General features: G+C 40.8%; 1 protein-coding gene across 1 annotated transcript; it reads left to right on the forward strand.

Moving 5' to 3' along the window:
* Positions 1 to 9,172: 9,172 nt before the first annotated feature.
* On the forward strand, positions 9,173 to 50,944 carry LOC142652535 (uncharacterized). Its single transcript, XM_075828180.1, has 5 exons — positions 9,173 to 9,345; positions 9,872 to 10,025; positions 10,393 to 10,847; positions 49,714 to 49,809; positions 50,868 to 50,944. The coding sequence occupies exons 1-5, from the start codon at positions 9,318 to 9,320 to the stop codon at positions 50,942 to 50,944; spliced, it is 810 nt and encodes a 269-aa protein (XP_075684295.1). The 5' UTR covers positions 9,173 to 9,317.
* Positions 50,945 to 72,089: the final 21,145 nt, after the last annotated feature.

Raw genomic sequence — 72,089 nt, forward strand, 5'->3', positions numbered from 1 at the left:
GTGTCGATTAATGACACATACAGAGATGCTATACAACCCCATAGAGAATGCGAACGGGAGCCGTTCCATTCTCAGAAACGTACACCGTCTGTGTGGGAACAGCACATGCGCCGCTCCCACACAGACCAAAACGAAGCTCGTTCGTAGAGCGAAATCCGTCACCATTTTCATGTGGACCGGAAGCCGCTGCCGGACAGTAAGATGACGACTTTCGGCCGCGGCTTCCGGCCATATGTTCAACGAAACGAAGGCGCAAGGAATAGGAGTGTAGACCAGCAGAGGCGGCGGCAGGAGCAGGTAATTTATGTTCGTGTATGTGATGTGTATTATGTTCGTGTATGTTCATGTGATACTGTCTGCTGAGCCCGTTATCTAATCCTCCTACACTGTGCAGTCGCTCAGAAAATGGCGGCACACAGTGAAGGAGGTTTGAAGACGTTCAAACTCCTCCTTCTCCTGGCACTAGCCAGAAGAAGGGAGGGGGGATTGTGTGAGGACACTAGAGGAGAGTGTGTCCACCCCAAATTTGCAGCATAAATCAATGAGATCGCTTTACCACAGTGACCATGCTGCAATTTTGGGAACTGCTTCCTCTAGTGGCCAGCACATGGAAATGTTATAAATTAGAATCTAATTTATAATATTTCCTGACTTGTGAAAAAAATAAAAAAATTAAAACAATGTGTAATCACTCAAATACTAATTGTTTAACTGAAAAAAATAAAAAAATTCTAGCGACACATTCCCTTTAATAATAATAATAATAATCTTTATTTATATAGCGCCAACATATTACGCAGCACTTTACAATTTAGAGGGAACATGAAACAAACAATATCAGACATTACATAGTGACAAAGTTCATTTACAATTCAAACCTGGGGAGTGAGGACCCTGCTCGCAAGAGTTTACAATCTATGAGGACATAAGGGAGACACAAAGTGTAACAGTGTTTGTTCTGTACAATAGTCCGGCCATTTTTATACACATGCGGTGGTAACATAAAGCTGCATGAGCCGGTCACCAGCCACTATCCGTGTATGACGGACATGAAGAGGAGTGTGAGGGAATCTTATTCTGATGACTAATCTAAATGGAGGGAGTCAGATTAGGGAATGTTATAGGCCTGTCTAAATAGATGTGTTTTCAGGGCACGTTTAAAACTGTGGATATTGGGAATTAATCTGATTGTCTGGGGTAGCACATTCCAGAGGATGGGTGCAGCACGAGAGAAATCCTGGAGACGGTAGTGGGAGGTTCGGATTATGGAGGATTTTAATCTAAGGTCGTTGGCAGAACGTAGAGCCCGAGTAGGGTGGTAGACAGAGATGAGGGAGGAGATGTAAGGAGGTGCAGCACTGTGGAGAGCTTTGTGGGTGAGAGTAATAAGTTTGAATTTTATTCGGAAGGGGATGGGCAACCAGTGCAGTGACTGGCACAGATTAGAGGCGTTGGTGTAGCGGTTGGTCATAAAGATGAGCCTGGCTGCTGCATTGAGGATAGATTGGAGAGGGGAGAGTTTAGTGAGGGGAAGACCGACTAGTAATGAGTTACAGTAGTCAAGACGAGAGTGAATCAGAGCAACAATGAGAGTTTTGGCAGTTTCCTCCGTAAGAAAAGAGCGGATTCTGGAGATGTTTTTGAGGTGAAAATGACAGGAGCGTGAAAGTGATTGTATGTGAGGAGTAAAGGAAAGATCTGAGTCAAAAATAACCCCGAGACAGCGGGCGTGCTGCTTAGGAGTTATGATAGTGCCACACACAGAGATGGAGACATCAGGTTTAGGGAGGTTAGTAGATGGTGGGAACACAAGGAGCTCAGTTTTAGAAAGATTCAGTTTCAGATAGAGAGAGGACATGATGTTAGAGACAGCGGACAGACAATCACTGGTGTTCTGTATTAGAGTAGGGGTGATGTCACGGGAAGAGGTATATAATTGGGTGTCATCAGCGTAGAGATGGTACTGGAAGCCAAATCTGCTGATGGTTTGTCCAATAGGAGCTGTGTAGAGAGAAAAGAGGAGCGGACCTAGGACTGATCCCTGAGGAACCCCGATATCAAGGGGAAGAGGAGAAGAGGTGGAACCAGCAAATGACACACTGAATGAGCGGTCAGAGAGATAGGAGGAAAACCAAGAGAGAGCCGCGTCCTTGAGGCCAATATAGTGGAGCATGTTAAGTAGGAGTTTGTGGTCTACAGTGTCAAAGGCTGCAGAGAGATCCAAAAGAATCAGGAGAGATGATTTACCGTCCGATTTAGCCGCCAAGAGATCATTTGAGACTTTAGTAAGGGCAGTATCTGTGGAGTGTAGAGTGCGGAAACCAGATTGTAAGGGGTCAAGAATGGAGTTAGCAGAGAGATAGCGGATAAGGCGAGAGTAGACCAAGCGTTCCAGGAGTTTGGAGATGAAGGGCAGATTAGAGACTGGTCGGTAGTTGGCAGCGCTGGATGGGTCAAGTGTTGGTTTTTTCAATAATGTTTCCCTACGGGAAAGTACTGTAAGTTGCAAGCAACCTTGTAAAAAAAAACAAAAGAACAGACATTGAATATTAGACATCACCCTTCTTAGGCCTTATTTACACAAATGTATTTCTTGTCCATGTGCTGTCTGTTTCAACAACAAGTAGCATACTCACCCATACAAGACAATGAGGCTATTCACACATTTGGTTTCTTTTTCATGGAGCATGTGTCTGTTGCGCAAAACTCACTGCATGTCCTATTCTTGTTCGTTTTTGTGGACTAGACCTGCCATTGAAGTCTATGGGTGCGGGAAAAAAACCGGACAGTGTGCTGTCTAGTTTTCATTGATCAGTTGCTAAGAAATACAGAGGGGAAAAACGTGAAACCGGGAAGTGCTTGCAAAGGAGAAAAACAGACGGGAAAAACGGATGACACATAGAAACCACATGGACCCTACATGGACATTCATATGCATGAAAACAGTATGTTTTTTACAGGCGCAAATTGCACATGCTCGTGTGAATAAGGCCTTACATACTGTAATAGAAGTAATTGAAAAGAGCATTTAAAAGTTTTGGGAAAAGGATGTGTTCTTTATAAAAATAATATTCATACTTTTTCTGTTTCAAATGTACTCATTGTCTTCATCAAAATTTTGTTTAAGTTCTGGACATTGCACTCCCAAGCAAGGCTTGGAGATTATGCTCGGAGATGGATTCAGCCAACACATGGCACATGAGAACCGCTAAAAATAAATGCCCCTTTACATTGACCTTTGTTCAATTATATGTCACTATGAAGCGTTGCCTTTTCTTCATTTGCATTGACCCAGTGTATGAGACATCTGTACAAACCACAAATGAATTTGTCTTAACACTGGTGTCCCAAGATTTTTTCTAAGGGCCAGTCAATCTTATACCAATGTGTTTTTTTTTATCTGTCTTTGTCTTAACAAACTATGATGTGGCAGTTTTCTTTTTTAATGTATTCCTAGATATCTTCTAGTATACTAGTAGAAGCATTGCATGTTTTAGGTATATAGTGCGTTTTATTTTTTCTGGTCTACCTCAATAAAGGCATAACACTGACTCATAATAGTTATTTCTACTATAAAGAAAGACACACTGTTTTATAAGAAAGTGGCTTCACTTTATAATAAATATTATGTTATTTTATTGAAGCCATTTTTGGATAATGAGCAGCGTTTTAAAGAGGACATATCTATTTTACGCCTCATAACTTCCCTCGGATCGGAGACTCAAACCATTTTTCATGGACCCGATTCACCCGCTAAAGTGAATGGGTCCGTGAAGACTATTGGGTGCCACTCAGATGCTGTAAAAAACGGCCCGAGTAGCACAACGGTCGTGTGCATGAGGCATTAGTAAAAATGTGTATTCCCCATGAAATAATAATTTTGGAACATATTTTCTTAGAACTCTGCATTATGGCATTCCTCTATTATTCCTCCTAGAAATTTATGAATAAATTGACAACTGGTTGATACCATTTCCCTTGTCAAACGGGCATGTCCCTACACAGTCTAAAGGCCCTTATACACGGGCCAATTATGGGACAAATGAGCTTTCATGTGACTGCTCGTTCCCGATCATTGCTAATGTAAAAAGGGCAACGATCAGCCGATAAACGAGCAAACACTCATTCATTGGCTGATTTTATCATTTATGTTGCAACAAATATTATTGGTATCGGCAGCACATCTCCCTGTGTAGACAGGGAGATGTGCTGCCGATGTGATGGTAATGCATGGGGATGAGCAATCACAGTATTGAATGCTCGTTCCCATACAAAGTTCCTTATGAAATCAGCAAACAAGTGCCGATCAACGATCTGTCTCATTGATCGGCACTCGTTTACAATGCCTATATCGGGCTGTGTAAGAGGACCCTTACTATCTCAACACTGATTGGTCATCCACAACTATTAATACCCAGCTGTCAATTTATTTATACATTTCTGGGAGGAATAACAGAGGAACAATACAACATAGAGTTCAAAGAAAAGATGCTCCAGAATTGTTATTTTATGTGGAATCAAATTATTTATTAAAACAGACATGTCAGGAGAGGTTACATGTCTTCTTCAAGGTTTTAACACCTTTCAAACATACTTAAAACATATTGCACAGATGCATAATATAGTTGTAAAAAACCCAAATACAGTGCAATAAAAACCTGTTAATCACTTGATATTTTTCTATAATTTCACCCAAATAAATTACAATGCAGAAAAGCTACTGTAACAGTAATACATTAATCAGTAAATTGATTTAACTATCATTAAGAACATGTTGTATTACTGATATTTTTGATACCTGAATAAACTTCAAGGTAAGGTCTACAAAATCTCTATAGGCTAAATCAGCCACATTTAGAACCAAGGGTATTGGATCTTGTCTATGGCTGTTCCATAAAGGAGCATACACTACAACCAATGAAATCATTTTCACATATAAGCATAATCATTAACGATCACCGTTTCCAGTTGGGTCATTATCAGTACATCAAGGTGGATCTGTCATGTCTCCGTATAGGATAAAGGCCAAGACACTGAACATAAGACGTTATTCATATCACTAGGATATTTCTTTACTTCCTAAGCATTATGTGCCTGTTTTTTTCTAGGAGTACCACTGTGCAAGAAAAAAGCCAAAGGGAGCTGGGTGTCTTCATTCTTTTGATATGCGGGTGTCAGACCCCACCAATCAAAAGGCTATGGCATATTCTTTCAAAATACTCCATTAAATGCTGCCAGGACCCATAGAGAAAGCTTTAGAGTCATGATTCCCCCTTCCTACACTGAATGACAGTATACATACTCATATAGAAAAAGCTGTCAATCCCACTGTGTGGGCGGTGTGAAGCAGAACTCTCAGTCCTTGCAACATTTAATTTTTTTTTTACATGACGTTACTGAATCAAATATGAGAAAATTCTATATCCTAAGCACTTTACCTGAGGTAGGGTAGCATAGGAGGCCTGAAAAATCTGCTTTAAATCCTATATCTATTTTAATACCGTACACTCCATTTAATCACAAATTCCATTAGTTCGGCATATAAATTACTGAATGTTTGGCATCGGGAAGGCATAATTCAATAGCGATGTTAATTCATGTTAGGACGGGAAATAGAAGGATCGGAGCGGAGATTCATCATGTGACTAATTCTATATTTAGAATTTTATATGAAAACCGTGACAATGGATATTTTAAGTTAATTTTTTTTAAATAACTTTTTATTATTTAGCAACAATTAACAATATTTAGTTCAATACAAACATTATAAAAAAGTGTAGTTATTATATCCACCTATATGATTTACCAAAATTCCACCTATGTTTAACCCACCCCTCCCTCACTAACCGCAAAGATTTTTTTTAAAAAAGGACAAATACATAGCAAGTTTCTTTCACTTATCTCCTAGAACATAGTTTCTGGCAGTTTGTTCCATAATATCAATACAAAGTTGCCATTTGGATTTAAAATATCTACTCCTTCCTTCCTCATCATAGTGTAGCTTTTCATACAATATGGTCTTACAGATCTGATTCTTCCATATAAAAAAGAGTGGGGGGTTACCAGATATCCATTTCTTAAGAATTTCTAAGCGTGCTAAGAACAGTAATTGGATAGTTAATAGCACCTGTAATTTGTTATATAAAGTGTCAATCCCAGTGGAATCTCCCAACAAAATCAACGTTCATCATAAGCTGTCTCGAAGGGTGTGATCCCTTTAATATATTTTAATACCTGACTCCAATATCTGTGTAACTTTGGACATCTCCAAAGTAAATGGATCAAGTCGGCTTCGGGAGAGACACATTTTGGACAACTATCAACGGATCTATATCCCAATATGAACAATTTTTTAGGCATGTAATGTTTGTAATGCATGTAATGTATATTTATTACCATATAGTGAGAAGATCTTTGTGCCATATTAAGTGAAACGTGTTTCAAATTACTGTGAATCGAATCCCATTGGGGCTCATTAACAGGACCCAAGTCCCTTATCCATTTATTTGTGAGTTCCATAATATTTTTATAGCCTAAACTCAAATGTTTATAGCACAGTGAAATTACCCCTTTGCATTGAAGTTTATTAAATACATATCACCAATGGGAAATGGTTTGATTCTATATTTGTGTTTATCTTTAGTGGAATTCCAAGCGTGACATATTTGACGATAGGATAACCAACTACTTTATGGTAACTCAAAGTCCATCTAAAGATCCTGGAAGGACCTTAGATTACCATTCTCAAATAAATGTGACAGTTGTGTTATCCCGTGTTTAACCCCTTAAGGACACAGCCAATTTTGGCCTTGAGGACAGAGCAATTTTTTTAGATTTCCCTCTTTGCATCCCGACGCTCATAACTCTTTTACTTTTTGTACGACGTAGTTGTATGAGACTTTGTTTTTGCGGGACGAGTTGTACTTTATGTAGGTACCATTTTTTGGTACAAATACATTATCGTTTAATTTCTATAAATTTTTATTATGGCGAAATTGCAGAAAAAAAACCATACACCAATGATCATAAATAATGTTATACATTTGTTGTACAGGTTGTTACGGTCGTGGCGATACCAAATATGTCTATATTATTTCATGTTTTTGGACTTTATTATTATTATTTATTATAAAAAAATGTGTGTTTCTGTCTATTTTTTTACTTTTTATTTATTTACTTATCGTTATTTTTTTTTTACAAAAATCTACTGTATGCCAGTACATTAGCCTGTTACTGATTGTAGACAGGCAGTTATTAGGGCATACCTCAGTATGCCCTAACAACAGGAAATATCTTCAGACAGTCCTGGGGTCCTTCAATGGACCCTGGGCTGTCTGGCCATATGAGTTATGGGCTTTGATCACGTCACAGTTATCTTCTGTGAAGCGATCAATGTGCAGCCCCCTCTCCTTGAACGCCGCGATCTGCTTTCATCGCGGCGTTCAAAGGGTTAACGGCGGAGAAAAGATGTTTCTCTCCTCTCCGCTGTCAGAGCGGGCCCGTGGCTGTGTATTACAGCCATTGTCCCGCTCTCGATCGCGCGCAGAGACATCTGTCACACAGGACGAGAATGCTCGTCCTAATGCGCGAAGTATTCGCCGCTCAGAACGAGCATTCTCGTCCTGTGTCGGCAACCAGTTAACCCAAAACTGTGAATTATTTAAAAAAAAATAAAACAATTTGTATAAATAAGAATTATTTTAGTCTATCATATTTAATACGTGTACGCTTGCCCCTCCAATGAGTTCTTGAATAATTGTGTAATGATGGGGGTAGGGAAACAGACAAGTGAGCCCTAATCTACCCGCCACTCAGTCCCTGCCTACTTGCAACGACCCGCCCTAGGCGACGGGTTACAACTGGACGACGGTCCCTACGCTCAGTAAGTGCACGACAGCAGGAGAGTAGTGAACAAGCCGAGTCAAACCAGGAGTGTACGAGGTACCAAACGCAGAGCAGGAGAGTAGTCAGTAAGCCAGGGTCAGTATGAAGCAGGGTCAAATAGTTCAGAAGCTGCAGCAGGGCCAGGAAACCACACAAGAAGAATCACAAGCAAGGAGGAACAGGAAAGGCAGGTATAAATATACAGAGGGCGGGAGCTAGCTCCGTCTGGCCAGGCTGTGATAGGCTCTCCCACTCCTAAGCCTGCCATCCTGGGTGGTGGAAGATGGAGTCAGTCTCACAAACATAGAAGCAGGTGCAGACTGATTACCTATGGCCGTATACACAGAAGCTGTGCCTGGCAGATCCTTTACAAATTGCTTGAAGAGTTGTAAAAATAGTTCTAGGTAGCCATAACGGTGCATCACCAAAAATATGAAGTACCATTTTAATTAAAGCTATACGTGACACATATTGAGGTAAGATCCTATTCTAAATTCTAACCTTATGTCTTAGCGTAACGAATAATAGGAGAATATTCAATGGCACATACTCCTTTGTTGTCCTAGAAATTTTGATATCCAAATACTGAAAATAATCCACCATCTGAAGTTTTTGTCCTCTTAGTACAGAATTGGAATTAGGGCGGGTTCACACATAGCGGAATTTCACTTAAATTCCGCTGCGGACACTCCGCAGCGTTAATCCGCAGCGGAGCCGTTTCTCCATTGACTTTCACTTTAATTTAGCAGTGTTCGTTTAAACGATGCGTACAATTCCGCTGCGGAGCATAGGCTGCGGAGCGGAATTTGGTGTCCGCAGCATGCTCTGTCTGTTGCGGAGCAGTGGCGGACTGGTTGCGGACTCATTGCGGAAGTTCTCCATTCACTTCAATGAAGAATCGAAATTCCGCAATGAAGTCCGCAGATGTTATGTGTGGTGCGGATTTCGTTTGTGGTGCGGTGCGTATTTCCTGCCGGAGCAGGATATGACATCAGCATTCAGCATATTACAAAAGGAAGACGCCATTTTCGGCTTGCAGCCTGACAGAGAATTTCAAAAAAGTTAAGAGACAACTCTGAACACAGGCTGCCATGTCGAGGTACAGACGTATGGACATGGAGGTTTCGTCCCTCATTAATCTGGTAAGTACATGTATATGTTTGTGTCATGTTGTTTCAAGATGTCTACTATGTATGGATTAACACTAGCAGCACCTGCAGAATGTCCATTTTCTTAAGGCAGATCACCATGTAACAGCTCCACTGTGATTCCAGAGTACCAAGCAAACAGCATTATGCCATTTTTTTGGATTTTTCTAGGTGCATAATAGGCCAGAGATCTGGGACAGCTCTATAGCTGCCTACAGCGACCGCAACGCCCGTGACGAGGGATGGTCGTTTGTGTGCCGCGGTCTGTACCCCGAGTGGGACGGGATGCTGGAGAGGGAGCAGGGAGTGATTGGTAAGTTTGCATTTAGTTTGTAATGCAGAGAGGTCAAAACACTGTTGCCAAAGGTTGTTTTGCATCATTAGCATGCTGGCAAAAATCAGCACTAATTTCCTTTCCTGCCTTGCTAAACCATACCCCAACTTTTGGCATGTCACTATGGCACATGCGCAGTTGCTGATCACTTTTTCCCCGACTGTAAGGGTATGTGCACATGGCCTATTGACGGCACTAAATCCTGCCTTACACACTCCATTTAACGACCTGAAGTACCTTTTGCAAGCGTGGACAACCATATGCACATTTAAATGCATGGGCAGATGTTTGCCAGCATCTTGGTGGCGTCGTGGCCTATTTTTGCCATGGCAAGAGGTCGTGGCAACCCAGGCGTAGCCATAGTTGCTGTCTACTCAAGTTCTGCCCCAATGATGTGGTTGCATTGATGATATATCCTCACGACAGGCCAGAGGACGCAATTGAGCTGTATACACCTGACTTCATCCACTATGCCCTAATTTAAAACACATCCTTCCTTTTCCAGAAAATGATGTGCGCAATCGGTGGAGGACAGTACGAGACCGGTTCCGCAAACAGCTATCAAAGACACCTGCAAGTGGCTCCTCTCCTTCACGGGGCCGTGCCATAGCCTACTATGAGGAACTGGCTTTCCTCATTCCCTGCAGGGAGCTACGAAGGTAAGTCTCTATTCGCACACACACCTGGGTTATAAAAGGGAGCGCATGAAACATGTGATTCAAAACGAACGGAATGCAATGTCTATTGCGTGAAGATTATATTCCACATGTTTGTTTTCCTTTTGCCAGTGTTGTCACGAAAATGCCCCCTGACCGTACACATTATCACATATCACTCTGTGTTGCTTATGTAACTCATTCTCTTCATGACGAGAATACGTCTTTAGTTTCCCCCCCCCCAAGATTGGTGTCAGTTGGGGTGTGTGTAGAATGGCAAAAGGATATGTTAACGAGATTAGCGACTGACAAACTGTCGGAGAAATGTCTTCTGAATCCCCTAAGTCAATGAGCGTTTTTTTCCCTGCAGAACGTCCGGAAATGTACCACCCCGGACGCCACAAGGGAGTGCACGTGGCCAGGTGCAGCAGCAGGCCGTGGCAGGCTCGTCATCAATTGTGGCTGAGGAAGATGCGCCCTACCAGCCAACCCCGGCACCAGCAACTCCGCGTGGCGACACCTCTCCAGCCCCCACGGCAGGAACTTCCCGACCGCGCCAAAGAGTGGGTGGCCGAAAGCGCCAGACGCCAGCAGACCAAAGTGACACGGTAGAGGGCCAAGCCATGCGCATGATTCGGGGGGTGGAGGCCGAAGATCAATACACCAGTTTCGGGAATGCCGTTGGTGGCCGATGTCGCGAGATGGAAAATACTCGGCGGGCGGCATATATGACCTGTGTCTTCGCCCTGGCCGATATCTTTGAGGCCCCCCAGCCCCTACCCGATGTGGGAGATCTCATTTTTCACATGCGCACACTAACTGGCCGTAGGGCTGACACGTCTGCCGCTGTGCCGCACGCCCCACCTCCTGCCTCTGCACCCTCCCTGCAGCCCGATCCCTATTTTTCCCCCTGGACTCATGGACATCCCTCTGGTTCCACTTTCCGCCCATACCCCAATGTCCCAAACCCTTTGCCCACCCCATACTCGTCCACTCTCCCACCTCTTCATATCCATCCTCCCACCTCTGCGGCATACATGCCCCCTACCTCAACCTCCTCCTCTGCCCCCTCGTCGCATCCACAATTAAGCCCCCCGCGCTTCCACATATTGTAGTATGTTTTGGTTTTTTTTTGGTCGCTAGTGTACCACGTATTTAATGTTTGTTACTTACATGATTCGACTCGTATTTAGTTGTGATGTGCATATGTTCCATCAAAGTTCCGTTGAATTTATGACTCTGACTTGTGTTTTTTTTTGATTTGGATGGGAGGAGGCCAAAATGCGGGAGGGCATCAAGGGGACGATAACGATTGTTCACGGTGTGGCCGTTTTCATTTAGTAAATACTGTGTGGTTTGAGATGCTATGGTGTGCTCAACCAAGAAAGGCAACCTAGACATCATACTCCCTATTCAGACATGTGATTCCTCAAATACACACACTTAGGCCAAATCCAAGTAATAGTGCATTATTTTATTGCAAAGGAAGCACATCCAACACACAATTTTCCATTCCATAGGAGTATCATTGACAGAATTGCCTACTGTTTGGACATTAAACCGATTACTGCTGGGTTGGCCGCACCCCGCCAACACAGGAGTATTGCCAAGGTACGGCCCCTTCAGAAGTGAGGAAATAATCCAAGTAAATATCTCGTACGCGTACACCACTACTGCCCTGACCAGCAGAACCCCAGTTAATGGCACTGCCAACATAGGGCAGAAGTGAGTCGCCCTCAACTTCTTGACGGTATTCCTGGAGGTAGTTATGGAGGACACAACATGCCTTGATGACCGCATCAACGGTGGTTTCCTCCAATTGCATGGCCGAGGTAAAGACCCGCCACTGATTTGCCATGATGCCAAACGTGCACTCGACGAAACGTCGTGCCCTGCTCAGCCTATAATTAAAAATCCGACGACGGACAATGCTGACTATGGTGCGCAGCAGCAGAATCAAATATTGTCGGCGTAATTGAAGTGGTAGCTCCTGGATGTCAGGCATTAGCCCACACTTCGGACTAGTATACTTCTCCGGCGAGATTCACTTCTCTTTCTGGCCACACTTATACATGCCATGGGTGTGTCCAGCTCGTCGTCATAGGAACTGAACTCACAAATGATGTCAGTTCCCTTTTTGGAAGACTTGCCTTTGAAATCCGCAACGAAATCCGCAACTAAATCCGCAAGGCAATCCGCAGCACTTTGCCAAAATCCGCAGCGTAATCCGCAATGCGGATTCTGTGCGGCATTGATGCGGACAGTTGCGGAGGAATTCCGCCATGTGTGGTCATGCCCTTAAAACCCATTAGTGCCGACTTTTCCCAATTGATCCTAACTACTGCAAACTCACCAAAATTCTCATATACTTCAATGACATGACCAATATCAGATGTATCTCTAAGAAAAATATCATCTGCATATAAAATAATTTTTTCTTCAACATCGCCCATCATAAAATCTTTAATCCGACTATCTTTTCTTATACTGACGGCTAGGACCTCAATAAGCAAAATAAATAACAATGGGTAAAGGGGGCATCCCTGTCTTGTACCTCGAGACAATGAGAAAAAAGGAGAAAAACCCGCACCCATACCCATCCTAGCCCTAGGATTGGAGGAGACCATTCTTACCCACCTTACAAAGCTATACCCAATACCAAAAGACCGAAGTGCCTTCCATAAAAAGCCCAATTTCACCATATCAAAAGCTTTGCAAGCATCTAAAGGCTCCCTTTTGGGAAATTGACACCACCATATTTGATATTGGTAAAGGTAATATATACATATTGGATATTTTAAGTTAATGATTTCATGTCTATTAAGTTTTAAAAGAACTGTTATTCTTAATACAGTCTTTTATTATACTATAATAATATATTATAAGTTACATTTTATGCAAAATATGTTTTTAACCCCTTAATGACCGGCCTATTTTGGACCTTGATGACCAAGCTATTTTTTACGTTTTTCAATCGTCACATTCCAAGAGCTATAACCTTCTTATTTTTGCGTCGACATCGCTGTATAAGGTCTTGTTTTTTGCGGGATAAGTTGCACTTTTTAATAGCACCATTTTTAGGTACATATTATTTATTGATTAACTTTTATTAACTTTTTTTTGGGGGGGAATAGAAAAATATCTGACATTTCGCCACTCTTTTTTGCGTCCTAAATCTATGCCGTTTACCGTGTGGTATAAATAACCTAATAACTTTATTCAGCGGGTTGTTATGATTGCAACGATACCAAATTTGTATAGTTTTGTATGTTTTACTACTTTTACACAGTAAAAACGCTTTTTTTTCAAAATTATTTGTTTTTGTGTCTCCATATTTGAAGAGCCGTAAAGTTTTTATTTTTTCGCCGATGCGGTCGTATGAGGGCTTGTTTTTTTTCGGGACGACTTGTAGTTTTTATTGGTACCATTTTGGAGTAGATGCGACTTTTTGATCACTTTTTATTAAATTTTTTTAAAGTCAGGATTCACAGAAAACAGCAATTTTTCCATAGTTTTTTATTATTTTTTTTACGGCGTTCACCGTGCGGGTTAAATAATGTAATAGATTTATAGTCGGGGTCGTTACGGACGTGGTGATACCAAATATGTGTAACTTTTTAACTTTATTTTGTTTTTATAATAGTAAAGCAGTTTGTAAGGGGAAAAGCTGGGTTTTGCATTTTTTTTCACAATTTTTTTAAAATTAACTTTATTAAACTTTTTTTTCACTTTTTTACTAGTCCCACTAGGGGACTATAATATGCGATTCTGCGATCGTATTTATAATACACTGCAATACTTTTGTATTGCAGTGTATTACTGCCTGGCCGTTTAACACGGACAGGCATCTGCTAGGTCATGCCTGCGGCATGATTTAGCAGGCATTCACTCCAGGCAGACCTGGGGGCCTTTATTAGACCCCCGGCTGCCATTACAGACACAGACACTCGGCGATCGTATCGCCGGGTGTCGGTGGGAGAGAGAGGGAGCACCGCTATTGAGCACCGCATCTGAGGGGTTAAACGTGTGAGATCGATACTAATATCGATCTCACACGGCAGAGCAGGGACGCTCCCAGCCCTCAGCTGCCTCTAGCAGCTGAGAGCAGGGAGATCTGACAGTTCCCTGCTCTGTAAACTTATTCCGATGCTGCGATGTAAAAAGTCTATGGCATCGGAATAAGGCCCGTTAGTGACCGACGTAGAAACACGATGGGCCGGTCACTAACGGGTTAATCACTGTGTAGTAGTAACATAATAATAAATAATAATGATGATGATAATAATAATAATAATAATAATAATAATAATAATTATAATTAATTTGAAATATATCATGGCTAACAACAAGTTTTCAAATTGTAGGGATGCGAGTTTCATTTGTCTACTCACAGTTCGGAGACACAAGCTTATGATTCTGTTGGTCTATGTATGTGTTTAGTCTGAGATATTTGTAGTCAAATTAAATTAAAAAAACGTGCATGTAAATAAAAATCTATGCTTGGAATAAAATGTTGTAGTCATTGTATTTGCACAGTATTAAATATAAGTTAAAATATAATTTACTCAAATACTATGATAAATATACAGCTATAGATGTGACAAATAGTTAAGAGTCACAATGTAATTCAGTACTGGCTAGAGCATGAAAACTATCCATCTCAAAGCACTGAATTAGTTTGTGATTTACAACAAAAGAATAAAATTTGTAAATTTCACATCAAATAATTTCCTTTACCATAAACAAAATGGCAGCAACTGCACCTAAAGTTGGATCAATACCCAGACCATTATCTTAGTAAAAGAAACAGCAAATCACATTTACGTGGAATGTCAGACTCATTATTATAAGCAGATGGCAGCCTTTGCTCCACAATGCAACCAAGAAAATACGGACATCATTTCAAATTAAAATCTATAATGCTAATACACATTTCAAAGTCTTTGTGCAGGCCTGAGTCCATTAATCTTCTGAATGTTACCAGTGTATGTGCTAGTCTTAATGCTGTTTTCACTTGACTGGATCTAAAAGAAAAGCTTTTAACTGGAAATGGTTAACATTTATTCAGTCAGATTGATAAAAAGCTAATATGCAATTTTCTATAAAAGTCGGCTTGCAAATAGGATTTAATTAGTTAGTTTAATCACTGCAAGGATTATGCAGAACTGATAAGAATATTTTAATAAGGGAGTTATCCATTACAGTATAGACGCGTTCTATGCATGCACTTACAATAGGACAAATAATAATATGACCATATTAATATTGTCTATAAGTGTCATGAAAAAATATTAATAAAGACTTAATAACAATAGTTTGCCATAATAACCATATAGACATTTTCTTAAGGAGTACTGTAATAACATCATCTTACTAGATAATTTACAACAGAGGTCCTCCATCTTTTCTAGCTTGTAAGCCACTTCCAAACATCACAAGTGATATTCAGCCACACTGGTGGTCAAAAGGGAAAAAAAACAATTAAATATATGTCTTAGGGTACTATTACATGGCCCAACATGGGCCGTGTAAATGAGCACCGGTCAACAATGCAGCTCGTTAATCGGTGCTCATTTGCTCCTATCATACGGAACAATGATTGTATAAGTATAGGGACAAGCGCTCGTTACTCCGATCGCTCGTCCCCATACATTTTCATTATGTCGGCAGCGCGTCTCCCTGTTTACACAGGGAGATTTGCTGATGACAACGATGATTTTTAATTCTGCATAAAAGAGCAGATCAGCCGATGGACGAGCGTTTGCTGCTTTATCGGCTGATCGTTGCCCTGATTACACAGGGCAATGACCGGGAATGAGTGTTCACATGAATGCCCATTTGCCCGATCATTGGCCCGTGTAATAGGTCCTTATGTGACATGGCTCATTAGTATTTAGAGTCACCTCAAGCTGGAGTGCCACATGCAGTGGGCCCAGAAGCCACATGGAAACCATTACCTCAGTTGATATCAGTACATAGAATAGTGTTAATAGCAGCTTGAATATAATCCCTTTGGATATAATGGAAGGGATTTGAAATCTTTCTATTAGGTTTAAACTGATTCAAAAACATATCAGTATTCATTAGTTTATGTTAGTTAAAGGGTTTGTTCAGTTTTTGTTTGCTTAATTTATTTATTTGTAGAATAGGAAATTATAAAAAATTTAAAAAATATATGTATTAGAAATTCTGCTCACGTATCTTACTAATAACAGTGCGATAGCCTCTGTCCAAAAATATAAAAGAATGGTTTAGCTCACATCTTAGTCCATAGTAATGCATCCATAGAATAACTGAAAGGACTAAACATGATGTCAGCCATGTGATTCACCACCCACACATCATTTGACTACTGGCATTCAGGTAACACTGTCCAGTTATGTAACAGCTTAGTAGTTTTTGCTGAGGATTGTGAAGTAGCATCTCATCATATCTGGTAGTGTCTTTTTTTTTTTTTACAGTTAACTGTATTAATATCATGACATCACCTAGAGACATGCAGCCATTTTTTACAAGTAAACACACACACACACACACACACACACACACACACACACACACACACAGAGTAAAGCAGCTGTTCATCATTCTTCCACCATTAGTCCTATTGACTTAGCACGTGGATGTGTCCTCTTTGTTGCCTCATGTGTCATGTAACCCTGTTTTTTGCTGAATGCTATAATCAAATTTGTGTGGTCACATGACTGACAACATGTTTAGTCCTATTCAGTTAACCCATGGATGCATTACACAGGACTGATCTGTGTGCTATACTATTCTACTGTGAAGAGTCAGAGGTCTACTGTGGTGGTCTAAGAAAGTTATGTGAGCAGAATTTCTAATGAATGTATGTTAGAAAACTATATGATTTCCTATTCTACATATAAACAAATTAAAAGAATGAAATGTACAACTCCTTTAAGTATCCAAAAATACACAGCATCACACAGATCAAATGTACCATCATCCTGAAAACACATCATCCATTGGATCTCCAAAGTACAAGTTTTTCTGATTCTTTGTGAATCTTAAACCTAGCAAATTAATTTTACCATTTCTATTCATAAACAATTTGAACGTGTTACGAATATTCTCCACAACTTCTACTACTAAGGGCATCACATCCATAAAAAAATATGACTTTCAACTTAATGAGGAAAACAGACTGCTCTTTAATGTAAAGTATTCATAATATAACAGAATTCGGGAAGTGGAATAAATTGAAAAGGAAATTTAGAATGATCCTCAAGAATCATTTAGGAACTCTGGTATTAAAAAACACGTATGAATAGTCAAATGTTCTGGTTTTCGGAAACCTATACTTTAAACTATAGTGGCCATGTCGTGAGCAGACAGCCGTCATCTCTCGCTGAGCTAGTTTACATGAAAACAAATACTGGGGTGAAGAGTAATGTTTTGTACTTGTCTACCCTTTTCTATCTATCTATCTATCTATCTATCTATCTATCTATCTATCTATCTATCTATCTATCTATCTATCTATCTATCTATCTATCTATCTATCTATCTATCTATCATCTATCTATCTATCTATCTATCTATCTATCTATCTATCTATCTATCTATCTATCTATCTATCTATCTATCTATCTATCTATCTATCTATCGTGCAGGTGAATGGTTCTCATATTTTTAAGATAAGATACATTTAGATAATCTATTTCTATGTAAACCTTAGCCTTATTACTTCAAAAGTGTTTCTTTATGCTTAGTTGGAACTGGTAGAATAATGGAACGTTTTCTGTATTATTCAGTGAAAAGAGCAACATACGCAGTTCTTTACACCTCACGGTCTTCTGTTCAGTTTGTTTTGCTGACTGAACAGTTAGAAAGATATCTACTTAACGCTGTCAAAAGGTGTTGTAAATAGGAGGCAAGCTATTGAGAAGCTTGAAGCAGACCATTCCGCATGACCTCTTTCTAACCTTTCCCACTCAAGGTCATATCTTGGCTGCTTCAAAACAGAGGGACCTGACAGAATTGCATGGAAGGGAACTATAAACTCAACCTACCATTTGCCACTAACGCTTTACAGCCTACAAAAGGTCTCCTTTTACTCTCAAAGACAAGCTTTTTTTCTGAAGTATTCCCACCAGAAAAAGTAAAACCTTCTGCCTTTGTGCATTATTCATTTTGTATTCATGAGAGTAGGCAAAGTAAAAACACTGCCATAAACAGGGCTCTCTCTTCGCATGGGTGTTTGAATAAAGAGATGTCTATTAACAGTGAATTTCAGACTACATCCTCCTTAGGAATTCAGTTCAACCGCTTACATTTCCTGAGCAATTGATACAGCAACGAAGAAATTGGAAAAAATGGTAAAAGTGATACTTGATCCCCACAAAATAGTTCACACTTCTAACTTGTAAATTTAGCATTTATTGAATATAAATTAGTTAAATTATACTATCTATGACCTATAAGCCACATTGTAGGGTTGTAGTTTTGATTCAATTTCTTTAAAAATACTTATTTTCCTGAGAACACAGATACAGGAAAGAAAACTTATAAAGGAAAATGCTAAACTAAGCAAATAGAAGCTGTACTAAAGAATCAAAGTCGTCAGCTGATTCCTAATAACAAACTAAGAAATGAGCAATTCACAGAGTACCAGTTATGGTAGCCAGGGCATCCTGTGCACTGGCTGGGAACTGATTGTAAAGGGGGATGCAGTATTTGGTTTTTTGGGCTGTGTGCAGCCCAAATCAAATCTCTATAGTGACCAGTTAAATGTTTGCAAATATTTCCAAACCTAGGTTCATACCTAGAGTTTCCTTCTCCTCGAATAAACATTAAGTTTGCTGCCCTTTTGTATCTAAATACCCTTGCCAAGGCAAAGTGGCTTGTTGACATTTCCCCTGGCACCCAGCAAAAAAGGTAAAATGCCCCATTAGCCCCGATCAAATATGCCCCTGTCCAAACCTTCACTTATAAAATGATGGTTGTCATTTTTAAGTTTAGAATTAATACCAATTATGCTATCCAATATTTAATGACCTACTATGTCCAGTCACACAGATGAGCAGGCAGTTGAAATATCCGGATAGAAAGAATTGATCCAGCGCTGCAGGAATGTGATTAAAAAGGAACATATTCCCAATTTTATTCGTATCAAAAAGCTTGTTTAAAATTCGATGACAGGCAGACTTGGCATCAAGGCAGTAATCGGTAGGTATAGTGAGCCTACGCGTTTCAAGCACGTCAAGTGCTCTTAGTCATGGCATTCATTCACTCCATTGGAGTGAATGAATGCCATGACTAAGAGCACTTGACGTGCTTGAAACGCGTAGGCTCACTATACCTACCGATTACTGCCTTGATGCCAAGTCTGCCTGTCATCGAATTTTAAACAAGCTTTTTGATACGAATAAAATTGGGAATACGTTCCTTTTTAATCACATTCCTGCAGCGCTGGATCAATTCTTTCTATCCTACTATTGCCTACCGTGGACCGTTGCGGAGACCTGAGTGAAGCAGGACTATCAGGCATTGGGCTGGTGAGCTGGAGGTTTCCTCCCCCAGTTGAAATATCCATCTGACATGACAATGGCTGCCAGAAAAAACATTGGTAAATCGACGGTTTCATCTTTAAATGAGTGTTCAGTACAGCCAGTACAGTGTGATATTAAATCGGAGATAGATAGAGTTTTCCATGATAACTAAATTATAATTCATGAAGAGCGAGAAAGAAAAATTGTTATTGACTTGGAAGTTTCACAACAAAGTTTTGTGTGCTTGCAATAATAACATTATTGTAGAGATGATGAAGGTGATTTAAACTATATAGAATTATAAAAGTTGGTTTAACATCTATATTATATCTGTGACTCAAAAGAAAGTAAAGGTTCTAATGACACATTTGGTTTTGTAGAAATCACTTTCGGGCAGTCATTTCCTTATCATCACAGGCGAAATAATAATGAAAGTAAGTACTCTATTATAAAGCTAAAGCCAGATAACCAATAGCTGATGAGGACAGCTCATCTCCCACCCTGCACAGTGACCTCTGCACGTCACAGAGCATGCCCTTAACACTGTTAAAAAGTCAATGAGTAATTTTCTGAAAAAGGCCCTATTACACGGGCCAATGAGCATTTATATGAATGCTCGTTCTCGATCATTTCCCTGTATAATCAGGGCGACGATCAGTTGATGAACGAGCAAATGCAAATTTTTGGGCTGATCTGCTCTTTTATGCAGAATTAGAAATCATCGTTGTCTGCAGTACATCACCCTGTGTAAACAGGGAGACGCGCTGCCGACATGATGAAAATGTATGGGGACGAGCGATCGGACTAACGATCGCTTGTCCCTATACATAAGAAATCATGGCTCCGCGTGAAAGGAGCAAACAAGCAACGTTTAATGAGCTGTCTCGTTGATCGGCACTCATTTACATGCCCACTTCGGGCCGTGTTAGGACCCTAAGGTTTCGTATGTCAAGGTGCCTGCCATTAAGGCCCCATGCACACGACCGTATTTTTCATCCGTAATTACGGACCATAATTACGGTCCGTAATTACGGACCCATTCATTTCTATTGCCTGCAAATAGCCGTGTGCATGAGGCCTAAGCAGATCTCTAGAAACACTGTTCACAGCTCAGAGCAGCAGATTCTGCAAGATGACTGCCCTCTCAATCATGTTAATATAACAGAATAACAATGATAAAGAATCAGGAAAAAAAAAATATTAGATCAAATTAAAAAAGACTAAGTTTCAGTAAAGATTCGACTTATTACAACAGAAATAAAGATGATACATTTCCTTTAACTAATGCATAAGCTATTGTACCATTTAACTAATATGTAGTTTCCAGCTGAAGATAGCCACTATTTAATAAGGCCCCATGCACACGACTGTAAAAAATCTCCGTAATTGCGGACCGTAATATGGTCTGCAATTATGGATCCATTCAGTTCTATTGGCCACAGAGACTGTTCCATATCACTATGGATAAGTGTCCGTGCCGCCGAAATGTGACGGGAATTATGGAGCATGTCCTATTTTTCATATTTTATGGGCCGAAAATGCGGGCTGTGGCATGCGGCCGTTGGAGGCCGGCCGTGCCTGCAATCGTGGGCCATGATTACGGGCATGGCTGTGTGCACGAGGCCTAAGAGTCTATAAAGTAATTTTATTAACAAGCAAACTACATGATACTATGCACACATATTTGAGCTTCTTTAGTCATTCTAAAAGCTTTAAAATAAACTCTAAAAAGCTTGTTTCTTGCTAATATTTAAGTATTTATAGTACCATTAATCAGTTCATTGACGATATGTGTGTTAAACAATAGATGTGTTTTTACCAGAATAAATCCAGTTCTGAAAACCCGATAGTCAATAGACTTCTGCAGATTGCTACATAATAATCAGAATGATCCAGAATGTTAGAGGAGCCTAAACCAATCACAAGCTCTCATACAATATATCTGAAGAGCCTTTCTACATTTATAAAAAAAATAAAAAAATCACATAGCATTCTTCCAAATGAAGAAACCTTTGTACAAAACAGTACAACGAGTATAATTGTCTAGGTTGAAAATATAGTTCTTTTTCTCATTTTAAAATATGAAATGTTAAATACTTTTGTGTCAAAAAAGACAAAAGTATAATAGGTATGATACCTTTATTGGCTAACCATAAAAACTTTAAATGCAAGCTTTCAGAGCACACAGGCCCCTTCTTCAGGCAAGTTTACAAATGAATGACTTAGAAAAAAGCACATCTCATTTTACAAAACGCTTTTGTTTTAGCATTCATTTTTTTCATGCAATTTAAAGTGGTGGAAAAAAAAATATGTGTGGAACGGACGCCTAAAGGTGTTTTGTTGTATTCTGCCATAGATGTTTGACAATCTGGGGTTACATTCCTTTGTAATGGATTATAATCTTTACAATCTCGATTTACAATCTGGCACCACTAAAGAATTTCTTAATTAAAACCAAATAAATGTACATGTTTAGGCAAAAAAAGTTTTTTTATTTCTCCTAGTCTCCAGGAACTCCATTGTTGGCTATGACCACTTCCTGTTTCCCTGTGGTATAAATATGTAGTTACACATATGTAAAATTCCTTCTTCATCCATCAAGATGAGTAAATGCAAACTAAAATGAGAGAGACGTTTGTGTAGCTGCACAGGATAATGGATTAGAAAATGGTTCTAAAATAATTAGTAGTCAGTTGAAATGACCATTTAGCACAATCAGGGCATCAGTAAAATAAGTGTATAAAGTATTGAAGAGAAAATATGCCAGGAGAGGAGGCATACTGCCACCATACATAGTGAAGAAAATGGTTAAGAGAGACATAGACAGACCCAAATATTACAGAATACATACACATGTCAAAATCCCAATTTCAGACGTCACCTCCATGAAAGAAGTCTTTCCTAACATTCACAAAAAGCAGTGTCTAACTTTGTCATTAAATATTTTATTGGAATTACAATTTGAATTGTTATGTGGTCAGATAAGAGAAAAATGTAACTTTCAGTTTATGCACAGTGTCGTCACTTTTGGCAAAAAAAAAGCAACTGCATAAAAGCAAAGCACCTAACCATATCAAGTATGGTTGTGGATCATTGATACTTTAAGGCCTCAGCCAAAAAGCTAAAATTTGGTTGGATATTTGAGCAAGATATTGGCCCCAAACAAATAATATCCCATACATTACAGAAAATTATTCAGTGCTGCTATTGTCATCAGGGTAAGCTTCACCAAATATTAATAATGGAGTTTTTTATTTAACCCATTGTTGACCAGGCTATTTTTAATTTTTTAATTTTAGTTCTCCCTCTTTGCCTATTTTATTTTTCCATTGACATAGTTGTATAAGGGCGTTTTTATTTTTTTGCAGGCTGATTTGTAGTTATTAATGGCCCCATTTAATGTATCATATTATGTTCTGGGATATTGTTACAAATTTGTTTGTGTAGTGAAATGGAAATAAACAGCAATTACCAAATGTTTTTTGTTTTTACGGCCTGCTGTAAAAATTACATGTTAACTTTATTCAGTGGGTTAATAATATTATAGAGATAACAAATTTATATAGATCTTTTAATGTTTTACTACTTTTACAAAATATAAATATTTGTTAAAAAAATTTGTTTTCTGTCGCCATATTCTGAGAGCCATAACTTTTTTTAATTTTTCCGTCAATGGAGCGGTGTGATGGATTTTTTTTTTTTGCGGGGCAAGCTGTAGTTTTTTATACCGTTTTATACGACTTTTTGATCACTTTATTTTTTTTTTGTGGGACATGAGGTGACCAAAAAACAGCAATTCTGGCGGTTTTATTTATGTTTATTTTTACTTCGTTCACCGTGCGGGTTCATCGTGCGAGTTAAATAATGTTATATTGTAATAGTTCTGACTTTTACCGATGCAACAATACCAATTACGTCTTTTTTTTTTACATTTCTTTTGGGAAAAATGGGAAAATGTTTCTTTTTCACTTTGAGTATTTTTTTTTGTATATTAAAAAAACAACTTCATTTTACTTTTTTACTGTTACTATATATTGTGGTATATTGTGAATTTACCGGCTCCTATTAAGCCCCAACTCTGGCAGGGCTTAATAGGAGCACTAAGCTGGCAGACCTGGGGCCTTCATTAGGCCCCCAGACTACCATTACACTATTAGAATGGGGGCCAATGGGACATCAGAGGGGGCCGACAGCTCTTTTAACAGCTCTGATGCCGTGGTCAATATTGACCGTGGCATCTAAGGGGTTAAACAGTTGGAATCGTAGTAATTTGCAATTAGGCGAGTACAACGTTCAACTATTTCCGGCGCTGCCATAGAGAATGTATGGAGCAGCAGTGCGATTGAGCGACCTGCCGCTCGATTCAAACGAGGGGTATTGGACCCCTGTTTTCGTAAATAGTGGGTGTCCCAACTGTCAGACACCCACTGATCAGCTAGTTACCCCCTACCCTACGGATAGGGGGTAACTTGTTGTAACCGAAATACCCCTTTAATGTACTGGCATATATCTATATGCCAGTACATTAGCCTTTGTCCTTCAATGAACCCTGAACCCATTGCCCCACTCCTGACAAGTGTACGCGCATGGTCAGCAAGAGGTGCTGGCCCTGAAAACAGAGAACATGGAGGTTTTTCAGTATGCCCGCCATGTTCTCTGTCTTCAGTGCCGGCGCTCATTAGTGCAGCGTCGGCCACATCACCTCATGCTGACCGCATGCACACTTGTCAGGAGCGGGGCAATGACTGTATTACACAGCCGCAGCCTGGCTCACTACATTCATGTATAACCATACTAAGCTGTATGGTTGCACAGCTTAGTATTGAAGTACATTAATTAATGGTATTGAACCTTTTGATGCTGCACGTTATCTAAATAGTATCGATGCATCGTGCAATCCAACACTACACCACATTACATTAAAGGGAACCTGTCACCAGCATTTTAGCTATAAAGCCAGCAATACCTGGTGAAAGTGGGTGAAAAATCATTGTCATCTAAGCTATAAATATGTTCTAAGTAAGCTCTGTAGCTTTAGTATTCAGTTTTTCAGTGGTCCCACGCCGTATGCAAATGAGCAGAAAAGAGTCAAATCTTCATCTGAAAAGAGTCAGATTTTCATTCCTCCAGCATCTCAGAGTGGACTCCACCTCCTTCTTTTGGCTTGACAGCTCCTTAGCCAGTCAGGGCCGGACAGGTGGTGGCAGTGGGCGTGGTTAAGAAGCTGCATCCCAGAGGGAAAAATAATTACCATAAAAGGCGGGAAAAGTTTAAACGACTATATTTACTGACAGAGGAGGACTTCAGGAAAGAAGAGAACAGGAATGAACTCTGGACAGCTGCAGCCATTGAGGGGTCAGGCGAGTTTAACAGGTAAGATGTTGATGACAGGATCCCTTTAAACATGTAGCAATACTTACCTGACCTGCTCCTGCTGCTGCTCCCCCTACAGCGCTTCTTAAACTGAGTTTAAGACACGACCACTGTTCTTGGATTGGCCACAGCTGCTCTGGCCAATCCATTAACAGTGGGCGTGTCTTACAGTTTAAGGAGCGCTGGTGAAGCGCACAACCCCCCTGCCCTGTGAGCGACCTGACCACTGGCCGGTCAGGTCACGAGTTACGTTTTTAATAAAAATAATAAAAAATGCGATCCTCCAGCTGCCCCCCCCTGCTGGAAGCCCTTGGCACTGCACCCCCAGTGCCTAGAGGTAAATACAGCCCTATTTGGGTTAGAAAAAGAGTTAATGTCAGCATCTCCGGTGGTGTGGTTTGGTGAAAGCGTTAATTCATACAGTGCAGTAGGTTGCTTACTAATTCAAGATTGAGCATTCTACTGTGCCGTGAAGCTGAAATAAGAGAGGTTGACCGCCATGGGGAGAATAACATCTCTTGATGCCCAAAGCAGGAGATTCAAAATGTCACACTGCCCTTAAGACCTAAAGCTCAGCATGATAGTTGTCAGATGGAGAATACTTACGCCCACAACTATAAACCCTGATTTACCCAGTGACATGAGCATTTGGCTCTGCTGTGTATGCATGATATGTCGTATATAAACTTCATATGTGTATGTACCTTGCAGCATTATTAGCTACCCAGACACAGGGTCGACAGGCTGTAGAATTTTTTTTTAAAGGCAATTATGTCACTCCACACTGAAGCCCTAGGCCGCTGCATACTCTGCCTACCCCTTACCCTGTCCCTGCTGCCTATCTCTATAATCAGAATAGGGTATAGTGATGACTATGCAGGTGTGATTTAACAGTTGCCTCTATACTTAAACAGAAGGCTTCATACGTGTTCTGCATAATCTATAAGGTAGGGGTCTGTAGCCATCAGGCCCTTGTCCACCTTACTGGTACTATTAAATTGGACATATATTTAATATGTGAATGTCTACAGTCAATTTCAACTTGGAAAACCATCTTCTTCACAACTTACTTTTTCTAAAGCACAATCACTAATAACTAATTTTAGTATACTTTTCTATGATGTGTCCATTATATTTTTATAGTTATTTATAAGTCTAAGGCCACCACTTCGTTTACTTAAAGGGGTTGTCCAGTCCACAGGATAGGTCATCAGTATATGATCAGACACCCGGACCCCGCACCAATCAGGTTCTCCAGCTGATCTCTGGTCACCGGATGTTATGCAGTGTATGCAGAGTTCGCAGCCAGAAGCAGATGGCTCCGTACACTGCATAGCGGCCGTCCTGCAGAATTGCAGCCCGGCTCCTATTTACTTGAATAGGAGCAGTGCTGCAGTAATGCAGCTCGGCCGCTATTCTGGACTGGAGCAATCTGCTTCCGGCATGGACATCTTGGGATGATGTTTTATCCAAGGTGACCGCTGCAGCCAATCACAGGCTGCAGCGATCACATGGGATGAAACATCATCCTAGGAGGCCTGACTGCACGACGGTAGTGGGACATGTTGCCATGGCTACAGGTAAATAAGAAAGTTTGTTTTTTTCGTGCGGTTTTCCACAGCAGACATTCCAGCCAGAAAACTTCACCACAATTTGACCAGGGTGGATACGCTGTGTGCTTTGAACATACCCAAAGTGTAAATATCGGTGTAATGGCGTAAATAGTTTTCTGCAAATATTTGCATGCTTTTGCCACTATATCATACCTCAACAGCATTTTAATTGCAGTGCATCAAGACCATGTGTGCACAGTTCCGTAGAGCATATATTGTATACAAACTGAAAAAATATACAGTGGAGGAAATAAGTATTTGATCCCTTGCTGATTTTGTAAGTTTGCCCACTGTCAAAGTCATGAACAGTCTAGAATTTTTAGGCTAGATTCATTTTACCAGTGAGAGATAGATTATCTAAAAAAAAAAAAAGAAAATCACATTGTCAAAATTATACATATTTATTTGCATTGTGCACAGAGAAATAAGTATTTGATCCCCTACCAACCATTAAGAGTTTAGCCTCCTCCAGACCAATTACACGCTCCAAATCAACTTGGTGCCTGCATTAAAGACAGCTGTCTTAAATGGTCACCTGTATAAAAGACTCCTGTCCACAGACTCAATTAATCAGTCTGACTCTAACCTCTACAACATGGGCAAGACCAAAGAGCTTTCTAAGGATGTCAGGGACAAGATCATAGACCTGCACAAGGCTGGAATGGGCTACAAAACCATAAGTAAGAAGCTGGGTGAGAAGGAGACAACTGTTGGTGCAATAGTAAGAAAATGGAAGACATACAAAATGACTGTCAATCGACATCGATCTGGGGCTCCATGCAAAATCTCACCTCGTGGGGTATCCTTGATCCTGAGGAAGGTGAGAGCTCAGCTGAAAACTACACGGGGGGAACTTGTTAATGATCTCAAGGCAGCTGGGACCACAGTCACCAAGAAAACCATTGGTAACACATTACGCCGTAATGGATTAAAATCCTGCAGTGCCTGCAAGGTCCCCTTGCTCAAGAAGGCACATGTACAGGCCCGTCTGAAGTTTGCAAATGAACATCTGGATGATTCTGAGAGTGATTGGGAGAAGGTGCTGTGGTCAGATGAGACTAAAATTGAGCTCTTTGGCATTAACTCAACTCGCCATTTTTGGAAGAAGAGAAATGCTGCCTATGACCCAAAGAACACCGTCCCCACTGTCAAGCATGGAGGTGGAAACATTATGTTTTGGTGGTGTTTCTCTGCTAAGGGCACAGGACTACTTCACCGCATCAATGGGAGAATGGATGGAGCCATGTACCGTCAAATCCTGAGTGACAACCTCCTTCCCTCCAGCAGGACATTAAAAATGGCTCGTGGCTGGGTCTTCCAGCACGACAATGACCCGAAACATACAGCCAAGGCAACAAAGGAGTGGCTCAAAAAGAAGCACATTAAGGTCATGGAGTGGCCTAGCCAGTCTCCAGACCTTAATCCCATCGAAAACTTATGGAGGGAGCTGAAGATCCGAGTTGCCAAGTGACAGCCTCGTAATCTTAATGATTTACAGATGATCTGCAAAGAGGAGTGGGCCAAAATTCCATCTAACATGTGTGCAAACCTCATCATCAACTACTAAAAATGTCTGACTGCTGTGCTTGCCAACAAGGGTTTTGCCACCAAGTATTAAGTCTTGTTTGCCAAAGGGATCAAATACTTATTTCTCTGTGCACAATGCAAATAAATATATATAATTTTGGCAATGTGATTTTTTTTTTTTTTATATAATCTATCTCTCACTGGTAAAATTAACCTAGCCTAAAAATTCTAGACTGTTCATGTCTTTGACAGTGGGCAAACTTACAAAATCAGCAAGGGATCAAATACTTATTTCCTTCACTGTACTTCTGAGGCCTGCTAAGTGACTTTTTTAGATACAATATTTGAAAAGACCATTGGCTTCCATTTTTATCTTAATAAAATACTTTACATTGTCCTATTATTCATTTATATCTATGATTAGTTCATTATTTTAAGCAGTACTTTCATTGTCTATCTTAAATATGCACCTTAAGGGTTCACATGGTGTTTTTAGCAGTGATTTTGACGTGATTTTGACGTGTGATCAGCACTAAAAAACGCCCTAATTCTTCCCCCATTGATTAGAATGGGAGGCAGAGGCTTTTTTTTCCCTGGCAGCTTTTGACCGCTAGAGGAACAAAAAGCGGCATGTTCTTTCTTGGTTTGGTTTCCGCCTCCGACCTTCCATTGAAATCAAAGTAAGGCAGAAAAAAAATATGCTGCTCATCTGAAGCGTTTTTGGAGCGTTTTTTCACATAAAATGCTCGTGTTTTTTTTATTTGATTCATTTAAAAAAAAGCGCCTAACAAAAACCGCGGCAAAAACGCTGCAAAAAACGTGGCAAAAAAGCTTCCAAAAATGCTGGCATTTCAAAATCTGCCTAAAAAATCCTGAAGGAATTTTGAGGCAGATTTTTTTCTGCCCGACAAAAACCTTTGTGTGAACTAACCCTTATAACGCTGAGAAGTCTCTATAATAGTAGCCCTTGAAGATTTTGTAAATGATTTATAATAGCAAGAAAACTTTTGCCAAAAAAATCTGGTTTTACCTGGTCTACAATATATTTTATTAGATTCTTTTAAGACAATAGAGCCACTTCATAAAGCTTTTGTTTTGTTATTCATGCTTCCTATTACAAAATCAAAAAGACATATTTATAAATAAATAAATAAATATATATAGCTACAGCTGAGGATTCATAGATTTTTATTTTCAGCAATTATACATTGTGCCTTTTCCCACCGTTACCCATTGGGAAAGGCTGAAGAAGGGAGTGATTAGCTATTCTATGTTGCTGATATGCTAGACATGTTCTATTGATCAGATGTTATACCGCGCTTATTAGCTAACATGCCGAAAACAAAAATGATAGATGGTTTCTAAAGGTGACCATCCATACCAAGTTTCAAAGGGAGCTGAAGTGTTGATCTTGCCTCCCAAATCCTTTGCCTTGTGATACATAGTTGTAGAAATACAGAATCCCCTGTGAGTGGTAAACAGGGATATAGACAAAGGTTTCCCTGCCAGGATGAGACAAGTATGGAGAAGAGTGAAAAGTTCAATGTATGATGGATGAGCCAGTAAGGAGGAAGGTCACACTGTCAATAAGACACAGGAGAGGATTCTGGGAGCGAAAAGGGTATCAGTTAAGTTATTAAAAGAATATTTAAAAGATGACTTTAGTAAGGTATGCTTTGTTAAGTTTTTGACAGCTCCTGAAAGAGTGTCTAGTGGTTAAAATAGGAACAAAGGTCTTCATGTTTGTTGAGCCACAGGAAATGTTTTAAACACAAAAGGTGTTTGTTAGTGCACCTCTGATGATAAGAATAATGGCAAAGTTATTATCAAAATCAAATCACATTAAACAAAACACATTGACAGATATATCCCCAGTGATAAGTTAAGAACACCACCAAGGAATAGGCTACCTATTAAATATTACATTTATTCAGCGATATTCACATAAAACCCTTTAACCCCTTAACGCTCCAGGACATACTATTATGTCATGGTAAGTGCATCGTTCGCGCTCCAGGACATAATAGTATGTCATGCATTAAACAGAGCGCTGCGCGCGCCGCGCGCGTTCACGAGCTGTGACAGCCGCTGTTTCCGACAGCAGGCTATCACAGCTCAATGTGCCGGGACCTATCTAAATGGTCCCGCCTTCACGATCGCAGCTATTGGTTAGTTGCTGACCAACTGTCCAATAGCGGCGATCTGTGTCTAAACTTCCTCTCCCTGACATCACATCCGCCCTGAACGTCTCTGTTGGAGTTCGTGAGGCGTTCGGAGCGGTTGTGTGCAGGAAGAGAGAGAGAAAAAGTTATAAAAAAGTTAAAAAACACACTTTTTTCAGCTACCCACTACCCACTACCCACTTCATCCACTACCCTCTCCTGTTCCCTTCCTTTTTGTGGTCCTTCCACATTTTTGGTCAGTGATCTCGTATCACTGACCACTTGTTAGTCTTCAGGGACACATTTTTGGTCCCTGGGGAATATTTTTTTTCTTTTTTTCTTTATAAAATATACAAAACTCAAAAAAAAAAATAAAAGTAAAAAAAAAAAAAAAGTTTAGACACTTTAGACAATTTAACTGGTTAGTTTAGGATTAGGGTTAGTTAGTGTCAGGGAACAGTCAAAAAGCGTAGTTAGGTGTAGCGTCAGGGACTTCAGGGTCAGGAATCCGTCACCGTAGCTAGGTTTAGCGTTAGGGATCCATCACCGTAGTTAGGTTTAGCGTCAGGGAAGTTCACATAAAATCAAGTTAGGTTTAGCGTCAGGCTCCAGTCACCGTAGTTAGGTTTAGCGTCAGGAAAGCTCGGAATTATCTAGATAGGTTTAGTGTCAGGGAATCGTCGCCACAGTTAGGTTTAGCGTTAGGGAAGTTCACATAAAATCTAGTTAGGTTTAGTGTTAGGAACCCTCGCCCTAGTTAGTTTTAGTGTCAGGGAAGCCCACTTGTTCTCTAAAAACAAAACAAAATAAAACACGCTTTTGTGCTAGTTTAGGTAGCAGCCTATTGCTCCCAGTTGGGATTTTTTTTTTTTGCTTGCTGTATACTAAGCACAACAAACATGTCCCAAAGGACATTTAGTGCCGAAGAGGCATATTCATTTCTTGCCTCCGACACAGACTCGTCGGATGGTGAGACTCTATTTTATTTGTCGACCTCCTCATCCAGTGATGAAGAGGAGGGACCCCCTAGGAGACGCCCCAGGACCACCACCGCCACCGCCACAGTTGAAACCCCCTCGACAAGTGGCCGTACAACAATTGATACCCCTGAGCGAAGTGACACCATTTGGTCGCCCACACCAGACCACTATGAACCCCAAATCCCTGAGTACACGGGCAGCCCAGGGATCAAATTTAACACGGCAGGGCTCAGTGAGATGGACTTTTTCAAGTTCTTTTTTACTGATGATTTTCTAGATCTTATGGTGTCCCAGACAAATTTATATGCCCAACAATATATCACCAAGAACCCAAACTCATTTTATGCCCAATCCCAGAGGTGGACTCCTGTAGACGCAGCAGAGTTGGGCAAGTTCTGGGGACTTCACTTGAATATGGGGCTTCTGAAAAAGCCGTCCATTAGGACCTACTGGAGCACGGACATCCTATACCACACCCCGATGTACCGTATGGCCATGTCCAGGATGCGTTATGAGGCAATACTTCGCTTCCTACATTATACTGATAATGAGCAGTGCCCACCCCGAGATGACCCCAGTTTTGACCGTTTGTATAAACTGAGACCCCTATTAGACCATTTCAGTGCCCGGTTTGCCCAAGCATACACCCCCGAGAAGTGTATTTCTATAGATGAGTCCCTGGTACATTTTAAAGGGAGGCTTCAATTCCGCCAGTACCTGCCGAGTAAGAGGGCAAGGTATGGCGTGAAGATGTGTAAGCTGTGCGAGAGTGCATCAGGGTATACCTACAAATTCAGGATATATGAAGGGAAGGACAGCAGTATTCAGCCCCCAGAATGCCCCCCCTTACTGGGAATTAATGCAAAAATTGTGTGGGATTTGGTGCACCCACTGCTGGACCAGGGTTACCACCTCTACCTGGATAATTTTTATACCAGCATCCCACTCTTCAAGTGCCTCGCTTCCAGAAGTATTGTGGCATGCGGCACTGCTAGAAAAAACCTGAGAGGCCTCCCTAAGACACTGCTTGGGCAAACACTCAAAAGGGGTGAGAGCAGGGCACATTCTAGCAGCAACATATTGTGTGTCAAGTACAAGGACAAGAGAGATGTCCTTGTATTGACAACAATACATGGCCACACCAGTACCCATGTACCTGTACGAGGTACCAGTACAGAGACCCCCAAACCAGACTGCATCCTGGACTACAATAGGTACATGGGAGGGGTGGACTTGTCAGATCAAGTCCTGAAGCCCTACAGCGCCATGCGCAAATCGCGGGTGTGGTATAAGAAGGTGGCCGTGCACATCATACAGATGGCATTGTACAATGCGTACGTGCTACATCGATGTGCAGGCCAGAGGGGAACTTTCCTGGAATTTCAAGAGGTGGTTATCAAGAAACTAATCTTTAGGGACCAGGAAGAGGGGGCACCCAGTACTTCTGGAAGCGAGGTCACACGCATCGTACCAGGGCAACACTTTCCAGGAGAAGTTCCCCAAACTGGTGGGAAGGGAAAGACTCAAAAGAGGTGCAGAGTCTGCTATAAGAGGGGGATAAGGAAAGTCACAATATATCAATGTGACACGTGTCCTGAAAAACCAGGGCTCTGTATGAAAGATTGCTTTAAAATTTACCATACGTCCCTTGATTTTTAATTTACCCTGATGCACTCCGCACAGCTTATCCCCCTCATCTTTCCCTTTTGAGCCATGCCGTTTGCCCAGGCAGCAGATAACAGCCACATGTAGGGTATTGCCGTACCCAGGAGAACCCACATTACAATCGATGGGGTGTTTGTCTCCGGTGGCACATGCTGGGCACCATATATCGGACACTGAAATGGCATATATATATATAAAATTGCAAATCTCACACTGCACCATCTGCTGCGCATTATCTTTTACACAGTACCTGTGGGGTCAAAATGCTCACTACACCTCTAGATGAATGTCTTAAGGGGTGTAGTTTTTAAAATGGGGTCACTTCTCGGGGGTTTCAACTGTACTGGTACCTCAGGGGCTTCTGCATACATGACTTAGCACCAGAAAAGCTCCAGTAGGCCAAATGGTGGTCCTTCCCTTCTAAGTCCTGCCATGTGCCCAGGCAGCTGATAACAGCCACATGTAGGGTATTGCCGTACCCAGGAGAACCCACATTACAATTTAAGGGGTGTATATCTCCGGTGGCGCATGCTGGGCACAATATATTGGACACTGAAATGGCATATATATATATAAAATTGCAAATCTCACACTGCACCATCTGCTGCGCATTATCTTTTACACAGTACCTGTGGGGTCAAAATGCTCACTACACCTCTAGATGAATGTCTTAAGGGGTGTAGTTTTTAAAATGGGGTCACTTCTCGGGGGTTTCAACTGTACTGGTACCTCAGGGGCTTCTGCATACATGACTTAGCACCAGAAAAGCTCCAGTAGGCCAAATGGTGGTCCTTCCCTTCTAAGTCCTGCCGTGTGCCCAGGCAGCTGATAACAGCCACATGTAGGGTATTGCCGTACCCAGGAGAACCCACATTACAATTTAAGGGGTGTATATCTCCGGTGGCGCATGCTGGGCACAATATATTGGACACTGAAATGGCATATATATATATAAAATTGCAAATCTCACACTGCACCATCTGCTGCGCATTATCTTTTACACAGTACCTGTGGGGTCAAAATGCTCACTACACCTCTAGATGAATGTCTTAAGGGGTGTAGTTTTTAAAATGGGGTCACTTCTCGGGGGTTTCAACTGTACTGGTACCTCAGGGGCTTCTGCATACATGACTTAGCACCAGAAAAGCTCCAGTAGGCCAAATGGTGGTCTTTTCCTTCTGAGCCCTCCCATGGGCCCAAACGGCAGTTTATCACCACAAATGGGGTATTGCCACACTCTGGACAAATTGGGCAACAAAATGGGGTATGTTGTTCCCTGTGAAAATAAAAAATTTTGATCAAAAATGACATATTTTTGGAAAAAATATCATTTTTTTCATTTCACAGCCCAATTCAAATAGGTGCTGTGAAAAAACTGTGCGGTCAAAATGATAACAAAAACCATAAATGAATTCCTTGAGGGGTGTAGTTTCCAAAATGGGGTCACTTCTGGTGGGTTTCCATTGCTTTGATACCTCTGGGGCTCTGCAAATGCGACATGGCAACCGAAAGCCAATCCAGCAAAATCTGGACTCCAACAAACACATAGCACTCCTTTCCTTCTGAGCCCTCCCATGGGCTCAAACGGCAGTTTATCACCACAAATGGGGTATTGCCGCACTCAGGACAAATTGGGCAACAAAATGGGGTATGTTGTTACCTGTGAAAATAAGAAATTTTGATCAAAAATGACATTTTTTTGGAAAAAATATCATTTTTTTCATTTCACAGCCCAATTCAAATAGGTGCTGTGAAAAAACTGTGCGGTCAAAATGATAACAAAAACCATAAATGAATTCCTTGAGGGGTGTAGTTTCCAAAATGGGGTCACTTCTGGTGGGTTTCCATTGCTTTGATACCTCTGGGGCTCTGCAAATGCGACATGGCAACCGAAAGCCAATCCAGCAAAATCTGGACTCCAACAAACACATAGCACTCCTTTCCTTCTGAGCCCTCCAATGGGCCCAAACGGCAGTTTATCACCACAAATGGGGTATTGCCGCACTCAGGACAAATTGGGCAACAAAATGGGTTATGTTGTTCCCTGTGAAAATAAGAAATTTTGATCAAAAATGACATTTTTTTGGAAAAAATATCATTTTTTTCATTTCACAGCCCAATTCAAATAGGTGCTGTGAAAAAACTGTGCGGTCAAAATGATAACAAAAACCATAAATAAATTCCTTGAGGGGTGTAGTTTCCAAAATGGGATCACTTCTGGTGGGTTTCCATTGCTTTGATACCTCTGGGGCTCTGCAAATGCGACATGGCAACCGAAAGCCAATCCAGCAAAATCTGGACTCCAACAAACACATAGCACTCCTTTCCTTCTGAGCCCTCCCATGGGCCCAAACGGCAGTTTATCACCACAAATGGGGTATTGGCACACTCAGGACAAATTGGGCAACAAAATGGGGTATGTTGTTCCCTGTGAAAATAAGAAATTTTGATAAAAAATGACATCTTTTTTGAAAAAATATCATTTTTTTCATTTCACAGCCCAATTCAAATAGGTGCTGTGAAAAAACTGTGCGGTCAAAATGATAACAAAAACCATAAATGAATTCCTTGAAGGGTGTAGTTTCCAAAATGGGGTCACTTCTGGTGGGTTTCCATTGCTTTGATACCTCAACACCTCTTCAAACCTGGCATGCTGCCTAAAATATATTCTAATAAAAAAGAGGCCTCAAAATGCACTAGGTGCTTCTTTGCTTCTGGGGCTTGTGTTTTAGTCTACGAGAACACTAGAGCCACATGTGGGACATTTCTAAAAACTGCAGAATCTGGACAATACAGATTTAGTAGTATTTCTCTGGTAAAACCTTCTCTGTTACAGAAAAAAAATGAATAAAATTGAAATTCAGCAGAAAAAATGAAATTTGCAAATTTCCCCTCCACTTTGCTTTAATTCCTGTGAAATGCCTGAAGGGTTAAAAAACTTTCTATATGCTGTTTTGAATACTTTGAGGGGTCTAGTTTTTAAAATGGGGTGTTTTATGGGGGTTTCTAATACATAGGCCCCTCAAATCCACTTCAGAACTGAACTGGTACCTTAAAAATAAGGCTTTTGAAATTTTCTTAAAAATATGAGAAATTGCTGTTTATGTTCTAAGCCTTGTAACGTCCAAGAAAAATAAACTAATGTTCAAAAAACGATGCCAATCTAAAGTAGACATATGGGAAATGTGAACTAGTAACTATTTTGGGTGGTATTACCGTCTGTTTTTCAAGCAGATGCATTTAAATTCTGAAAAATGCTATTTTTTGTAAATTTTCTCTAAATTTTGCAATTTTTCACAAATAAAGACTGAATTTATCGACCAAATTTTACCACGAACATGAAGCCCAAAGTGTCACAAGAAAACGATCTCAGAATCGCTTGGATAGGTTTAAGCATTCCGACGTTATTACCACATAAAGTGAAATATGTCAGATTTGAAAAATGGGCTCTGAGCCTTAAGGCCCAAACTAGGCTGCGTCCTTAAGGGGTTAAAGAACATAAAGCAAAACACACGCTTATAGTAGACATAAAAAGGGGGATCTCTAAAAAAAAATGCAGAATTATGATCAATCCTTTATTGTAAATGTATTGTTCCAAATTATATCATTTGAACAAAAAAAAATATTTTATATTACAGCTAGATAATGAAAAAATTACAAAATGCAGTGTGGATAAAACAAAATCCACTACAATATTATTCTTTTTTTATTTATAATATGTGTACAAGTGCGCAAAATGATCAGCCCATGTAATAAACATATATCTAATAATGGAAACGCATACTGCATATTGCTAAGGGTAAATAGACAAAAGTGAGTCTTTTAAAATTTAGCTTCACCGGCATTAGATATGAGTGAATTCCCCAAAATTCATTTTGGATGAGATTTGGTCGAACAGGCCATCAGATTCGATACGGTCCGAATAAATTCATCGCAAAGTCCCCCTATTGACCTGTATGAGGTATTTTAGGACTGTATCAAACACCAATTCAAGCTCTTTAATGCCAAGACAGCATTAGTAATGAGGAAGGGTTTAGGAATTCCAGCTCTTTAATATGTAGCGGCCTCTTTTTCAAGGGACCAAAGGTAATTGGACAATTATCTCAAAGGCTATTTAATGGACTGCATGGGCTATTCCCTCATTAATCCATGATCAATTAAGCAAGTAAAAGGTCTGGATTTGATTCCAGGTGTGGCATTTGCATTGGGAAGCTGCTGCTGTGAACCCACAACATCAAAGGAGCTCTCAATGCAAGTGACACAGACCATCGTTAGGCTGAAACAAAAATGAAGAATGGCACATATGTTAGGAGTGGCCAAATCAACACTTTGGTACATTCTTGAAAAAAAAAAAGAGCACACTGGTGATCCCGTGAACTCCAAAAGTCCTGGATGTCCACGGAAGACAACAGTGGTGGATGATCGCAAATCCTTTCCATGGTGAAGAAAAACCCCTTCACAACATCTACCTAAGTGAAGAACACTCTCCTGGAAGTAGGTGTATCAGTATCTAAGTCTACCATAAAGAGAAGACTTCATGAGAGCAAATACAGAGGGTTCACCACAGGATGCAAACCACTAACCAGCCTCAAAAATAGAAAGGGCAGATTAGACTTTGCCAGACAACATCTAAAGAAGCCGCCCAGTTCTGGAACACCATTCTTTGGACAGATGAAACTAAGATCAACCTGTACCAGAATGACGGGAGGGTGAAAGTATGGAGAAGGTTTGGAACAGCTCATGATACAAAGCACACCACATCCTCTATTAAACATGGTGGAGGCAGTGCGATGTCATGGGCATACATGGCTGCCAAAGGTACTGGGTCACTAGTGTTTATTGATGTGACTGAAGACAGAAGCAGCTGGATGAATTCTGAAGTGTTCAGGGATATATTTTCTGCTAAGATTCAACCAAATGCAGCAAGGTTGATTGGACATCACTTCACAGTACAGATGGACAATGACCCAAAACATACTGCGAAAGCAACCCTGGAGTTTTTTAAGACAAAAAAGTGGAATATTCTGCAATGGCCAAGTCAATCACAAGATCTCAACCCAATCGAGCGCAATTCACTTGCTTAAGACAAAACTTAAGGCAGAAAGACCCACAAACAAGCAACAACTGAAGACAGCGGCAGTAAAGGCCTGGCAAAGCATCACAAAGTAGGACACCCAGCGTTTGGTGATGTCCATGGGTTCCAGACTTCAGGCAGTCATTGCCTGCAAAGGATTCTCTACAAAGTATTAAAAAATAACAACATTTCTCTCCGCCGTTAACCCCTTGAATGCCGTTATCAAAGCTGATCACGGCGTTCAAGGAGAGGGGACTGCATTTTGATCGCGTCACAGAAAATAACTGTGACGCGATCAAAGCCCACAACTCATATGGCCAGACAGCCCAGGGTCCATTGAAGGACCCCAGGGCTGTCTGAACATATTTCCTGTTGTTAGGGCATACTGAGGTATGCCCTAACAACTGCCTGTGTACAATCAGTACACAGGCTAATGTACTGGCATAAAGATCTATGCCAGTACATTGCAGTTACAAAATAAAAATCAAAATGATAAATCCCTTTATGGGATTAAAAAAAAAAAGTTAAATGAATGTAAAAAAAAATGAATGATAAATAAATAAATAAAAAGTAAAAAAAATACACAGAAACACACATTTTTTATAATAAATAAACGTTTTCAAATATAAGTCCCAAAACATGAAATAATATAGACATAGTTGGTATTGCCACGACCGTAACAACCTGTACAACAAATGTATACCATTATTTATAAGAAAAAATATTAAAACTGCAGCGGAACTGCTTTTTTTTCTGCATTTTCGCCAAAATAAAAATGTATAGAAATTAAACGATAATGTATTTGTACCAAAAAATGGTACCTACATATAGTACAACTCGTCCCGCAAAAAAACAGAGTCTCATACAACTACGTCGTACAAAAAATAAAAGTTATGAGCGTCGGGATGCAAAGAGGGAAATCGAAAAAAATTGCTCTGTCCTCAAGGCCAAAATTGGCCGTGTCCTTAAGGGGTTAAGACAAAATTTAAGGCAGATATAACCACAAACAAGTAACAACTGAAGACAGCTGCAGTAAAGGCCTGGCAAAGCATCACAAAAGAGGGAGCCCAGCGTTTGTTGATGTCCATGGGTTCAAGACGTCAGGCAGTCATTGCCTGCAAAACATTCTTTACAAAGTATTAAAAAAAAAACATTTTATTTATGGTAATGTTAATTTGTCCAATTACTTTTGAGCCCCTGAAATGAGGAGGCTAGGTAGAAAAATGATTGCAATTCCTAAACGTTTCACAGGATATTTTTGTTCAACCCCTTGTTTTAAACCTGAAAGTCTACACTTCAATTGCATCTCAGTTGTTTCATTTCAAATTCAATGTGGTGGCATGCAGAGCCCAAATCATGAAGATTGTGTTACTGTCCAAGTAATTGTGGACCTAACTGTATATATAATTCAAGACTTTCCCCGCCACAACTACATGTGCCAGTGACAGTGTGCGGATCGTCCAGAAAAGTGAAGAAGCAATGGCACTATTATTAGCAATTAGATATATGCAAAACAATGAGTAACGTTACACCACCAATTTTTGCTGGCACTATTAAATATATGGAAAACAATGAGTGACATCACGTCTGTAATGTCTGTATCAGCAGGCATTGACACGCTATCAGCACCATGAATAATAACACTATCTATCTGTATTCTGTGTTTTACTATCTCTCACTCTCTGATGTCTTGTCTCTCCTATCTGTATGCCCACACAATTACTGTTTTGGATGTTTATAGTAGCTTTATAACTTATATGACTGTCATCCACATAGTCATCAGTGACTTACACCACTATCCCATCAGGATTGACCCCCTGAGGTCATGTGATCCTTTTTCTATATCTTCATGTCTACTTCTGATATCTAAAATGGCGGCCGCTATTTTGCGCAATTCGTATGGGAGGAATCCCAAAAGTTTCGAATACGTGAAAATCTGAAACTTTTGGGAATTTTGTAATGTATTTGATTTGTGTGGCATCAATTTGCTCATCTCTGGCAGGCATATAAAATTTACTATTATGGAGCCATATTACTCTATATAAGACAATAGAGATTAAAATAGGGATTTGTGTTAAAGCATTTCAGTCTTCCTGGTTTTATATGGGGGAAATACGTCTTCATTAAAAGACATTTGTCCATTCGCAAAAAGCTGGCGGAGAAAATTTTCACAGTTTTCCTCATCTCTAGTACAAAGTATGCCAATATTACACATAAAATGCTAAAACACAAGTTATACTCATGGAGCATTGTGGTATAGTAATACGCCAAAAACCACAGCAACAACGTGCAGTTTGTCAAGCCTATAATAGATGAGGGATGTGTATGCATAAATAAATGAGCCAGTCAGTCATTAAAAATACTCTATATAGCCAAAAGTATGTGAACACCTGACCATTTCACATATATTAGCTTGTGGCACATCCCATTCCAAAACCATGAGCAATAAATTAGAGTTTGGGCGATTTTTGCTGCTATAACAGACTCCACTCTTTTGGGAAGGTTTTCAACAAGATTTTGGAGTGTATCTGTGGGAATGTGTACCCATTCAGCCAAAAGAGCATTTGAAATGTCAAGCACTGATCTTGGACGAGAAGGTCTGGCTTGTAATCCGCATTCCAATTTATCCCAAAAGTTTTCCAAAGGGGTTAAAAACAGGGCTCTGTGCAGGCCACTCGAGTTTCTCCACAACAAACCATGTTATGGACCTCGTTTGGTGCACAAGGGATAAATCACGCTGGAACAGGAAAGGTCCTTCCCCAAACTGTTGACGCATAGTTGGAAGTATAGAATTGTTTAAAATGTCTTTGAATATTGTAACATTAAAATGACTATTCATTGGAGATGAGGAGTCTAGCCAAAATCCTGAGAAATAGCCCCAGACTATTATCCCTTCTCTACAAAATTTTATAAGAAGCACTATGAATTTCGGTAGGTAGTATTCTCTGAGCATACACAAAACCCAGATTCATCCCTTACACTGCCAGATAATGAATGTGATTTATAACTCTAGAGAACACGTCTCCATTGCACCAGAGGTTTGTGTGCAGCTGCTCTATCCATGAAAAAACACTTCATGTAGCTCCTGGTGCACAGTTCTTGCGCTGGTGTCACTTCCAAATGTAGTTGGGAACTCTGTAGTGAGTGATGAAACAGAGAGGAAACAATTGATTTGCACCACAAACTTTAGCTCTCGGCGGCTAAGCTGTTGTTACTCCTAGACACTTTCACTTTACAATAATAGTAATTACAGTTGACTGGGGCAGATTTAGCAGATCAGAAATGTAAAAAACTGACTTGTGGCAAAGGTGGCATCCTATGCCACATTTAAAGGCTATGTAAACCTAGGTAAAAGTATAAACTACTAAAATTAAATCCCACATGGCTTACACCTTCTATAAAAAGGGCAATATATGATTAAAAAAAAGGGCATTTGAAAAATACAAATCTGAGGGTACAGCTCTAGCCTTTGTAAATGAAAAAAAAGCTTAATAAAATCTGTAAAAAATAATAAAATCGGAAAAAAAAACAAAATGAACGGCAGGTCTCCAAAGATAGCAAAACAAATTCCAAAAAATTCTTCAAGTATATAAATGCAAAAAAGCCAAGGTCTGAACATGTAGGACCCCTAAATAGTAGTAATGGAGTGTTGGTTACAGGGGATTAAGAGAAGGCAGAGTGTAACGTCTGTGGTCGCTGACCACAAACTCCTTCCATCCGGTCGACGCCCTTCTCTCCAGAGATGTCTGCACATGCTGCCGTCCTGTTCCACAGTGACCACCAGGGTGCGCTCGCGAGCTCAGTCCAGCCTTGGAGCGCACACAGGTGTGAGATCGAGCTGATTGCTCCCAGAGCATCCTGGACTATAAGAAGGGCTCTGCCTTGCCTGAGCCTTGTTGTCGTTTCCCTAGTTTGTCTATGCAAATGGTGTCCTAGTGTTTTCCAGTTCCCAGTGTTTCCGGTTCCTACTACCTGTAACCTGTATCCCGTGCTATCCTGGTCAAGTGCCATATTGAGTTGGAGCCGTTCTGCGCTGAGTACGACGCCTGTCCTGCTTCACAATGCCTGGCACCAGCATGCTGCATAGTCCCAGCCAAGCCTGTCTTGCTACTATCTGAGCTACCACAGGTACACCTATATGAACTATAAACTGTGATTTGTGTCCTGTGTCCTGTTGGCCAGCTGAAATACCATCAAGGCAGTACAGCCCAGTGGGTCCACGTACCTCTCGTGACACAGAGTTACTAAATGGGATCTTTAGCTCCGTATACACAACAGAAGAAAGAGCAGCTGATGTAGCCAGTGCCACTGCTGTTAATACATCAATTAATATACTGAACTGGCTGAATGTAGATATTATCCAAGCTAAGTTAAATAAAATAAGTGTGCACAAGGCTCCGGGACCAGATGTGTTACATCCAAGAGTTGTTAAAGAACTTCAGTTATTTCTGTCCCCCTCTTTATAATATTTAGAGATTCTCTACTGGCTGGTAAATTTCCAAGGGACTGGGGTAGGGCGAATGTGGTGCCTATTTTCAAAAAGTGTTCTAGGTCTACTCCGGATAATTATAGACCAGTAAGCCAAACATCCATCATGGGAAAAATATTTTAGGGACTATTGAGGGACTATATACAGGAGTATGTGACAAAAAAATTGTACTATAAGTGACAGCCACCACGGATATACTACGGACAGAGATTGTCAAACCAACCTGATTTGTTTTGATGAAGAGGTGAGTAGAAGCCTAGACAGAGGGGCCGCTGTGGATTTAGTGTTTTTGAACTTTGCAAAGGCATTTGACACTTTCCCTTATAGACACCTAATAGGTAAATTAAGGTCAATAGGTCTAGAAAGTATAGCTTGTTATTGGATTGAAAATTGGCTCAAGGACCGTATCCAGAGAGTTGTGGTCAATGATTCCTACTCTGAATGGTCCCCGGTTATAAGTGGTGTACCCCAGGGTTCAGAGCTGGGACCACTATTATTCAACTTATTTATTAATGATATTTAGGATGGGATTAATAGCACTGTTTCTATTTTTTTTTTTTTTTTTTACAGATGACACCAAGCTATGTAGTATTGTACAGTCTATGGAAGATGTTCGTAAATTACAAGTCAATTTGGACACACTGTGTGTTTGGGCGTCCACTTGGTAAATGAGGTTTAATGTAGATAAATGTAAAGTTATGGATCTGGGTACCAACAATCTGCATGCACCATATGTCCTAGGGGGAGCTACACTGGGGGAGTCACTTGTTGAGAAGGATCTGGGTGTACTCGTAGATCATAGATTAAATAACAGCATGCAATGTCAACCAGCTGCTTCTAAGGCCAGCAATATAGTGTCGTGTATTAAAAGAGGCATGGACTCGCGGGACAGGGATATAATATTACCACTTTACAAAGCATTAGTGAGGCCTCATCTAGAATATGCAGCTCAGTTTTGGGCTCCAGTTCATAGAAAAGATGCCCTGGAGTTGGAAAAAATACAAAGAAGAGCAACTAAACTAATAAGGGGAATGGAGAATCTAAGTTATGAGGTAAGAAAAAATTAAACCTATTCAGCCTTGAAAAGAGAGGACTAAGGGGGGACATGATTAACTTATATAAATATATGAATGGCCCATACAAGAAATATAGTGAAAACCTGTTCTATGTAAAACCCCCTCAAAAGACAAGGGGGCACTCCCTCCGTCTGGAGAAAAAAGGTTCAATCTGCAGGGGTGACAAGCCTTCTTTACTGTGAGAACTGTGAATCTATGGAATAGTCTACCGCAGGAGCTGGTCGCAGCAGGGACAGTAGATGGCTTTAAAAAAAGGCTTAAATAATTTCCTAGAACTAAAAAATATCATATCATATGTCAATGTGTAGAAATTGTGTTTCATTCCTTCCCTTTCTCCCATCCCTTGTTTGAACTTGATGCACATATATCTTTTTTCAACAAACTATGTAACTAACTATGTAACTACAGTATGTAACCTTTGAAAGTGTTTTAAAAAAAAAAAAAAATTCAGTGTGTTTAGTGCAATTTAAAAAAAAAATGTATTACAAATTATTTTTACTTTTTCAGATACAGCTGCTTTGTATCGTGTATATATAGAGCATCTGTATTTAGGGCTGAATCCTGTACCCGTCAGGTCCATGGGACTGACGGTTTCAGTGATAGTAGGTCCTGCGTGTCTCTGACACGCAGCATCCACCGGTTATCAATCACATCTAAGTTCATACACTAACACTGTACACATCAGTCCCGCGGACCTGACAGTTTCACGTCTTAGCGAAATATACAGCTGTCCTATATATAGAATACAAAGCAGCTGTATCTGAAAAAGTTAAAATAATTTTTAATAAAAATGTATTTGAGAGTTGCATCAAACACGCTGACTGACATTTTTATTAAAAAAATCACGAAGTTAATGGCCACAACTACCAATGTTTGTCTATAGAGATTGAATGGCTGTGTGCTTGATTTTATGCCTCTTTTTACAATGGGTGCGGCTAAAACACATGAAATCAATAATTAGCAGGGGTGTCCATATACAGTACTTTTAATAAATTTTGTCTCTCCTGAATTACCTATGACAATATCATTGGTAACAGTACTTCAGTTACAGGCAATAAAGCCAAATACTGAAAAGACAAAAATCGTAGCTATTATAAAAGTAAATAAATAGAAAGTCCAAAATATTAACTAAATTATTCTACGTTGTGTTTAAGAATAAATTCAATATTCCGCACATGTGGTAATATATCTGCATGCACAATAGCATATACTATATTTCTAACCCACAAAAAATTGGATCCTCAGAATTTGTGTTCACAATATGTACATTTGTGCCTAAACTGTTTTCTACACATATGGGGACAAACAGAGATAAGGTATGTTGGATTTACAAGCAACGCTAAATGTATATAACAATGCAAACCACCAATACAAACAGAACATGCCGAACACAAGTATATGGTCAAGTAGATACTACCAATGTTTTATTATTTTCATCGATAAAAAGAACCAAGTACATAATAATTAAAAAACTGAGTAAACACACAGACTTAAAGAATAAAAAAATGGTGGAAACCCTGATGTAGCGTAATAATAAACACAAATGTAAGTAAGGGTATAGTCAAGAATGGTAAAAAAGCAACTAAAATCCAGGATTTGATAATTATAACAATAAGCAAGAAAATATAAATATAACTTACAAGGTATAATATATATATATATATATATATAGGTTGCAAGTTCACCAAGCATAAACCCCCCAAAAAATTTGTGAAATAGGATAGACAGAGCTACATAAATTTAAAATGCTTTGTCAGGGGGTGGTTTGACACAGGAGTATGAAGTTATTTATATACATTGGGACCAATAAGGAGACGACAATAGCAGCTACACACCTGTTTTCCCACTAATTAATCGAGGCTGTATCGTGCTGGTCATAATCATATATGATTGCATGTTCATGGACGCCGCTATGGTGTCCAGGCCTGGACAGCCGAACACAGCTATCTTATGTGTATCACCATCTTTACTCTTTGAGAGAAAGCTAAACTTAAAATGGGTAACTTTGCTCTTGGAGGTTATATAGCCATTTCACATGGATAAAGTATTGCTATATTTAAGATGATTATATGAGTACATTATAAGTACAAGCAGAATTATTTTTTATGCAATTTGGTATCCTTTTACTTTTCCCATCCCAACCAAAAAATGGAAATGTCTGGATGAGCTAGGAAGTAAAAAGGATAAATCTTTTAGGCCTCATGCACATGGTTGTGTTATAGCTTAGTGTTGTAAAGAGCCATAATAGGGCACCAATTGAGATTGAAAAAAAAGCAGTAAAATGGAACTGAAAACTAGAGTAATTGCTGTGTGGGAATCCAGCCTTAGTGTATATTTAGATGCGGCAGATTTGTTGCAGAAATTTCTGCCACATTGAATCCATTCCATACATCTAAATAGAGTTATTTCTGCAGCGCATGCATTGATTTTTGCAAGCCCTACTTAAATCTGTGGTATAGGTGAGAGGAAAGTGGAGTCTGATGAAGATGCTGTTCCAGCATTGAAACGCGTTGCCACTTGTTTCTTCAATAAACCTTGGTACTTCAAACTGCATACGTGAGTTACTACCGTTCACGGGTTTGCAACATTACTCTGTGTGTAGCAGCGCCTCCTGAAGACTCAACTTTCCTCTCACCTCTCATCTATACCACTATTCACTGCGGTCTCCTGAAGGATCACCGGCATCGAGTCTTGGCAGCTCACACATCATTCAGAGCCTTCTTACATCTATTACCAGGTTAGCAGTTCATTGGTAATCATTACTATAACCTACCTGGGTAACCTGCACTATGTGGCGCTGTGTTTTTTGTTCTTTTCTTCCTATTTAAATCTGTGGGATAATCACAGGTGTAAATTTACCAGAAGTGTCCTTCCTATTACCATGTATTCTGAGTTCACTGCCACTCTACTATAGAAAATTCTGGCTAATCTATGAAAAGTCCTAAACAGAAAAGTGGTAGCACAACTGTTTAATGCAAAGGTGAGTACACCTCGTTCGTTCGTTCGTTCGTTCGTTCGTTCATTTTATATATTATACAAAATGCTAATAAACATGGCAAAGTACTTAAAGGGGTTGTCTGGGCATGGGCTGGTTTTTCATACTGGTGCAAGGTCCAAGGTGTCAGACCCCCACCGAACATATACTGATGACTTATCCTGTGGACTGGTCATCAGTATGAAAAATCGCCACATGCCGAGACAACCCCTTTAATTATTATATATTACCTTGAGGCAACTGCCGCATAAGAATACACACACGCACACATATATATATATATATACACATACCAAAACCAGCAGATGACATGGCCCCCAAACAATCACTGATTGTGCAAACTTCACACTGGACCGCAAGCAACTTGGATTGATGCCCCTCCACTTTTCCTCCAGGGACCTTGATTTCCAAATGAAATGCAAAATTTACTTACAACTGGAAACAGGACATTGGACCACTGAGCAATAGTGTTGGTCCACTGTGTTATATCAAGTCCAGAGTCAACACAGCCGTCTAGCAGGAAATTTTCGAGCACTTCATTCTTTCATTCTTCCCTCTGCTGACAAGCTTTATAGAGATGCTGATTTCATTTTCCAGCAGGACTTGGCACCTGCCCACACTGACAAAAGTACCAATACCTGGTTTAATAACCACCATATCACTGTGCTTGATTGGCCAGCAAACTCGTTTGACCTAAACCCCATAGAGAATCCAACAGAAATCATCAGGGCCCATCAGACAGGATCAGACATGGGCCACGTATCTAAGTATACTATGAGGTAGGCTTAGATACAGGGTCCATGGGTGACATGGTCTGTTAGACCCTGTATCTAAGCTTACCACAAGGTAGGCTTAGATACAGGACCCCAGCAGATAGTAATCTTATACTGTATAAGATTACTGTCTGCTGGGGCCCTGTATCTAAGCCTAAAGTGGAAGGCTTAGATACAGGCTCCATGAGTGATACTGTCTGTTAGACCCCATTTCTAAGCCTACCACAAGGCATGCTTAGATACAGGACCCTAGCAGACAGTAATCTTATACTGTATAAGGTTACTGTCTGCTGGGGCCCTGTAGCTAAGCATAACGTGGAAGGCTTAGATACAGGGTCCATGTGTGATACTGTCTGTTAGATCCCGTATCTATGCCTACCACAAGACGGGCATAGATACAGGACCCCAGCAGACAGTAATCTTAAACTGTATAAGATTAATGAATGTCTGCTGGGGCCCTGTATCTAAGACTAACATGGAAGGCTTAGATACAGGGTCCATGTGTGATACTGTCTGTCAAACCCTGTGTCTAAGCCTACCACTAGGCATGCTTAGTTGCTGGACCCCAGCAGACAGTAATCTTATACTGTATAAGATAACTGTCTGCTGGGGCCCTGTATCTAAGCATAACGTGGAAGGCTTATATACTGGGTCCATGTGTGATATTTTCTGTAGTCGACCACGCTATTGCTTCCGGCAAAACGACGGGTCCAGCGCACAACAGAGACAAACGGAAACCATGGGCACCGGATCCGTCACCGTTGAAATCAATGGTGATGGAAACGGAAACCTCTAGTTTCCGTCTGTGTCAGATTGTGTCTGTTCAGGGTCCCGTTCTGACGGAACGCCTAAATTTTGGAACACGTCGGCGCAGTTTTAGACATGTACCTTTGAGCTAGTCTACATCCCTGCACAAAAAGTGTCTGAAATCTGTACATATAACAAAAGTGTAAACTTTGCGTGTCTGTACATTGAAAATATTTGCGAAAAAAAATTATTGGGGTGGGGAGATGAAGTATAAGTGATAAAATGCATTAAGATCACTTTTGACATTTTTGTCTGTTTGTTTGTGCACGCATCACGTAAAAACTACTGACCCAATTCGGATGGAGTTTTTAGAAAAACATAGGGGTCAACTTGAAGTAACATTTAGTTTTTATTTCATCGCAAAAGGTTCTCTCAATCAGAAGATATGCAAATTTCATGTTTTCAAAAATTCATTTACATTGCATTAGTACAACAACAAACACATGGAAACCATGCCAACCAATCACATTTTTACTTTTATTTAGTTTTTTGTATTGTCTTGGAAAAATAGGCACCAGTGGGTTGCTATGGGCAACTGCTCCAAATTTTATCTATACTGATTGTTATATAAGGGAGAGGTTGCAATCAATCAGATTGCTGCAAATTCTTCAAGCTGCCTCAGACAAATTACAGCTGTTATCTGATTGGTTGCTAAGGACAACAACTTCAACTTTTGTCTATATTGTTTTTTTATTAATCGCAGGCACATATAACTACCAATCAGGTTTCTGCTTTCATTGTTCAAGCTTCCTCAGAAAAAAAAGAACTGTAATCTGATTGTTTGTTATGGACAACAGCTCCAACATTTGTCTACATTAATTTTTACACATAGTAAGGAGCTAAAGCAACCAATCAGATCCCTGCTATCATTCACCTGCTGCCTCACAAGAATATAAACTACAATCTGATTGGTTGCTATGGACAAAAGTTCTTACACATAGAAGGGAGATAAAATAACCAATCAGGTTGCTGCTTTCATTCTCCTAGCTAACTCACAAAAATCGAAACTGTAATCTGATTGGTTGCTATGGACAACAGTTTCAACATTTGTCTGTATTGGATATTACACATAGAAGAGAGATAAATCACTTATCCTTCATCCCCCCAATTATTTTTTTTCACAAATATTTTCAATGTACAGACACGCAAACTTTACACTTTTATTATATGTAGAGACACGTCAACAAGGGTAGTGATCAGGCCACGTTTGCGTTCAGAAATAATAATGGATACGACGAGGTTCCAATCTGGCCGATATATAAGCGCTTCTGAGGTGGTGTTGCACATTTTGAGCTTCCACATTCACAAGAGACATCCGCCAGTGATGCATCTTGATGTTCGCATTGAAGGCGGGCAACGGGTGTACTTCAACCCTGAAAATGTGTCAGAGCGGTTAGCAAACCTGAGGCAAATCACTTTGCTGGCATACTTTAAACTTTGTGAAACAGATGATTTTGCAAAAACATTGTTATATAACAAAGTTCCATCATATTATACTTATAGCAAGGTGTTTTGAACCGTAGAAGACGTGGAACAGCTGTGAATGGCGAGCCCGGCATTTTAAAAGAACACGTCATTGGAAGAGTCTATACGGTGCATCCAAACAACTAAGAATGTTATTACTTACGCTTACTTCTACTTACAGTGCGAAGACCTTCTTCTTTTGCCGAATTGCGAAAGGTTGACGATATTGAATATCCTACTTACCAGGCTGCTTGCCGAGTGCGTGACTTGCTAGATGGTGATCAGCGTTGGGATGGCGCTTTGGCCGAAGCATGCATCAGCGATAGTCCACATCGCTTGTGTCCTTTGTTTGCAATTTTGCAGTTTTTTTGTGGACTTTCGGATGCTGCACAGTTGTGGCAAAAATATCAGGAAAAATTAGTTGAAGACTTTTTCAGGAATGCACAACTAAACAATAACGGCGAACTGAACGACACGTTGCATGAAAGTAATATGAATCGATGTTTGCTGGCTATCCAAGACATAGTTACATCTATAATGGTTAGACCTGTCTCTCAATATGGTATACCTGCACCAGCTTTAGACAGGGAACGCATTAACAGGGAGTACGAGGTGGAAATAAACTATAATCCAGCGGAAGTGGCTGAAATATTGCAAAACGGTGTCTCGAGTCTGACAGCGGAAGAGCGTATGATATTTGATCGCGTGTGTCATAGCGTAGATGGTACTCTAGGAGAAATCCTGTTTTTAGATGCACCCGGCGGGACGGGAAAAACATTTCTCACCAAAGTCATTTTGGCCCAAATACGCAATCAAAGCAAAACTGCTCTTGCTGTTGCTTTATCGGGCATAGCAGCCACATTGTTGCCCAGAGGCAAAACCGCCCATACAATGTTCAAGATACCGATTGACTTGAATCTTACGGAAATCTCAGTAATGTTTTTAGAAACAGCGACAAAACAAGGGTTCTACGCGATTGCTGCTTAGTAATATAGAAGCAGTAGATCGAACCTTGCGAGATATCAGACAAATTGACCAGCCCGTGGGTGGTATGACAGTGCTTTTCTGTGTCGATTTTAGGCAGAGTTTGCCAATCATACCACGAGGAACAAGGGCAGATTAAATTAGATTAAATTAGAGCCTGCCTAAAGAGCTCAAGACTGTGGTGCAACGTTATACCGATACATTTAACCATAAATATGCGGGCGTGAACAGGAGGCAACCCAAATGCACAAGAGTTTTCAGATTTATTAGTAAAAATCGGTGACGGTACGTATCCGCAAGAAGAAGGGAAACTTATTTTACCTGATAATTTATGTTGTAATGTTCCATCAGTGCAAGCCCTCATTTCTTCTGTGTATGGTGAGCCAACGCAAATAACAAATCATGGCTATGACAAAGAGCTATTTTGAACCCTCGCAACGACCAGGCAACAGCAATAAATGGTGAAATATTGACGTGTGTTCATGAGGAAAGTGCAGAATATATCTCTATCAACAGAGTCATTGAACAAGAAGACGCTACCAACTATCCGGTGGAATTTTTAAATTACCTAAGCACACCCGTTCTACCGTCACACAAAATTAATTGGAAAGTCGGTGTCCACATAATTCTCCTTAGAAATTTAAGTCCAACAAAACAATGTAACCGCACCAGACTAAAAATCACAAATCTACAATGAAACGTGATAGAAGCTGAGATTTAAACAAGATGCGGCGCAGGTGGTAAAGTTTTTATACCACGAATCCCCCTCATTCAAAATAATTTTTCCTTCAGTTTTAAACGTGTACAGTTTCCGGTCAGCTTATGTTACGCTATGACTAGAGATGAGCGAACCGGGACAACCGAACCCGGTTTCGGTCCGAACTTCCGGAAAAGTTCGGTTCGCAGCGAATCCGAACTTCACTGGGTTCGGCCGAACCCGTTTTGACCGAACCCGGTCAAAAACATTATACAAATCGGCAGCCACTTATCTCTATCAATCACTGATAGAGAAAAGAGGCTGCTGATTAAAAATAAAATAAAAAGCATTTCATACGTACCCGGTCGTTGTCTTGGTGACGAGTCCCTCTTCTTCCTCCAGTCCGACCTTTTCTGACGCGGCAGCCTGTGATTGGCTGCAGAGGCCTCTGCAGCCTGTGATTGGCTGCAGAGACCGCGGCAGCCTGTGATTGGCTGCAGCGCTCACATGGGCTGCATCGTCTTCAAGGAATGTCGGGCCGGATGTCGAGAGGGACGCGTCACCAAGGCAACGGCCAGGAGACCGGACTGGAGGAAGCAGGGAGTTCCCGGTAAGTATGAACGTCTTTTTTTTACAGGTACTGTGATCGGTAGTCACTGTCCAGGGTACTGAAACAGTTACTGCCGATCAGTTAACTCTTTCAGCACCCTGGACAGTGACTATTTAGGGTATGTGCACACACACTAATTACGTCCGTAATTGACGGACGTATTTCGGCCGCAAGTCCCGGACCTAACACACTGCAGGGAGCCGGGCTCCTAGCATCATAGTTATGTACGATGCTAGGAGTCCCTGCCTCTCTGCAGGACAACTGTCCCGTACTGTAATCATGTTTTCAGTACGGGACAGTAGTTCCACGGAGTGGCAGGGATTCCTAGCATCGTACATAAATATGATGCTAGGAGCCCGGCTCCCTGCACTGTGTTCGGTCCGGTATTTGCGGCCGAAATACGTCCGTCAATTACGGACGTAATTAGTGTGTGTGCACATACCCTTACTGACGTCGCCTAGCAACGCTGCCGTAATGACGGGTGCACACATGTAGACACCCGTCATTACGGGGCCTCATGCACACGACCATAAAAACACCCGTTATCACGGGTCGTAATTACGACCCGAAATAGCGGGCCCATAGACTTCTGTTAGCCACGGGTACATTCCCGTTTTCTCACGGGAAGGTGCCCGTGCCGTTAAAAAGATAGAACATGTTCTATTTTTTTATTTTACGGGCCGTGCTCGTAATTACGACTCGTAATTACGAGCACGGCCGGCCGGCCGGCCACGGGCAGCCGGCCGCTTTTGCGAACAGTGCTGTCATTATAATTATAGCAGCACGGCCCGTAAAATAGAAAAATAGAACACGTTTTATTTTTTTAACGGCACGGGCACCTTCCCGTGAGAAAACGGAAAGGTACCCGTGGGTAACAGAAGTCTATGAGCCCGTTATTGCGGGTCGTAACTACGACCCGCAATAACGGGTGTTTTTACGGTCGTGTGCATAATGGGAGCACGGCTCGGAAAAACGAACGGCTGCCCGTGCTCATCTCCTGAAATACTCTGTGCTGCCTTAAACTCTGTGGACAGGTCAGGATCCTGTTTCTTTTAAATGCTGCTAGGGAACCCGCTCGATCCACTATATAAGGCTACGCTACAGTGCAGCATTTAAAAGAAACAGGATCCTGACCTGTCCACAGAGTTTAAGGCAGCACAGAGTATTTCAGGAGATGAGCGTGCAGATTCAGTGCTGCTGTGAACTCTGCTCTTACCATTACGTAGCTCTCAGTCTGTTACCTCTCCTCCACTCCTGTCCTCAAGAACACCTTCACATGATTGGCAAGTCACCACGTAATGGTAAGAGCAGAGTTCACAGCAGCACAGAGTATTTCAGGAGATGAGCGTGCGGATCTTGTGCGTGGTGGTGACTTGCCAATCATGTGAACGTGTTATAGAGGACAGGAGTGGAGGAGATGTAACAGACTGAGCTACGTAATGGTAAGAACAGAGTTCACAGCAGCACAGAGTATTTCAGGAGAGGAGCGGGCAGATTCAGTGCTGCTGTGAACTCTGCTCTTACCATTACGTAGCTCAGTCTGTTACCTCTCCTCCACTCCTGTCCTCAATAACACCTTCACATGATTGGCAAGTCACCACCCCGCACAAGATCCGCACGCTCATCTCCTGAAATACTCTGTGCTGCTGTGAACTCTGCTCTTACCATTACGTGGTGACTTGCCAATCATGTGAAGGTGTTCTGGAGGACAGGAGTGGAGGAGAGGTAACAGACTGAGAGCTACGTAATGGTAAGAGCAGAGTTCACAGCAGCACTGAATCTGCACGCTCATCTCCTGAAATACTCTGTGCTGCCTTAAACTCTATGGACAGGTCAGGATCCTGTTTCTTTTAAATGCTGCACTGTAGCGCAGCCTTATATAGTGGATCGAGCGGGTTCTCCAGCAGCATTTAAAAGAAACCATGTTTGTGTATGTGTGTGTTTGTGTATATATGTGTGTTTGGGTATGTGACTTTGTCTGTTTTTGTTTTTATATGTGTGTTTGTGTATATGTGTGTGTGTGTATATATGGGTGTGTTTGTGTATATGTGTTTGTGTATATATGGGTGTATTTGTGTATATGTTTGTGTGTAGATGTTTGTGTGTGTTTTTGTATATGTGTGTGTTTGTGTATATATGTGTATATGGGTGTGTGTTTGTGTGTATATATGGGTGTGTTTGTGTATATGTGTTTGTGTATATGTGTGTTTGGGTATGTGTGTTTTTGTTTGTATATGTGTTTGTGTATATGTGTTCGTGTATGTGTGTGTATAACTGTGTGTGTGTGTTTGGATATGTGTGTTTTTGTTTGTATATGTGTGAGTTCGTGTATATGTGTGTGTGTGTTTGTCTGTTTATGTGTGTGTGTGTGTGTGTGTGTGTGTGTGTATATCTTGTTGTGTTTGTGTATATATGTGTGTGTCTGTGTATGGTTGTTTGTTTGTGTGTGCGTGTATATATGTGTGTAGGTGAGTAGAAGTATTGGTATTGTTCACATTGATAACTGTTTTTTTATGTTGTTGCAGATTTTGATGTACCGATTGGACTACATCTTCGATTCGTTGGACTACTGCGTAGATCTACGTTTTTTCAAATTTTAATAAAATGGTTAACAAGGGTTTTGTTGGGGATTTCTTATTTCAATAAAAAAGAATTGTCTTTGTGTTTTTTTTTAAACTTTATTAGTGCCTAGATAATGGCAGTTGGCTGATTGACAGCGTCCATTATTAAGGCGGTACTTAGTGTTAGCCGGTGCAGAGGCTAGCACTAACCACCCATTATTACCCCGGTACCCACCACCACCAGGGGTGCCGGGAAGAGCTTGGTACGATCCAGTACCCGACCATCTGTTGTGATGGTCGGGTACTGGGGCGGCCGTAGGCTGGTATTATGAGGCTGGGAAGGGCCAAAATCAGTGGACCTTCCCACCCTTGTAATGCTAGGCTGCTGCTGCTGTGTTGTATCGGGCTGGTTATAAAAATGGGGGGGACCCCCACGTCGTTTTTTTTTTTTTTATTTAACAAATTTAGCAATAGACGGGTCCCCCACATTTTTAATAACTAGCCATATACAAGGCCACAGCAGTCTGGCATTACATGGGTGGGAAGGGCCACTGGTTTTGTCCATTCCCAGGCTAATAACACTGTGTTGTATGTGGCTGGTTATGATAAATTGGGTGGAACCCCATGTCTTTTTTAAAAAAAAATTTAAATAAATAAATAATTTAAAAAAATGACGTGGGGTCCCCCCCACTTTTATAACCAGCCAGATACAACACAGCAGCAGCAGCCTAGCATTACAAGGGTGGGAAGGTCCACTGTTTTTGGCCCTTCCCAGCCTCATAATACCAGCCTGCGGCCGCCCCAGAGCCCGACCATCACAACAGATGGTCGGGTACTGGATCGTACCTGGCTCTTCCCGGCACCCCTGGTGGTGGTGGGTACCGGGGTAATAATGGTGGTTAGTGTTAGCCTCTGCACCGGCTAACACTAAGCCTCGCCTTAGTAATGGATGTTGTCACTCAGACAGCGGCCATTACTAAAGTGGTAGTAATAAAATTTGAAAAGAAAAAGACAGAGATATAGATAAAATATTTTATTGAAATAAAGCACCCCCAACACAACCCTCATTAACCATTTTATTGTAGAAAAAAAAACGTAATCTAAGTAGTCCTCGGAACCGACTTAGTCCAAACACCAAACCTGTAAAAAAAAAAAAAAAATGAAATAAAACATGTCATAGGCTTAGATTCAGTTTAATGTGTGATACTGACTGTTATACCATGTATAGAAGCCTGCCGTGAAGTTGACTTAGATACAGGGCGCCAGCAGACAGTATCATACATGGCCATACATACATATATACAAACATACATACAAGCATGCACATATATACATGCAAATATACATACATGCAAACATACACACATATATACATGCAAACTATCATACATACATGCATACACACACACACACATGAAAATATACATACATACAAACAAACATGCAAAGATACATACATACATATATACAAGCATGCACAAATATACATGCAAACATAAATACATGCAAACATAATTACATACATGCACATATATATAAACATACATGCAAACATACATGCAAAAATAAAAACATGCAAACATACATACATGCACATATATACATACATACATGACAACATACATACAAACATACATACATGCAAACATACATACATACATGCAAACATACATACACACATGCAAACATATATACATGCAAATATACATACAAACATGCACATGTATACATACATGCCAACATACATGCAAACATACATGCACATATATACATACATACATGCAAATATATACATGCCAACATACATACATACATGACAACATACATACATACATACATACATACATGACAACATACATACATACATACATACATGACAACATACATACATATATATATATATATATATATATATATATATATATACACACGCAAATATACATACAAACATGCATACATACATACATGCAAACATACATTCATGCAAACACACATACATGCAAACATACATACATACATTCATGCAAACATACATACATACATACAAATATACATACACACATGCACATATATACATACATGACAACATACATACATACATGACAACATACATGCAAAAATACATACATGCAAACATACACACATGCAAACATACATACATACATGCAAATATATACATGCAAATATACATACAAACATGCACATATATACATACATGCCAACATACATGCACAGATATACATACATACATGACAACATACATACATACATACATGCCAACATACATACATGCCAAAAAAAAATAATAATACGTTCATACTTACTTTCCTCCTGTCCGGCCTCCAGCGATGACGTTTCATCCATGTCGCCGCTGCAGCCTGTGATTGGCTGCAGAGGCGGTCACGTGGGATGAAGCGTCATCCTGACGTGCGTGACCGCCACTACAGCCTGTGATTGGCTGCAACGGCGAAAGGGATGAAACGTCATCGCTGGAGGCCGGACAGGAGGAAAGTAAGTACGAACGTATAATTTTTATTTTTTTATTACATATTTTCCGAGCGCCGAGCATGTACTGTCAAGGTTGCTGAAAGAGTTAGTGCAGCCCATTAACTCTATCAGCACCCCGGACAGTAGCATGCTCGGCGCACGGAAGTGACAGGTTCGGTCCGAACCTAACTTTTTTGTGAAATTCGGCGAACTAGCCGAACCGAACTTTTGATAAGTTCGCTCATCTCTAGCTATGACCATCAACAGAGCACAGGGCCAAACACTGTGTGTTGCGGGCGTGGACCTCAGTGTCAGCTGCTTTGTGCACAGCCATCTCTATGTGGCTCTCTCCCGAGTTAGAAACTCCACTAATCTTTATGCGCACATCCCTGGTGGTTCTACTGCTAACATTGTTTACAGGGAAGCTTTGTTGTAGTGAACCTGACTACTGAAAGAAAACTATTTTTAATTGAAGTTTGTTTATTGTCTTTGTTTTTTTTTTTTCACTTTGTTTTGAGTATAGTCCAAGGCTAGGAGAATACTTATAAAAAACGTCATCGGTACGTTTTACAGTGGTCTGCGCGTACGAAGTCGCAGGCACAGCTAGTAGTTAATAAATGTGGAAAAGCATGTGTGCCACAATTTTGATACAATTTGAGATAGAATTCTGGCGCATTTTAAGTAGTAAAACTGCCTTATTGTGTCTGGCTCTCAAACTTTTTAAACAACCACTATTCCTAGCATTTCCTGACAAACTGTATTCACTGATATGGTCTGCAGTCTTATTTTTCACTTACAAACACAGACTCCATAGGGAGTCATCTTTATGATCTTGGTAGAATTTAGTCTCCAGTTTGTGCTGCAAATATAATTGACACAATTTATTTTGCTAAAATCACTATGGTAAATTTATGAGTAAATATACAATTGGGACACATTATTTTTCACACTTCTTGTATAACGTAGCCTATTAAATACTTAACTCAGTTTATCAATCCAAAAGATAATACAACAGAAGGAAAACAAAAGCAAATGACAGTGTTCACGGTGCTGTTCACCTAAGCAGACAGCAGGGGTTGCCATTACAGTACTAAAGGAAGGTTTTCAATGAGCAAGAACTTTCTCCTATTAAAGAGAAATGCTTTTTATTACAAATATTCATTTAAATTTCATTCTGCCACATTTTCAGTACTGCCTCTATATACATAATATTATAACAAAGTGCTGAATTGACTTTCTCCTACTCTTACGTTGCTTCAAATAAAAGTCTAAGTTAATATTATTATTATTTTAGTCTACACATTAAAGTATTTCTAAGAGATGCCTTTCTTATTATTGAGTTATTTTTTTTTAGTTTGCTTCTATTGTGTATCAATTTATAATGATACTTAAAGTTGCCATTAGAAAGTTTATGAAATGAAAATGAATTAAAATCATGAAAGTTTAAATCTATCTATCATCTATCTATCTATCTATCTATCTATCTATCTATCTATCTATCTATCTATCTATCTATCTATCTATCTATCTATCTATCTATCTATCTATCTATCTCATATCTATCTATCTATCTATCTATCTCATATCTATCTATCTATCTCATATCTATCTATCTATCTATCTATCTATCTATCTATCTATCTATCTATCTATCTATCTATCTATCTATCTATCTATCTATCTATCTATCTATCTATCTATCTATCTATCTATCTCATATCTATCTATCTATCTCATATCTATCTATCTATCTCATATCTATCTATCTATCTCATATCTATCTATCTATCTATCTATCTATCTATCTATCTATCTATCTATCTATCTATCTATCTATCTATCTATCTATCTATCTATCTACCTATCTATCTATCTATCTATCTATCTATCTATCTCACATCTATCTCACATCTATCTCACATCTATCTCACATCTATCTCACATCTATCTATCTATCTATCTATCTATCTATCTATCTATCTATCTATCTATCTATCTATCTATCTATCTATCTATCATCTCATACCTATCTGATCTATCTATCTATCTATCTATCTATCTATCTATCTATCTATCTATCTATCTATCTATCTATCTATCTATCTATCTATCTATCTCACATCTATCTATCTATCTATCTATCTATCTATCTATCTATCTATCTATCTATCTATCTATCTATCTATCTATCTATCTATCTATCTATCTATTATTATCATACAGAAAATAAATCATAAAAACCTGTATACCTCCATGTGGGATCGAAGGCACACAGAAGTGTAGTATTGCCCCAAAGAAGGATATGAGCATCATGTAATGGCTCCATACAACTCAGCTGTCGTGTGCATGAGCCCAAGTCTGTAGAAAAAAAGGTGAATAGATGAGATTTAAAAATAATCAGTATGCTCTAAATTTGCAGTCAAATCACTGGGAAATGAAACACCTGCAGTATGTAAAGTGATTACTTAAATTTTATTGCATAATTTAATTGTGTGGGGAGAAAAAACACAGCTCAAAAATGCCCGAATCTGCTTTATGTTAATATGTTGTTTTGTAATATGTAAAACTTGTGCACAAATGTATTTTACACCCTAACAACGAAACAAGAAAAATTTCATTATATTCCAAGCTGTGCTGCAATACAACTCTAATAAATCCATATTAAAATAATTGTGCATTAAAATCTTCCCGTCCTGCATTGTAAATGTACGGCAATTGGAGGAGATACTTAACTCCCTGTGCTGTATATTTACAGTACTCATTGACAGCCGCCACCCCGCGACAATGTCCAAGATCGGAGAAAATTGCTATTCCAGCCATTTAAGTCTGCAATGATGCAATGATGAATACAGATCTCGACATTATGAGGAGGGGGTCTCCATTTGCTTCACTTTGCCGAGGATGATGGTTTTAAAGGACAGCGCTGGCACTAATAAAGGCCCCCACAGATATCCTTTGAGAATACATGTTAGGATGAATTCACACATGACAACATATTTTGCAGATTTTTGGTGTGTATTGTGCACCATAAATCTGCAATAAACGCAAATAATGCATGTGTATGGGGTTTTTAAATCCACAGCATGTCAATTCTAGTTGCAAATTTTCAACACAGATTTCACATGGTGCAATGCACAGGGGGAAATCAGCGGTGAAGCCGCATCAAAATCTACATGCAAGGCTATGTTCACACGCTTACTAAAAAACAACTGAAAATACGGTGCTGTTTTCAAGGGAAAACAGCACCTGATTTGCAGATGTTTTTTGTTCAAAGTCACGTTTTTCGCTGCGTTTTTAACAGCCGTTTTTAGAGCTGTTTTTCTATAGAGTCTATGAAAAACGGCTCAAAAAACAGCTGAAGAAGTGACATGCACTTATTTTTTGTTTTGAAAAATGGCCACGTAAAAAATGTCCCGTCGGGACAGAACATCGTTTTTCCCATTGAAATCAATAAGCAGATGTTTGGAGGCGTTCTGCTTCTGATTTTTTCATCCGTTTTTCAGGTCATTTACGGCCCTGAAACACGGCTGAAAACACTCTGTGTGAACATTCCCTAACACTGAAGTATGCACTAACAGCTGCCTATTTTACATGCAATAATGCATTGTACTTCATAGATTTCCATATGCATTATAATAGAAAAATAAATTGAAAGAAGAAAACAAAAAAATTGCAAAATAAAACATTCTTTTGCATTTTGGTAAAAAAATATTACATTTTTAAATACACCCCTAAATGTAAGAAAGAAGAAAAATAAATCTTACACAGCCAGACTGAAAAATGTTTGTTTATTGAACAATACAATTAATGTCATCTTATTAGTGTTTTCATTATCTAGTTTCTTCCCAGTTCTAGGGATAGTATACTATATTTCCTTTCAAATAATGTTTAAGGCCTCGTTCACATCTGCATTGGGGTCCCATTCTGAAGTTCCGTCTGAGCTTTGCGTCTGAACGGGACCCTGACTGACACAAACTGACACAAACCGAAACCAGACGTTTCCGTTTCCATCACCATTGATTTCAATGGTGACGGATCCGGTGCCCGTTGTTTCCGTTTGTCTCGGTTGTGCACCGGACCCGTCGTTTTGCCGGAAGCAATAGCGTAGTCAACTACTGTGAACGAGGCCTTACTTGAACAAACTGACAGAATGTAAATGCTTATCGAGCATACACTGTACAACATATGTGAAGACAGAGTGAAAATTGTGGCAAAAAAACGCTGCAAAACGTATGATTTCCTATGGTACTGTGGTGACCAGAGTTTCATATTTTGTTAAAGCAACATGCCCTACATAACATAATACAGATTCGCGAGGACTCCATGTGCTTCTTTGTAGCCCCCTGCTTCAAGAGGGAAAGACAGTCCAATATATGGTACCCACTAGAGCATGTTGTGATTTCTTTTATGTGAACTCCACATAAAAAAAAATTGCTGTATTAGGCAAATGCACATGGACGTTTTACAGCTCCTTTTTGTTTGGACCTGTAATAGAATTCCCATAGAGGGGCATGATGTCTCTAATGTACCTCCATATACATCCATTTTCATGCAGAGGCATACAGAGGATTCCTAAAAAAAAAAAATTGTTGCATGCACCATCAAACTCTGTATGCATGAATGGAATTTTCTCCTAAAATCATGGCTTCTCGGGGAGAATATCTCCTTACATACGTATCCGACAGAGTCTGTAAGAAGCATACGGAAGCCATGTGATCTGTGCTGGGAAGCCATACAGCCTCTGTGCACTGTTGTAAAGGCAACGTGCACAGGACTCAGTTAGCCCAAATACATGTAAACTACCTCTCCTTTTAATTTTTATTTAGCTCCATCTCTCACTTGATGACAACTATATTCCTGTGCGTTCCTCCAAAGTAGTTTCTTAGTTTAGTGGGTCATTGATCCAGGCAGGGGCGTAGCTAGGGGGGGGCAAGCGGGGCATGTGCCCCGGGCGCAGTTCAGAGAGGGGCGCCAGCGCCCCCTCCTCCTGCACTATAATTGTACCTGTGTCGCAAGGACACAGGTACAATTAGAAGCAATGAATGACCGGGCACGTTCCGTGCCCGGCCATTCAGCGCCTTTCCACAAATGAAGCGACTGGTACCTTTTGTACCAGTGACGCTTCCATCGATGAAAGGCGCTGACTGACTGGCAGGGAAAGTAATCCTGCCCAGCCAATCAGCGCCTTTCATAGACGCCGCGTTCAACCCCCAGGAGACCTGCGCAGAAGAGAGCAGGTCTCCATGGCTGCCGGACGGCGTGGGAGCGGGAATAAGGTGAGCTTGAAATTATTATTTTTTTTAATTGTAATAGAAGTGTGGCTGTATCTGCGGGGGGGACTTTGTCTACGGGGGTGTCTATCTACAGGGGGACTATATCTAAAGGGCTGGGCTATATACAGGGGGACTATAGCTACAGGGCTGGGCTATATACAGGGGGACTATATCTGCTGGGCTATATACAGGGGGACTATATCTACAGGGGGGCTAAATACAGAGGGACTATATCTACAGGGGGGCTATATACAGGGGGACTATATCTACAGGGCTGGGCTATATACAGGGGGACTATATCTGCTGGGCTATATACAGGGGGACTATATCTACAGGGGGGCTATATACAGGGGGACTATATCTACAGGGGGGCTATATACTGGAGTGGGCTGTCTATAGAGCAGCATATACAGGGGTGGGCTATATAGTATATAGCCCCCTGTAGATATAGCCCACCCCTGTATATAGTGCTCCATATATAGCCCACCCCAGTATATAGCCCCCCCTGTAGATATATTCCCCCTGTATATAGCCCACCCCTGTATATAGCCCCCCTATGTATAGCCCACCCCTGTAGATATAGCCCCCATGTAGATATAGCCCCCCTGTAGATATCCCAGCCCTGTGTATAGCCCAGCCCTGTGTATAGCCCAGCCCTGTAGATATGGTCCCCCTGTAGATATGGTCCCCCTGTAGATATAGCCCACCCCTGTATATAGTCCCCCTGTAGATATAGCCCACCCCTGTATATAGTATCCCACAAATAGCTCCCCCTATAGTGCTCCACAGAAAGCCCACCCCTGTATATAGCCCCATTGTACATATAGTCCACCCCTGTATATAGTGCTCCACAGATAGCCCACCCTTGTATATAGTATATACAAGGGTGGGCTATCTGTGGAGCACTATATACAGGGGTGGACTATCTAGTGGAGCACTATATACAGGGGTGGACTATATGTGGAGCACTATATACAGGGGTGGGCTATATCTACAGGGGGCTACATACATGGTTGGGCTATCTGTAGAGCTCTATATACAGGGGTGGGCTATATCTACAGGGGGCTATATACAGGGGTGGGCTATCTGTAGAGCACTATAGGGGGAGTTATTTGTGGGACACTATATACAGGGGTGCACTATCTACAGGGGCTCTATGGCAGGCACTATCTACAGGTGGCTCTATGGCAGGCACTATCTACAGGGGGCACAGTGTGTGTGTGTGTGGGACACGGTGTATGGCGCTATTATAATTAGAGGTGCAGTGTATGGTGCTATTATATTTATGGGCATAGTGTGTGGTATAATGAGAACTTTATATTTATTTATAGGTGCAGAAATGTTGGTAAAGTGAGAAGCTGAAGACATCTGAGCAGCAAACTGCAGAAATGGACCGGGAGAAGTCATCATAGAGGTCTGGACCGGATGGAGAAAAAGAACTAGAATCTGAGACGTCACCGGTGAGTCACTTAATGTAAATGTTTATTCTGCCTCTAATCAGCACTGTAGTCACTGTATGATCTGCAGCGAGATGATGGGTGGTATGATTATGATAGGATTTATTTTTTGTGAAATGGCATCTCCCAGCATATCCTTACCATTGTTCGGGCCATGCTGGGAGCTGTAGTTTTACGTCGTACACACCTATACGGCAGGGGTTGCACTAAATTGAGCTGTATTCGTGCTGGTGTTGTATATATGTAGTGAGCTTGGTTCTGGGGCTGTATATATGTACTGAGCTTGGTTCTGGTGTTGTGTATAGAACCATATTGCTTGTGAAATGGACAAATAATTTTATGCTTGCGTCACATAAAAAGAAATGACACGTCGATTGGTAGAGAAAACAAACATGGCGAGGGGGAAGGAGATGTCGGGAAAGAGGTTGGTGGGGGTGCCAAACTGAATCTTTGCCCCGGGTGCTGGAGAACCTAGCTACGCCTCTGGATCCAGGGATTTATTCTGAATGCCATATTGGAGATGGGAAGGAATTTTTCCTCATAGGAGTTTTGCCTTCCTCTGGATCAACATTGCAGAATAACAGGCTGAACTGGATGGACATATGTATTTTTTTTCTGCCTTACAAGCTATGATTTCTTCATTGAAAACCTCAAGTTCAGTAAATCAAGATGTGTCTACACACTTTACGGTAGAAAATAATGAAAAATCAATTGCACATTTTATATAACATTCCATATAACATAATGAAATGAACAGTGCGGGTATTCACTTCGACAGTAAATATATGCATAAACATGTTAAAGAAGCCAAGACTTTAACATATCATTAAGGAGAGGCATTTCCTTCCAGCACAAGTGTTAACTGATAACAGTTAGGAAAGAAAACATGCATAAATAAAGCACATTTTCACACAAACTGAAGCCTATGTCCTATGTTTGTTTAAGATGAAATGTCAATTATGTGTTTGTAAGCCTCTACTCCACCATGTTTATGAGCTATGTCAGAAGGAAACGTTTTGTTAGCAAGTATCCATACATAGGTTTCTATGGGCCAAGCTTTTGCCAAAAGTCACTCGTTTGACAGATTAAGTTCTGGATACTGATCCTTCACAGTTTTAAAAAGTGTAGTCAACTACAATTTACTATTTAATGCTGCAATACTCTAGACACTATTTAATAAAGTATATGTTAAATAATACTTATTATATTTATGAAAGTCAATAGTAGGCTGGGATCAATACGAAATAAAAAAACCACTGTCTATAATTATACCTAAATTAATATAATCTATATATTACACGGTATGGTCCTGGATAAACCAGGACACAATCAACACGTCTGAAAACTTCTACAAAAAATTATTATTTTGATTATGTAATGATGGGGGTAGGGAAACAGACAAGTGAGCCCTAATCTACCCGCCACTCAGTCCCTGCCTACTTGCAACGACCCGCCCTAGGCGACGGGGTACAACCGGTCGACGGTCCCTACTCTCAGTAAGTGCACGACAGACAAACAGACAAGGGTACACAAAGCTAAGGGAAATGGGGCAGTTGCCCACGGCAACACCGTGAGCAACAAGAGTGGTGAACGAGCAGAGTCAAACCAGCAGAGTACGAGGTACCAAACGCAGAGCAGGAGAGTAGTGAACAAGCCGAGTCAAACCAGGAGTGCACGAGGTACCAAACGCAGAGCAGGAAAGTAGTCAGTAAGCCAGGGTCAGTATGAAGCAGGGTCAAATAGTTCAGAAGCTGCAGCAGGGCCAGGAAACCAAACGAGAAGAATCACAAGCAAGGAGGAACAGGAAAGGCAGGTATAAATAGACAAAGGGCGGGAGCTAGCTCCGTCTGGTCAGGCTGTGATAGGCTCTCCGACTCCTAAGCCTGCCATCCTGAGTGGTGGAAGATGGAGTCAGTCTCACAGACATAGAAGCAGGTGCAGACTGATTACCTATGGGCGTTGACACAGAAGCTGTGCCTGGCAGATCCTTTACAGTACCCCCCTTACAGTACCCTCCATTACAGTACCCCCCAATGGACCAGGTACTGGAGGGAGCCTTGGACCATCTTGCTGTCCACAATCTTGGCCACCTCGAATTCCACCCCCTCAGGGGTGAGAACGGGGACAGGAGGTTTCCTCGAGGGAGCCAAGGACGGGGGGCAGCGTTTAAGGAGGGAGGCATGAAACACGTCGTGTACTCGAAAAGATGGGGGCAACTCCAGTCGGAAGGAGACAGGATTGAGAACTTCAATGACCTTGTACGGCCCTATAAACCGGGGAGCAAACTTCTTGGATGGGACCTTAAGGCGCAAGTTCTTAGACGATAGCCACACCAGATCCCCGACCATAAACATGGGGTTAGCAGAACGTCTTCTATCTGCCTGAGTTTTTTGTATGCTTTGGGACGCCTCTAGGTTCTTCTGAACCTGGGCCCAGACTGTGCACAGTTCCCGATGAACGACCTCTACCTCGGGATTGTTGGAACTGCCAGGTGAAACGGAGGAGAACCGTGGATTAAACCCAAAATTACAGAAAAAGGGGGGGACCCCTGACGAGTTACTGACCCGGTTATTAAGGGAAAATTCGGCGAGGGGAATGAATGAGACCCAATCATATTGACAGTCAGAGATAAAACACCTTAAATATTGTTCTAGAGACTGATTAGTCCTCTCAGTTTGGCCATTAGTTTCAGGATGGAAGGCAGAGGATCAATCTCCAACTTTTTACAGAAGGCTCTCCAAAACAATGAAACAAATTGTACCCCTCTGTCAGAAACAATATTGACAGGGACCCCATGGAGACGCAGGATGTGTTTTACAAACAAGGTAGCTAACGTCTTAGCATTGGGTAGTTTCTTGAGGGGCACAAAGTGGCACATCTTACTGAAGCGGTCTACTACAACCCACACCACCGACTTGCCTTGAGATGGAGGCAAATCGGTGATAAAATCCATGGAGATATGGGTCCAAGGTCTCTGGGGAATGGGCAAAGAACGTAGTAAGCCCGCTGGTCGGGACCTGGGAGTCTTAAACCTAGCACAAACCTCACAAGCGGCGACGTAGGCCTTAACGTCTTTAGGCAACCCAGGCCACCAATAGTTTCTGGCAATGAGGTGCTTGGTACCCAGGATGCCTGGATGACCAGATAGTGCGGAGTCATGATTTTCCCTAAGTAAATCAGCATCAATAGAGGAAATGATTATACCTGGAGGCAAAATACAAGCAGGATCTTCCTCCGAAGGAGGGCTGGCCATGAAGCTATGCAACAGTGCATCAGCCTTCATATTTTTAGACCCAGCCCTATAGGTAACCAAAAAGTTGAATTTGGTAAAAAATAACGCCCATCGAGCTTGTCTCGGGTTTAGCCTCCGGGCAGATTCTAGGAAAACCAGATTCTTGTGGTCGGTAAGGACCGTTACCTGGTGCCTAGCCCCCTCCAGGAAGTGGCGCCACTCTTCAAATGCCCATTTAATGGCTAAGAGTTCGCGGTTGCCAATATCATTGTTACTCTCAGTGGGCGAAAACTTCCTGGAGAAGTAGGCACAGGGACGGAGATGGGTGAGGGACCTGGTACCCTGGGACAAGACAGCCCCCACTCCCACCTCGGATGCGTCAACCTCCACGATAAATGGCTCCATTTGGTTGGGCTGAACCAGCACAGGGGCTGAGATAAAGCTCTTCTTAAGGACCTCAAAAGCCTGGACAGCCTCAGGAGGCCAGTGGAGGAGATCAGCACATTTGTGAGTGAGGTCCGTAAGAGGCTTAGCGATGACCGAGAAGTTAGCAATAAATCTCCTGTAATAATTAGCGAACCCCAAGAAACACTGTAACACCTTCAGCGAGGCAGGTTGGACCCATTCCGCCACAGCCTGGACCTTGGCGGGGTCCATGCGGAATTCGTGAGGAGTGAGGATTTGACCCAAAAATGGTATCTCCTGCACCCCAAACACACATTTTTCGGTCTTCGCAAACAGTTTGTTTTCCCGAAGGACCTGGAGCACCTTCCTGACATGCTCAATGTGGGAGGACAAGTCCTTGGAAAACACAAGTATGTCATCAAGGTACACTACAAGAAATACCCCTAGGTAATCTCTTAAAATCTCATTTATGAAATTCTGGAAGACCGCGGGAGCATTACACAACCCAAAGGGCATGACGAGGTATTCGAAATGACCTTCGGGCGTGTTAAACGCAGTCTTCCACTCATCCCCCTCTTTGATGCGGATAAGGTTATACGCCCCCTGTAGATCAAACTTAGAGAACCATTGGGCCCCCTGAACCTGATTAAAGAGATCAGGAATCAAAGGAAGGGGATACTGGTTCCTTACAGTGACCTTATTCAAGTTACGGTAGTCAATGCATGGCCTAAGACCACCATCCTTCTTCCCTACGAAGAAGAAGCCAGCACCTACCGGAGAAGTAGAGGGGCGAATGTAACCCTTGGCCAGGCATTCCTGGACATACTCTCTCATGGCTTCACGTTCGGAACAAGAGAGATTAACCCCTTAACCCCTTAAGGACGCAGCCTAGTTTGGGCCTTAAGGCTCAGAGCCCATTTTTCAAATCTGACATATTTCAATTTAAGTGGTAATAAGGTCGGAATGCTTAAACCTACCCAAGCGATTCTGAGATTTTTTTTCTCGTGACACATTGGGCTTCATGATTGTGGTAAAATTTGGTCGATATATTCAGTGTTTATTGGTGAAAAATAGCAAAATTTAGAGAAAAAATTGAAAAAATTGCATTTTTCAGAATTTAAATGCATCTGCTTGTAAAACAGACGGTTATACCACCCAAAATAGTTACTAGTTCACATTTCCCATATGTCTACTTTAGATTGGCATCGTTTTTTGAACATTCTTTTATTTTTCTTGGACGTTACAAGGCTTAGAACATAAACAGCAATTTCTCATATTTTTAAGAAAATTTCAAAAGCCTTTTTTTTAAGGTACCTCTTGAGTTCTGAAGTGGCTTTGAGGGGCCTATGTATTAGAAACCCTGATAAAACAGCCCATTTTAAAAACTAGACCCCTCAAAGTATTCAAAACAGCATTTAGAAAGTTTTTTACCCTTCAGGCATTTCACAGGAATTGAAGCAAAGTGGAGGTGAAATTTGCAAATTTCATTTTTCTTGCTGAATTTCAATTTTATTCATTTTTTTTCTGTATCACAGAAGGTTTTACCAGAGAAACACTACTAAATATGTATTGTCCAGATTCTGCAGTTTTTAGAAATGTCCCACATGTGGCTCTACTGCGCTCGTGGAATAAAACACAAGCCCTAGAAGCAAAGAAGCACCTAGTGCATTTTGAGTCCTCTTTTTTATTAGAATATATTTTAGGCAGCATGCCAGGTTTGAAGAGGTGTTGAGGTGCCAAAACAGTAGGAATCCCCCAATAGTGACCCCATTTTGGAAACTACACCCCTCAAGGAATTCATTTATGGTTGTTGTTACCATTTTTTTTCCAATAAAATTTCATTTGTGATCAAAATTTCTCATTTTCACAGGGAACAAAATACCCCATTTTGTTGCCCAATTTGTCCTTAGTGTGGCAATACCCCATTTGTGGTGATAAACTGCCGTTTGGGCTCATGGGAGGGCTCAGAAGGAAAGGAGTGCTATGTGTTTGTTGGAGTCCAGATTTTGTTGGATTGGTTTTCGGGTGCCATGTCGCATTTGCAGAGCCTCAGAGGTATCAAAGCAATGGAAACCCACCAGAAGTGACCCCATTTTGGAAACTACACCCCTCAAGGAATTCATTTATGGGTAATGTGACCATTTAGACCCCATAGTTTCTTCACAGAACTTATTAGAGTTGGGCTGGGAATTAAAAAAAAATATATTTTTTCCAATAATATGTCATTTTAGCTCAAAAATTCTTATTTTCACAAGAAATAAAATACTCAATTTTGTTGCCCAATTTGTCCTGAGTGCGGCAATACCCCATTTGTGGTGATAAACTGCTGTTTTGGCCCATGGGAGGGCTCAGAAGCAAAGGAGCGCTATTTGTTCTTTGGAGTCCAGATTTTGCTGGATTGGTTTTCGGGTGCCATGTCGCATTTGCAGAGCCCCAGAGGTATCAAAGCAATAGAAACCAACCACAAATGACCCCATTTTGGAAACTACACCCCTCAAGGAATTCATTTATGGGTGTTGTGACCATTTTGACCCCATAGTTTTTTCACAGAACTTATTTGAATTGGGCTGGGAATGAAAACAAAATTATTTTTTTCAAATAATATGTAGTTTTGGCTGAAAATTTCTTATTTTCACAAGAAACAAAATACCCCATTCTGTTGCGCAATTTGTTCTGAGTGCCGCAATACCCCATTTATGGTGATAAACTGCCGTTTGGGCCCATGGGAGGGCTCAGAAGGAAAGGACCACCATTTGGCCTACTGGGGATTTTTTCTAGTGCAAAATCATGTATGCAGAAGCACCTGAGGTACCAGTACAGTTGAAACCCGCAAGAAGTGACCCCGTTTTAAAAACGACACCCTTAAGGCATTCATCTAGAGGTGTAGTGAGCATTTTGACCGGAGACCTACACCCCATAAACTGTAATGTGGGTTCTCCCGGGTATGGCAATACCCTACAGGTGGCTGTTATCAGCTGCCTGGGCACACAGCAGGGCTCAGAGGGGAAAGACGAGGGGGGATAAGCTGTGCGGAGTGCATCAGGGTAAGTAAAATTGGCGTAAATTATAAACCAAGGGATGTATGATCAATTTTAAAACACTCTTTCATACAGAGCTCTGGTTATTCTGGACACATATCACATTGATATATTGTGTCATCCCTTATAGCCCTCTTATAGCAGACTTTGCATCTCTTTTGACTTTTTCCCTTCTTGCCAGCTTGGGGAACTTCTCCTGGAAAGTGTTGCCGCCCTGGTATGATGTGTGTGGCCCCGCTTCCAGAAGTACTGGGTGCCCCCCCTTCTTGGTCCCTAAAGATTAAGTTCTTGATAATCACCTCTTGAAATTCCAGGAAAGTTCCCATCTGGCCTGCACATCGACGTAGCACGTACGCATTGTACAAAGCCATCTGTATGATGTGCCCGGCCAGCTTCTTATACCACACCGCATGGCGCTGTAGGGCTTCAGGATTTGATCTGACAAGTCCATCCCTCCCATGTACCTATTGTAGTCCAGGATGCAGTCTGGTTTGGGGGTGGCCTTTCCTTCATATATCCTAAACCTGTAGGTATACCCTGATGCACTCTCGCACAGCTTATACATCTTCACGCCATACCTTGGCCTCTTACCCGGCAGGTACTCGCGGAATTGATCCCTCCCTTTAAAATTTACCAGGGACTCATCAATAAAAATACACTTCTTGGGGGTGAATGCTTGGGAAAACCGGGCACTGAAACGGTCTAATAGGGGTCTCCGTTTATACAAACGGTCAAAACTGGGGTCATCTTGGGGTGGGCACGGCTCATTATCAGTATAATGTAAGAAGCAAAGAATTGCCTAATTTATTTATTTTTTTAGGTTACAGTTCAGTTCTGAAGTTGCTTTGAGGGGCCCATATATTAGAAACCCCTATCAAACACCCCATTTTAGAAACTAGACCCCTCAAAGTATTCACAACAGCATTTAGAAAGTTTATGAACCCTTTAGGTGTTTCACAGAAATTTAGAGCAAAGTAGAGGTGAAGTTTACTTTTTTTTTTTGTCAGAAAATCCTCTTTATACCTTTTTTTTACAACACAAAAGGATTTATCAGAGAAACACAACTTAATACGTATTACCCAGATTCTGCAGTTTTTAGAAATATCCCACATGTGGCCCTCGGGCGGTAATGGACTGAAGCACCGGCCTCCGAAGCAAAGGAGCACCTAGTGGATTTTGAGCCCACCTTTTTATTAGGCACCATGTTCGGTTTGAAGAGGTCTTGTGGTGCCAAAACATTGGAAAACCCCCAAAAGTGACCCCAATTTGGAAACTAGACCCCTTGCGGAATCCATTGAAGTTTTCTTGGGGTGCATGCGGCTTTTTGATCAGTTTTTATTCTATTTTTAGTTGGCGTGGTGACTAAAAAACAGCAATTCTACTATTGTTTTTTTATTATATTTTTTTTACAGCGTGCACCGTGCGCTATAAATGACATATTCACTTTATTATGCGGGGCGATACGATTACGGCGATACCATATGTTTATAGTTTTTTTTATGTCTTATGGCGTTTGCACAATAAAATACGTTTTGTAAAAAATCATTCACTTTTTGTGTTACCTTATTCTAAGAGCCATAACGTTTTTATTTTTCAATCAATAAAGCCGTGCGAGGACTTATTTTTTGCGTAACGAACTGTAGTTTCGATCAGTACCATTTTTCGGTACATGCGACTTTTTGATCTCTTTTTATTCCATTTTTTGGGAGGTGAAGTGACCAAACAATTGTGATTGTGGTTCGGTTTATTATTATTTTCTTTTACGGCGTTCACCGTGCGGGATAAATAACTAAATAATTTTGTAGTTCAGGCT

This window comes from Rhinoderma darwinii, chromosome 5 (genome assembly GCF_050947455.1).
Source record: "Rhinoderma darwinii isolate aRhiDar2 chromosome 5, aRhiDar2.hap1, whole genome shotgun sequence".
In the NCBI taxonomy this organism is placed as follows: Eukaryota; Metazoa; Chordata; class Amphibia; order Anura; family Rhinodermatidae; genus Rhinoderma; species Rhinoderma darwinii.

Excerpts from the sequence above, each read along its gene's own strand:
- LOC142652535 (XM_075828180.1), top strand. The coding sequence starts at position 9,318 with ATGCTGGAGAGGGAGCAGGGAGTGATTG. Across the intron at positions 9,346-9,871 it reads GAGGGAGCAGGGAGTGATTG|AAAATGATGTGCGCAATCGG; the intron begins GTAAGTTTGCAT and ends TTCCTTTTCCAG. Across the intron at positions 10,026-10,392 it reads CCCTGCAGGGAGCTACGAAG|AACGTCCGGAAATGTACCAC; the intron begins GTAAGTCTCTAT and ends TTTTCCCTGCAG.